At 43.5% G+C, this 72,089-nt stretch overlaps 1 protein-coding gene and 1 long non-coding RNA gene across 2 annotated transcripts; both read right to left on the bottom strand.

The window, feature by feature from the left end:
* Positions 1-33,937: 33,937 nt before the first annotated feature.
* LOC140578492 (uncharacterized) lies at positions 33,938-38,987 on the bottom strand. The gene is made up of 17 exons (XM_072699912.1): positions 38,763-38,987; positions 38,468-38,672; positions 38,171-38,275; positions 37,868-38,061; positions 37,638-37,782; positions 36,870-37,526; positions 36,711-36,788; positions 36,521-36,606; positions 36,320-36,439; positions 36,197-36,244; positions 35,973-36,056; positions 35,807-35,872; positions 35,032-35,082; positions 34,898-34,942; positions 34,714-34,775; positions 34,380-34,431; positions 33,938-34,204 (listed from the first exon to the last, which is right to left on the bottom strand). Exons 2-17 carry the CDS (start codon positions 38,502-38,504, stop codon positions 33,938-33,940), a joined length of 2,097 nt encoding a protein of 698 aa, XP_072556013.1. The 5' UTR covers positions 38,505-38,672; positions 38,763-38,987.
* Positions 38,988-42,600: 3,613 nt separating this feature from the next.
* On the bottom strand, positions 42,601-43,976 carry LOC111839791 (uncharacterized). Its single transcript, XR_002837192.2, has 3 exons — positions 43,839-43,976; positions 43,261-43,432; positions 42,601-42,985 (listed from the first exon to the last, which is right to left on the bottom strand). It is a non-coding gene; the product is annotated as an uncharacterized lncRNA (long non-coding RNA).
* Between the last annotated feature and the right edge of the window lie 28,113 nt (positions 43,977-72,089).

The raw sequence follows: 72,089 nt of genomic DNA on the forward strand, positions 1-72,089 counted from the left end.
ACTGTCCATAAGGCAATTCCACAGTTGTCTTTAGTTTTGCCTTCTGCAGTTCAGTCCTCAGTTTATTTCAGTAAGTCATATTTCATTTTCCCCATTGCATCAGTGCACACATTAAAGCTGTTGTTTTGCTTCATTTACAATGTAATGATTTAACACACCCCCCGCATGACAATCTGTTTAGGGGCTGGTACATACGTGCTCTGGATGCACCAGGCTTTTGCCATTATGAGGAGTCGCAGAGCCACTGATCTGCGTGGTCCAGTCGCCTGTTTAATTTCCCTGTAGGTTTAAGGGGGGCTAGGTTCTAATAAAATGACAAGCTGCTTTTTTGGCACTCCTGTGAGGCCTGTAATGAATCTAATGAATACAAACGGGGGGCACACCCATCCAGAGAAGTAGCTAGACACCCCAGGCCCCCTGAGAAAATGTTACCTTTGGCCCTTTCAATCATTCAGTTGATTTTGCCCAGTGATGGTGGTGCCGGGGGGGGGGGGAATTGGGCCCCTACAACATGCTGGGCCCCCTGAATTTGGCTGGGTATCCATATTCCTCCAGGGTTGCCAACTCTCACGCATCTGGAGTGACACTCACACAAGATATCATATGGAAAATCTATATTATTCCATTATAAACCTAGGATTAGCTACATCAAAAGTATTGGGGTAGTCTGCAAGCCCTACAGACTATTTAGAAAGAAATAAAACTGTACATGTAAATGTGTGTGCAGACTTGTCCTAAATTGAACATTTCTATTACACCACAGATGTAGAAAAATAATAAAATTAATAATAATGAGTGCATGGACAAATGAAGTGACAAACTTTAATTGCCATCTGGTCAAATTAAGTATTTTTATAATATATTATGACAGCACGGTATTGGAAATTTTTCAAATATTACAATGTGATTTTGTTGGGGTATTTAGAAGTTCAAAATAAATTTCTCACTAACCTATCTAGGAGTTATTTAAACAGCAATTAAGGATGAAAATGGTTATGACTGTCTCAGAGAATGCATGCAGCACTCATGCAAAACCTTCTTGAAGTACCAAAATTACAGTTCCTGGTGCAGTGGCAAAGCTCCTTTTAGTTGAGCAGTGAATTGTAAAGCTTTACAGCACTGTTCATTGTGTTTGTGCTGCACATCCTCTGCTATGCTCCAAGCTTCTTCTGTTACTTCCAGGTCAAAACCTAGGGGGGGGGGAAGCTGTGGAGCATGCACAGAGTGCCTAGGCCAGTTTGAGTCCGATTGAACGTATACATGCAGGAGTAAATTGACTCTCAATCACATTATTTGGGTGTCTTAGTCCGAATAAGAGAAATTCAATTTAGTACTATTTCGGTCAGACTAACATGTTTACATATGCTCTAAAAGTCTGGTTTTATTTGGACTAACACAATAATTAAATTTTCTCAGTGCATGTAAACGTTGTGAGTGCTGTCCCAACAGGTATGACTGCAACCTTCTTAGCACCAATTTATAGTGTTAATTAAACCCACACCTCCAATACCTCCCTGGCATCACAACCAAGACTGGGGCTCTGTTTCTGACCTGCAAATGCCAGAATATCACAGGCTCCTCAGGTGGCAGGAATGAATTAGCGATTCCATTGTCCTCACCTGGAACTGATGTTTGCATTGGAAACAAGTTTGTACCGTGGGGAAATTGAGTGGAAAAAACAACTGTCCAAGAGAATGATGAAAATAAGCATTTTGTTTGGTTGTGTTTGTTTTTTTCAGATATTTGATTTTTCAAAAACTATGTGAAGGATACTTGTCACGATCGGGTAAGAAGACGAGCAGGGAAGCAGGAGAGTAAGCCGAACTTATGGGTAATCAGGGGTTTAATGGTCGGACTGGCAACAAACACCAAACAGTACAACAATACATGACACTACAATGACTAATCTGGGGAAGACTGACTGAGACTCGGACTAAATACACAAGACAAGGCAAAAGGAATAGGCAACAGGTGATGACAATCAGGCAAAAACAGGAGGTAACGAGGTGGGCGTGGCACACATTAGGATTCGACGGAGCTGGGCGTGACAATACTCAATAAACAAAATGTGCCTAAACAACCCTTCCCATAAATAATCATATAAAGACATCAGCCCCTAATGTTCGACCCAAAGTTACATCCTTGATTTTATGTTCTGGGTATTATATGGGGTGTCAAGTGTTCATTTTCGTGCAAAAAATACATTCTGTGCCACAAAAGCATTATTTAATGACAAAATCAAGTAATGCCTTGCTGCATTTTGTCCACAACAGCTTTTTTCTTTTGTGCACAGAAATCAAATGGATTTCATTTTGTGCACAGAACTTTGAAGTTTTGTGGACAGAATAAAGTCATTTTGTGGGGAGAAAAATGCATTTTGTGATGATACATAATCATTTTATGGACAAAATGTATTTCATGAATTAAAGAAAGTCATTTTGTGGACAAAATGCATTTTGTGAATGATACAGTCATTTCGTGGATAAAATGTCTTTCATGAATTAAAGAAAGCCATTTTGTGGACGAAATGCATTTCATGAATGATACACAGTCATTTTGTGGATGAAACTGATTTTGTGGAATCACAAAATGCATTTAGTCTTTTGCTGAATCATGAAAGGCAGTACAAAATGTATTTTGTGTTTTGCTGCATCACAAAATGCCTTTTGTCTTTCACTGACGTAGGCCAGCGCAGTTGGGGGGAGTAGTACCTTCCAATGACCAGAAGGTTGAGTGCCAGCTTTGATTTTCCAGATCCATGTAATTATGTTTGACTTGCATTTAAATGTAGTAAAATACAAATAACTCCTGGGCTCATACTTTTACTGTTGTATGTATTCATTAGTGTCACTACTTTTTCCATTACATATCTAATAATTTAGAGCCAAGTCAATGAAAGATCTCAGCGCCAATTCCCTCCAATTGTAGCCTATGTTACTATACCATTTACCCTGAATAACACTGTCCCCGACAGTTCAGATCAGACACAATGAGCAACTTGCGAGTAAAATGCAACAATAAAATTGCGAATATGAATGGATTAACACAAGGAGTCACATACTGTCTGACAATGTGCTGATGGAGCTACAGTCCGGAGAATGTTCAGGGGGACAGCCAGGACATGTCACTGATCAACTGCTTTTTGCAAGAAGGGTTCTTGTTATGCTCCTAATTGGCTAGTGATTACTCTTTTTGAAGCATCATTGTACTTAGTACTCCAGTACTGGTGGTGTGGCGAAGGAGATTGATCACATCCTCGTGGGCAGATGCTGGAGATTCCTGCAGAATTGCAAGGTCTACAGCAGTGGCCAGACTTGTTGTTGTTGTTACTCTGGAGATTAAATCCAGTAGGCTACCACCTACTAGGTGAACGAAACTGGACATAGCCAGACTCCAAGATCAAGCTGTTTCAGATGAGTTTACACACAATTTTTGTGAAGATATTGCATACTAGTGTGCGACTGCTGACTCTAATTTGATGTTGGAGAGCTTCTGTGATAAGACCCTGAAGATTGCAGAGGGTTGTGATGGTTTTGCTGGTGTTCCCAGAAGGAGGTGTTTCATCTCGCAGGGCACCCTGGATATTTTTCAGAGGAATCGCAGTGCACAACTTGGTGGCAACTCCAGTCTGTACCGGGAACTAAGAAGGACAGCTGTGAGGGCTCTGAGGGGAGATCAGGAGCCGATTGTTAGACAAATCTGTGGTCTAGTAACCCACATCCTGCTTACAGAGAAATTGAACCATTTCGCACATCTGAATCTGTTCCTCAGACACTTATAGTCAGGGCGAGTGATGGAACGGTCCATACGGATGACACTGCTGGGCCGACTACTTTGAACAGCTGTATAAAGCTGACCCTCCAGCTAGGATGTTGGACATCTCAGGGTCCATGGATCTCGAAGCTGACCCTCCAATCAGCTGTGAACCACCCAATCTCACTGAGATTGCACAAGTGGTGAATCAGCTGAGGGTCGGGAAGGCCACAGGGATCTCTGGTATCTGGGGTGAACTTCTCCAGGATGGTGGCAAGGCTGTCCTCCTGGCATTGCAGGCAATCTTTTCTTCCATTTGGGAGTCAGGCTTCATCCCAACTGACTGGACAATGGGACTTGTAGTCCCTATCTGGAAAGGGAAGGGTGATCACCTGGAATGCGGCAACTGCTGGGGGATAATACTGCTTTTAGTATTATCTTGCTAGAGTCATCCTTAACAGGATCTGTGATCACTTGCTTGTCTGTCAGTGACCAGAACAGTCTGGTTTTATGCCTAAGAAGTCTACCGTCGACCATATCCTTGCACTGAGGGTTCTCATCGAGCGCAAGTGCAAATATCGGCAGAGGTTCTTTGCAGCCTTTGTTGATTTTCAAAACACGTTCGACTCAGTGGATCAAGTTGCTCTGTGGGACATCCTGAGACTTCATTGGATCCCCCCGAAGTTGCTGGACATCATGGCCGGCCTATTCACTGGTACTGTGAGTGCTGTACAGAGTGGAGGGAGAACCCCTCTGTTCATTCCAGTTAACGCTGGGATTTGCCAGGGATGTGTTGTTGCTCCTACTCGGTTCAATGTTTGTATGGACTTGGTGTTGGGTAGGCTCGTGGGGTCCAGCAGCTGTGGGGCGTCCGTTGGTGACAAAAGATTTACTGATCTTGAATTTGCCAACGATGCTGTGTTCTTAGCGGAGTTCATGGAGGCTCTGATCAGGGCTCTCAAGAGAGATTGCGGATGTCCTGGATAAAGACCAAGATCCAGGCATTTTATGACTTCTTGGGCACAGTGATCAGTAGTGTGTCTGTCTGCAGGGAGAATGTTGACCTTGTCGAGAGATTTACCTACTGCAGTAGTGACATTTATGTGTCTGCTGATTCTTTCTATGAAGTCAGCAGACGGATTGGAAGACCATGGGGGGTCATGAGGTTGCTGGAAAGGGGTGTGTGGCACTCCTGATATCTTTGCAAGAGGACAACGGTCCAAGTCTTTAGAGTCCTGGTGCTCCCTGCCTTGCTGTATGGCTGTAAGAAATGGACGCTATCTAGTGAGCTGAGACGAAGACTGGACTCCTTCGGTACTGTGTCTCTTCGGAGAATCCTTGGGTACCACTAGTTTGACTTTGTGTTGAATGAGCGGTTGCTAGAAGAGTCTCGAATGAGGCACATTACCTGCATTGTGAAGGAGCGTCAGTTATGGCAGTTGTGGCGCGTTTCCCTGAGGGTGATCCAGCATGCAAGATCCTCATTGCTGAGGACCTAAGCGGCTAGACAAGGCCAAGGGGATGCCCATGTAACACCTGGCTGCAGCAGATGGATGGCCACTTCCAGAGGGTGGGACTGGACAGTCTATCTGTCTGGGGGATTGCCGGCCGGGATTCTGAGGAGTTTCGCTGTGTGGTGGGTGTGGCAACGCGCTGCATCAGTACATTCTCCCCTACCTGACCTGACCTGTTTTGCCAAAAAAGTACCAGGGCTGGAGACTGCAACTATGGTAAAGTGATTGAATTATTACATGCACATTTTAAGGATTGCATTTGCAAACAGCGCTGGACCGCTTTTTCACACTGAGTAAAGTGTTAAGTTAAATAACGTATAGTAATAATAAAAATAAAACAATTCCAGTAAGAGAAAAAACTATTTCACATTTTGCAACTTTACAACTATAGCCATGTTACAACTATAAATCGGGATAACAAATGGGTATAACAAGTGCACAAACAGGAAAGGAAACCTGTCCTGAAGGCGTTTGAATGGAGCAGCATTTTGGTAGTCATGAAAATCCAGCTAATAATACCCAAAACAAAATTCAAATGTATTTTGATTGGCTGTCATGGTTTGAGGCGTACAGATGCAGCCCATTTGCTACCCCGTGTCTGGCAGTTACAAAACTTTGGGTGGGTGCTGAAGCTGCTAGAAATTCCAGCATTCCGAGTGCATGTGTAGAGTTTGTGCACCTGTAATCCTGTTTTCTAGTTGTGTATTGAGTTTGTGCACTTGTAATGTCTATAGGGGTGTTTTAATAAAAATTAAAATGCAAGTGTGCAAATCTCTGCACAGGTCTATAAAACTAAATTACAAGTATGCAAACCTTTTTTACATAACTACGGAATTAGGTCTTAATAATCATTCCATAAATAATAGGTCCTTTGTGATAACAATCGCTGACCATGAAATAGATGATTCTTCTATGGTCCCTAGGCTCAGCAGTGAAATCAATATTTCTTTGCACCACGAATTAATGTTTCCCGTGGATTTCATGTGTTTGTTGTCTGTAGTGTTGTTTTTTTCAACGAACCTTTTTGACATGACGGAGACGAGACGCAACGTAAATGCTGGTCATGTGAAGATAACTATAACGGAATATATCATGTAATATTGTTGACGAATAAAAACGAGACTAAATTTTGTTTACAAAATAAAAACTATACTAAAAAGTCTCTTAATTTTCGTTGACGAAAACGAGACGAGACGTTATTTCCTCTCGTTTAATCGCATTATTATTATTATGCAGTATTTCTGTTTCCTGTGTCTCCCATTCGGGTGCACAGATAGCGTCACTTCCTCAATATATATTCGCGGCATTTTTTTAGATTTCAGTGGTGGGTTAGCAGATGGCTGGGAGAAAAAGAAGAAGCGACCTTTGGACACACTTTCTGTACAGTGAAGTGGAAAAGAAAACAGAATGTCTGGTCGAAAAAAATGGGGAGAAATGCAGCGACAAAATATCAGGAAAAAAACACCACAAACCTTAAAAGACATCTTAAGGCATTCCACAATGACATTGAGGTAAGTAAAGACATTAACGTAACGTTACTTTCTATTTTAGAAAGCTCATGCCAATTGTGGTTAACATATTATCGTTAGCAATAGATGTTAGCCTGCTAGCTTTAGACATTTTGGAGAAAATATATTTCATAAGCATGGACACTTGGCGATCTGTACAAAACATCCTTTCTGGTAAGATGTCTGATAAGATTACGTGGATAAAGGGAAGACTTTGAAGCTATGTAGGCATTTTAGCAAGCTAAAGCTAAGTAGCAAACTGAGAACGACAGCTCAGTTGTCTTGGATCCTGGCGATCTAAACTTTCAAGCTTTCATTATTGCGTGACTAGATATATGTCTAAAGGGGTAGTGTTTGAAACATTGAAAGAGCATTTTTCGGAATATCATGCATGGGTCTGGCTTGCCAGGCTAGTTATCATCCACGTAGAGGTAGGCTCTGGCTACAGTTCATGTAAATAACTGCTAATTGTGAAATAATGTTCTTGTGGAAAGGGTGTTCGTAAATGATTCAGAGCATGATGTATTTTGATTGGCATCCCTTATGGTCTTGTGAGGCCTATTTTTTTTAAACAATTGTAGCTGAAAATAAACAGCCGAATTACAACCAATAGTTTCAGTCATTGAGGGCAAAATAGGCCTAATAGCAAGGATTTATATGTTACTTAATATTTACAACAGTTAAATTTTCCAGAGGCTGCATCTGTCCTGACATTGTATCTATTCCTGTGCTAGATTCCAGAAACAGCTTCAGTGAAGCAAGTCCCGCGCAAGAAGATGGACATCATTTTATTGATTTATTTTTAATGATTTATTTTTATTTATTAATTTTTTATTTAAATTTGTGTGTACTTCTAAGTTCAAACATGTTTGGTTGGCAAAATAAATGTTATAAATTCAAATCAGAGCTATATGAAAACTATGAGAATATGTAAAACTATGTAAAACTATTCTCATGATTGTTATAAACCCTGGGTCAAACGTGCTGTATAATGTACGTCATAAATCACAACCGTTGCAATTTACTAATCAAGTTGTTTCAAATTGCAGTTTCGATTTGAAATTATTGAATCCTTCAGCCCCAATACAGTATAAACCTCACAGCCTACCTGTGGCACATATGATCCACATTGAGTAATCACTAGCTAATTAGTGGATCATGTCCTAGCTGTCCCCCTGAACACTGTAGCTCTATCAGTAGTTCCCAACACCAACGGTTCTACAATGATCCGCAGACAGTCTGTGACTCATTGTGTTAATCTATTTATATTCGCCATTCTATTGTTGCATTTTACATGCAGGCTACCCAGTGTGTCTGATCTGAACTATCAGGGACAGTGTTATTCAGGGGAAAATGGCATGGTAACATAGGCTACAATTAGGGGAATCAGCGCCGAGATATTTCACTGACTTGGCTTAAAATATTAAAGATATTATGAAAAAAATAGTGACACTAATACATACAACAGTAAAATTATGAGCCCAGGAGTTATTTGTATTTTTATTACATTTAAATGCAAGTTAAACATAATTACATGGGTCTGCAACCTTCTGGTGATTGAGAGGTACCACTCCACCTATGGGCATGCGCCTACCTCAGCAAAATGGGAAAGGTATTTCCTACTTAGCAAAACAGGAAATACATGCCATGGTGCCTTTCGTGACTCTGTAAAAGACAAAATGCATTTTGTGATTACACATAATCAATTTTGTCCACAAAATGACTTCCTTTAATTCACAAAATTAATTTCATTCCCCGATTTGAACCCATCAAAATACACTAGGGCCTGGGGGGTGGTGCAGGGCCATGAAGGCCGAAGGACTGGGGTATGCCACATGGCCTGGCTCACAGGCCCTACCATCGGCCAATGTGCTGCCACTCAATCTAATTTGCACAATAGTCATTATACAACATTAGGGCCTTGGGGGTGGGTGGGGCACGCAGGGATCTGCCAGTGGTGGAGAGCCCGGCCCTGACCACTCCCCCATTTTTTATACACTACAGTGTTTAGTTCACACACTCATTCACACACACCCACATGTACACACCTTATACACACACACGGAGCTAGGGGGCGATGGGTCCCCTCTCTGGACCCGTGTGGCATGAAGGACTTGGTGGGGGCAGTCTTGGGGGTGTTGTGGGTGGTCCTGGCGGGGGGGCAGCCCCCTCCGGTGGTGGTGGGCCGGGAGGGAACCTGAGCCATGCTGCCATTGGGCGGGGCCCCGGCGGTTGTTCGGGGTACTCTGAGGGGCTCTGTGTTCCAGCGGCGGCTTTGGGGGTATGGTCTTGGGCTGGGTGGGGGAGCCTGCCTTCTTCTATGGTCCCTAGGCCAGCTTCCTGGTGGGTGGGGTGGGCCCTCTCCATAGTCATCCTCCACTCCCTGCTGTACCTCAGCACTACCGGTGGTGGCATCTCTTAAAATAGCACTGAATCATTGAACATAATCGATTGGATGATTTTTTTATTTTTACAGAATTTCGTGTTAGTCCAAATTGAACTTTGTCTAGATCCTCTGGTCTGGCAATAGAAGAATAGTACAGTTGGTGGGGGTGGTGCGTGCTTCTCTGTGACTGGAAGGTCACTGATTCAAATCCCAGGGTTTGAAGTTTGATTTCACTGTTGGGGCACCTGAGTTAGGCTCTTAACGCCCAGCGCAGGGATTCCACATGAGGTAAATGAGGGGGTGGGGCACACAGGAGGATCGGACAACTGGGCATGACAGAACCCCCCCCAAAGGCGCGCACACTGGGGAGCGAAGGGACCAGACTGGGGACACAAGACCTGAAAAACAAAAGCAAAACCATTAATGAGGAACCGGGAACAGAAGAGACACAAAGGCAGCAATCAGGACAACAACTGACAAAGCACGGGAAATGCAGACAAGCACAGGGGCACCAAGAACGGAGACATGGGGGAAACATCAACGGGAGAAATGACGGGGCCAGGAGTGAACAAGGGAGGAACGAAGGGGCCAGGAGTGAACAAAGGAGAAACGGAGGGACGAGGAGCATACACAGGGGGCACAGGACTAGGAGGCAGGAAGGCATAGGACAGGGGGAAACAGGGAGCCTGAGGGAACCCCAACGGGTGAGAGGTGGACGCCGTAGGGGCAGCAGGCGACCTCGAGGCTGGAGCCGGACGGACCCTCAGCGTATTTGAGACAGGAGCAGGAGGCAGTGCTGGCGTCAAGGGGGGGCATTTGAAGGCATTGCCCCCCCCCTAGCGAGTCGCCACGCCCCCCCCACACACGTTCCAGCACCCATCACCACAGGCTCCAAAATATTAATTTTTATGTCTAATTATTTTTCAGATATTAAACATGTAAACATTCACGAAATTAATAAAGAGCGGTTTCAAATATTTTTTGTCATAAAATCACTTGAAAGAATGTAGGCCAGTAGGTGCTGAGTGGTTGTTGCTTTGCTGCGGCATTTAACTTTCACGCGGAAAATAAGATTAAAATAGAATTTTCAACCGCCAGCGGTCACAATAGGGTAGCGATTCATTCAACTGAGCAGCCTCTTTTCATAAGGGTGTGTGATTCAAGAGAACGATTCATTCAACAGTAATGTAGCAATAGATCTGTTTGTTGAAAATCTATTATTTATATGTTGAAAATATATTATTACATTATAAATTTGTAAATGCATTATGCATGTAATTTTCACTTTCACCAGAAAACGTGGCGGCACTACCGTCCTAAACCAAACTCCACTTTTCGTTTACAAATTTTACTCGAATCAGAAGAAATTGAGAATAGGCCTATGTCTCCCAGACTGACAGCATGTGGTGAAATCCTCAACAATTGATATATAGTCTTATAAAGTCTAATAGAGGGGAAATTGGTGAATAAGTTGCAGTCTTGGGAATTACAAAAATATATATATATATCGAAGTTGAGAACCTGATGGAGTTTGAGCTGTGTCATTCATGGGAAGCCTAATCAACGGTAAGCTGTTCCTGCGTTCAATCTGATCAAAACATTGCGCTGCATTCGCGTTTTATGCATCACAAGGGATGCATATGAAACGTGCTTGTTTACTTTTCATTAGTCCTGTGATCTTAGGGTTTGCATGACAGTATAGGGGCCTGTTATGATGACTGACCGCTTGTCTGGGTCTTTTTTAGTTGTTGAGGGCAGCTAACGTTAACATTGCTGGGAATCCCGTGACCCACGGAAGTCACGAAAAATTGTCAAGCTCTAGTGTCGCTCATATGAATATAGTTCACGATCAATAGTGCCCCCCCATAGTCAGTTAGATGCCAGCCAGGTAGATCCGCTCTGATGCCGGCTCTGGCAGGAGGGGACAACTGCGCTGCGCTGTTGTCTCCGCCAGGCGGAGAAGGCAAGGAGGTAGGTGAAGGGGACCTCAGCGAAGGCAGACAACAGCGCAGCTACAGCCGGCGAAGGCGCAGTCGACCGACGAGTCGTCGAAGGCAGGGCCAAAGGCAGCCGACGAGGCATTGGAGGGGGACCCGCAGGTGACCACCGAACAGGAGCCCTGGGAACTGCAGGCAACCACCGAGCAGGAGCCGGAGGACCCAAAGGTGACCGCCGAGCCACAGGGACCGAGGGCGAGCCAAGGAGCAGGGCAGGCGTGACATGACCCTGGCACAGGTGTCCCCTCCATTTCCTTGAGACTGACAAGTGGGGCTCCCGGCCGAAATCTGCCGTGGTGGTTGAATAGGAGTCACTCCCCTGGAGGGGTTCAATGGGGCCATCAGGGAAATCCCTGAGGGGTCCCATTCAGGCTCCTCCTCTCCTTCCATCAAGGAAGGAGAAGCTATGGTCTGGCAATCAGGGACCTCCTCGGGGACAGGGACTGGGGCCAGGGGAGCAGGGTGTATGGGAGCAGGGTCAGGAACTGGAGGGTCAGGGGGACTGGATCTGGAGCTGGGGGGACTGGATCCAGAGAGATGGGATCAGGAGCAGGAACCGGCGGAGCCGGAGCCTCCGTGGGCGGAGCAGGGACAGGTGGAGCAAGAGTCTCAGTGGGCGGCGTCACAGCGGGAGCCTCAGTGGGCAGATCAGGAACATCAGGAGGCATTGCAGGAACCACAGGAACTGGAACCTCAGGGGACGTTGCAGGAACCATGGGAACTGGAACCTTAGGGGGCGTAGAAACTGCCGGCACAGGAATCTCAGACAGAGCAGGAACCGCCGGCACAGGAATCTCAGGCGGAGCAGGAACTGCGGGTGGCAGAGCTGGGGTTTGCACCTTGGAAGAGGCCACTGCCTTTTTCCTGGTACCTGGGGATCCGTGGGATGGCACCCAATACCGACCTGGCCCCTTTAAGAGCCAGGCGAGTCCCGGAAAAGGGGTGTACTGCTGGTGCTGGCAGCGCAGCCTTGGGAAAACCCTCCAGGATGGCGGCAGCGGCTTCCGGCACAAAACCGGCAGCTCAAAATCAGGAGGGGAAGAAGTGGAGATTGAGACAGCCCCCAGGAATATTACCGGCCTGTCTTCTGGTCACTGCTTTCTCCACTTCTTTTTCTGGCTGGTTGCTTGTGGAGGTTTCCAGGATGCTTTTTGGGGGTCGGATGGCGAAGCCGGAGGTAGTTCGGCACCACGGGATACCTGCGGGGTTTGTAATTCCACTACTCTCCGCAGCAGAGATTGTCGCGCATCTCCACTGTGAGGTGCGTGTCTTCGGTAAGGGACATCCCCCTGGACTTTGGGCTGGGCAAGCCAGTAAGTCACCTCATCTACCAGTCCAAGGTAACGATCCTTAGTCATGGAGGGGTAACTTCGTCTTTGTGAGTCCTGTCATTGTCAGACCGCCATCGGGCAAGCAGGGAAATCAGGATCAGGGAAACAGAGAGCTAGGTAGAGGTCGACCGATATTGAATTTTACCGATAGCTAGGTTGGTCCGTACTTGCCGATAACCGATTAATTAACCAATAGTTTTTAAAATGGATACTGGATTAAAAAAAAAAAACTAAATAAAAACACAACACTCCATGTAAAATAGTACTAAACTTTATTACAAAAAACAAACAAACAGTACTGAATCATGAAAATGTGCTATATGAAATAAATATGAATATATTAATAAATATTGAGGTAAATTAAAGACATGCTTTCAAACTGAAACAAAAAGTAACACTCCAAATAAATAAAAAAATTACATAGAAAATGAATAATAAAAGGCACTCCAAACAATAAACAATACATCTAAAGCATTTATTAACCTCAGTTAAATGTAATGTCACTGTAAAACATTAACCATTTCACATAAATCCAAAGTCATGCCTAAAGTGGTCATCTTTAAATGTCAGAGTATTAAATGAATGTTACATAATTATATAAATGTACATTATATGTGTAGTCTCCCACTATATTTGCTTCTATTTTGAAAACTTTTTTCTCTCTCCATAGGCAGAGGTTGACCAAACTGTTTGTGTAATATGTTAACAACGCTCATTATATACCTGTCTTTTTAGGCAAGAACCAGATAATGAGTGTCACGTCATGAAATGGTTTTAATACGAAGGGAGCTGTATTACGTGATAACAAATTTAATAAAAACATCGTAAGTTAGGCCTATAATAGTAATGATTTCATTTCAAACAACAAATATATTATATAGAGAAGGTGAGCAAAGTATCAACAGAGCTTTTTGAAACTCCGAATCAGTAAAACACTGCGCCGCAAAAAGATTCACTGTTTCGAAGCGCTCCGGTCGGATCCCCCCATCCCCCCGGCAAATCGCACCCTGTGCCTGAAGATAAAAAGAACTGAAATCGAATGCATTCCTGATGGTAACAATCATGACATTAAACATTTGGGTCGGACTTGCGTGTATTTTTGCCACATTATTTTAACCACTTGATGTACTGCTAATGTTAGCGTCCTCTCAGCCTTGTCGACAAACATACTGCTGTTCTTTCTCCAATGCAGAATCTAATCAACAAATGAATTACTTTATATTGAGATGAAAACATGTACTGTAGTGTACTGTATACATACCTTTTCACTGTCTGTGTTTTAAACGTGCATTTGAAGTGTCAGTGTTGTCCTTGCACCGCGCTCTCTCCAGGCAGCTTGCGCTCTCCTTGCAACGAACAGTATCACGTGTCAAAACAAAAGCACGTGCTTTACAGCGATTTTCGCCTATAGAGGCGGCTCTTGCCATAGATACGTTGGCTCTTGCACTGTATAAGGACAACGGACCGTTCTCAGCCACTTAAGCTCTGACGCAACCCGGAAAAAGTACCGGCGTGGATTTTTGCCAATAACCGATAGTTCCGGGAATGAACTATCGGTGCTGATTAATCGGCAAAACCGATACATCGGTCGACCTCTAGAGCTAGGAATACAGGGTTTATTAAGCCGGACAAGCAAATGACGTCAATGACAGGACTGGGGAAACATACTTGAACGCGGACTTAAATACAGAGACTCAATAACACAGGATTGAAAACGCCTGGTAAACGCAGGGATTACACATGAGGTTAATGAGGGGCGTGGCACACAGGAGGATCGGTTGATTGGGCGTGACATAAATCTTTCATGTGGAATAAATAAATATGAAAATTGATGCTCTTGTCCATCTGCATTCTTGTCACCTGTGTTAAAACAAGCACAAGAAAGACACGATAGGTAAATTTTACTTAAATTACTGACATTTACTAAATTACTGTTATTTTCATTGCTGCAACAATGCAGATAGCTGTATGTTATGTATCACTGGCTGGTACACCAAAGTCAAATTCTAATGGTAACTTATTAGTTAGCTAAGTTGTCATTACAACAATATACATATAGCCCAGCTCTAGTCACAACACATGTCGAAGGCAGGGCCATAAATGAGCATTTAACAATATGCTCTTTTGTTTGATGGATCCTTGGAAGGCATCTGACATACAACAAATGTAATTAAAGTTCATTGTCATGTTACAAGTAAACACAACAATAACAACTTACCCAATTCCTCCAAAGTGGTCGTTGAGTTCAATGCTCCAGTCACCTGGTTAGCAGGTCTGTTTGAGTCCATGATTTTTTTTTAAGGCAGCCAACAACTGGCTGCTAAAACTTGCTCCATTATTCTAATAACTCCTGCCTTCTCCAATCCACTCCACATTACTTCATAAACTTCTGCTTTCTGCTCTGACAACTCTAACCCCGTTTCCTGATATCACTCGCTCCCAACTCTGGCCCAGCGACCTTTCCGGACCCGAAAAATTAGCCCCGGCCCAGATTTATCAGCCCGGCACTGCTGGTATTTTTGGTGTGAATGCAATGACCGCGCCAGAATTTAGGCTCAGCACGGACACTGGCCAGGAGTCATATCACTGTTGGGCTTACTGTTGCCAAGGCCCTTCACCTCGATAGCTGCTCTGACCCCAAGCTTCACTCTCACCTGCATATGTGTGCATGTGTATATCATAGGATAGTAAGATATGTGAAGACCGACTTTTGTTGTAGTTACTACCTGTATAGTGACAATAAAGGCATTCTATTCTATTCTCTCTGTTGGCTGCAAATTTTGCAATATTTATCAATCTCCTAAGCAATGCAGTACATATGTAAGAAGCTGTATGCAGTAAATACATTTAAATATCAATCCATGATTTCAAAACATGTTGTGAAATCCTTGTCAGAGAAGATTGATTAAAATCAAAAAGCCCACATTAAAAATTCCCCATGATTAAATTCACTAGTTTTAAAATCAACACCCACTTCTCCTTGTCAATTGTGCAGTGACCTTACAATCTCTATGACTTGGCGGCTAATGTGAATATGATATTAATGCAATAAGTATTAATAATGATGCTATGAGATTCTGGGGGATGTCACTTAATCAATAAAAACAAATCGCGGGGAACATATTGGGCATGTGAATATTGTTAAAACTGTTCCAATCAATGGTAAGGCTGAATACATTGTATTTGCTGCATGGAAGGTCTTATGGCAAATTTTCTGTAACCTGTGCAATTTTTAAAATATTATGATTTGAAATGTTCAGCATTTAAAGGTAGACAAGAAGTTTTGGGGACTTCAGAAATAATTAAGGCGTAAAATGAAAAATTGGTAACCAATATATTAGAGAAAAAGTAATTATGCCATTTCAATAAATAATATAATTTCATTTATTTTACCATTTGGGGGTTCCCATATATGAAGTAATATAAAAATATAAAAACAACAATTAAAGAGCAAGAGTAAGTAAGTTGATGCAGGCCTACTGTATTACACTGGAGTCTACTAAGTTTAAAACTACACTGTTTCTGTCATGCCCTGCTCGTCTGATCCTCCCGTGTGTCACGCCCCCTCGTTAACCTTGTGTGGAATCCCGCTTGTTATCAGCTGTTTCACGTTTTTCCATTGAGTTCTGTGTATTTTAGTCCGCGTTCAAGTTTGTTTCCCTAGGTCTGTCATTGAAGTCTTATGGTGTAGTGCTGCCTGTTCGTTGCATGTTCTATGTCCCTGCAGATGACCCAGGCTTCATATTATTGAGACTGTGTCTGTTCCCCGCGGTTTTAATCGTGGGGGGTCATTCCATCGTAGTTCGTGTCTTACAAACCTTAGAGAAATTAGAACTATTTCAACTCTGGATAGTAGGTGTAATGCAAACCTAAAACTTGGACTCCTGAACATTAGATCGCTGGCTCCTAAGACATTGCTCGTAAATGAAATCATTACTGATTCTAATCTTAGTGCCCTATGTCTTACTGAGACTTGGCTAAAACCGAATGAGTTCATGGCACTAAATGAATCCACTCCAGCTGAATATAGCTATAGGCATAATCCTCGACCCAATCGCAAAGGTGGCGGAGTTGCTGCAATATTTAAGACCGACCTAGGAGTGCGTGAAAATACTGGTTATAGCTTTAGTACGTTTGAATTTATTATTCTAAGTCTTGCTAGCACATCTAAGTGTAGTTCTACACCTCCAATCACCATTGCCATTGTGTATAGACCGCCAGGCCCCTATAGCAATTTCCTTAAGGAATTTGCAGATTTCTTAACAAGCTTGGTGGTTACTACCGACAAGGCCTTGATTGTTGGTGATTTTAATATTCATATGGAAAATGAAAGTGATCCAGTAACAAAAGCATTTACTACCATTCTTGACTCTGTCGGTGTACATCAGAATGTAACTGGGCCAACTCATGCCTGTAACCACACCCTAGACCTGATTCTTAGTCATGGTGTCCTGGTAGAACACATATCAATTATCCCTCAGAATCCTCTACTTTCAGATCATTACCTTTTAACATTTCAAATACAACATAACTCCCCTAAGGCCCCAGGCCAGAGGTACCGTACTAGACGTTCCATAGCCTCATTATCCGCTGCAACTTTTCTGGAACAGCTCCCACAGTCCTTTAACCTAACCTCTGAAGTGTCATGCGTAAATGAACTTGAACAGGTAACCGTGAACATGGTAGAATCATTTCGTACCACTCTTGATCATGTAGCACCACTCAAGAAAATAAAACATAGAGATAAGAAACCTGCCCCCTGGTACTCTAACCGTACACGTGAACTTAAACAAGCTTCACGAAAGCTAGAACGCAAATGGCGGTCAACAAAATTAGAAGTTTTTAGATTTGCCAGGAAAGAGAGCTTGTCTAAGTATAGACATGCACTAATGACCGCTAGGTCTATGTATCTCTCTAAACTAATAGAAAATAACAAAACCAATCCTAAATTCCTATTTGAATCTGTATCTAGGTTAACAAAGAATCGTTCAATGTTAAACTCACAAGTCCCAGAAGCTCTTGGTAGTGATGCCTTTATTGCATTTTTTAATAATAAAATAACCACGATTAGACATACCATCACTAGCACGCCCACGGTTGCACACAACCACCAATCCTCTGCTAGCGCTAGTGTTATTAGTACTAATGATAACACCTTTGAATGTTTCACTCCTGTAGTGCAGACAGAACTCCTTCAGTTAATTTCCTCTTGCAAACCCACTACTAGCCTTGTTGACCCAATACCCACCAATCTACTTAAGAAAATTGCACCACTGATTAGCACTACATTGTTAAATTTGTTAAACTCATCTCTTAGTCTTGGATATGTTCCTAAATCTTTTAAAATGGCTGTTATTAGCCAACCAAATCTTGAACCTAGTGACTTAGGAAACTATAGACCCATCTCAAATCTTCCCTTCATTTCTAAAATTCTAAAGAAAGTTGTTGCTCATGTAGGAATTAATAGCTCAAATAAATTTTTATATTCTCCACCAATATGTTTGAATTAATTAAAGCTTAATTAATTATTATTTAATGCTGATTATTAATCAATTGTTATGCCGAATGGTCGGCTCCTCCAAACTCAATTGCGGTATCCCTGTGAGTCTGTTAATGTGAGACTTAAATGGGATTCACTAATTACCAGTATCGCTTAGTAACCTGGGTTAGAAGGCTCGTCCAGCGAGCTGCATCACCAGGTAATGTACACGATTGGTAGCGAAGCTCCCCTCACGGCCAATGAGAGAGAGTCTCGCGATGTTTCAGGCGAGTTCGAGGTTCAGAGCGTGTAGCAAGATCGCACAATGGCAGGAACTTACTATGAGACACACAATGACGGAGGCTAAAGTTGTGTAAAAGACATGCATTTATTCCTAGCTAACACTACAACTAACATAAGACAGACATTACACCTAACACAAACAACAAACACGAAATAACGGAATAAAACAAACAATGTAATTATGAAAATGCAATGACCGGATTTAAATGAGTAACCTTAAATGGGAAATACTGTTCTGCAAAGCAAGCACAGTTTGTGGAACACGACCCTAAAGTCTTATAGCAGGTTAACAGAACAGCTTAAGTTGTTAGAATGAAAGGAAGTTGGTTTACTTGGTTGAAGAGTGGGGGGGGGGGTCTTGGCAGTTGATGGCAGAGTTGCTGAGCTGATGGCACTCAGGAAGGCGCGGCGTTTGGAGCAGTGGAGTGGAGTCCCTTTAGATTCTCTCTCCTGGTGAAGCTTTGTCTTGGGTGCTGTTCTCTGTTCAGCTGGGCCTTCACCGGAGGGTTTCTTGTGGGCTTCTCTCCTCCCGGGCTGATGTTCTCCTTCGGGCTGATGGTTATTCTCTGCGCTGGCTGGTTGTTCTCTGCGCTGGTTGGCGGTTGTTCTGCTCGCCTTTGTTCTGAGGTGCCAGGATTTTTATGCTGTAAAGTCCATGAATAGGGATGACCAGGAATTCGACTCCTGGCCCAATGGCTGGCCATCCATTTGGCGGGCTTTCGGAAGGGGGTCTGTATCAGTCCTTTTGGGATTTATGGCCCGCCAGATTCTACCTTTACTGATGATTTTCATTAAGCTGTTATAACTTTTGATACATCCACTTTTATGGTAATCACTGACCAGATTTGGAATCAGGGGTGATTAACAATCAGTTTGATACCAAACATGCCATACCAGCTTCACAGGTACATACCTCATACCATCTGCATTAATTGATTAAACAATTAATTATTGTATCTATGTGACTGATTCATATCAGTATAGGATACAGGGGTTTTGGGTTGCACCTCAACAGATGTTACACTTTGTGCGGATATTACATCGAATATTCCTATTACAAACAGCACATCTTATCCATAGATAGGCGTGGCCGTTAGTTTGTGGTAATATCAATATAAGTTGCACATCTGGAAACAACATATTTTGTTTGGTGTGGCTTGTGCCAATTCATCTTCTCCAGAATGGATAAGATACACCTTAATTCAGTTCTTTTAACATAGCATGGTAGAAACAAAGAAACTTGGTGACTGTCCACCAAGATCAGATAAGGACCACAAAGGAATGTTGGAAGAGAAGGGGGGGTTTCTAACACAGAAGACTCTCTAAAAGTTAGCACACATACAAACATAACGTATCTGTATATTGAGACTAGTAGTCGTGAGTAAATCAATATACAGGGTATACAAAAGCCAAACTTAAATGAAATTTCCTTTAGGGTGTTCGTCTGTTGGGTGAGTGAGATGTAAGGCAGAGTGTATGTGGAGGGGGTTGGGTGCCAAGTCGAGGGACCCCTGTCCGTGAAGTCCACTCTGCTTGTTTGTAGGTCCCTAAATCTTTGGGCAATAAAAGTTGGAGTGCTAGCCTCCCTGGTTATCTGTGTGTGTGTGTTTGTGTGTGTAACCCCCCTTTGGTGCCTCTCGTACCAGGCTCGGCCTTGTCTCAGGCCACCTGGAATTTAGGCCCTGTGATATGTGCATGTGTGATCCTACATATCCCCCCTTTCGGCTGATGATGGCATTGCCATCATTCAGGCGACGGAAGTTGAAACAGGATCACCACCATGCAACGAGGCATTGTTGACATCCCATTGTTTGGCACTCTGGGTGGCACAGTGACAGGAGGAGGCGCAGGGGCTGGCGCCTGGCTTCTGGGACCGCGAGGAGTGGTTGCCAACGGCTGCTGCAGCTCCCAGCAGGGTGCTCAGGAGCCTCTTGGGCCATCGATTGGACTCAGCTTGGGTCACGGTCGTTGGGTTACCGCTCCAACCTGTGGGTAGTGTCAGCGGCAGCATGATGCAGGGCCTCCTGAGTCCATCTGACACCTGTCCCACTAGTTTGGGGTCTCTCGGGCAGGTAATGGCTCAGTTGACATCGTCCGACGAATACTCTTTCTGTGTGGGTACAACAGTTAGTAATCAAGAGACCGGGCTGTCCCCGGAAGATGGTGCCAGGCGGAGGCCCAGGGAACGCCGTGTCAGACTGGAGCCTCAGCCTCCTAGCCAGAGTAACGCTAGTAGCGGGGGCAGCATCATCCTAGTAATAGGGGGTAGAAAATAAAGACCAGATTAGGATTGAGGGGGTGAGTCGAGACTCTGAATGTTGTGCACACCGGTGCAAAAGGAACAGGGAGAAAGTATAGTGGGCAACAATTCTCGGCCAGAGAACAATTGCAAAGAAACAAACGGGACAAAGAAAATTGCAAAACTGGATCCTCTTCAGTAATTTCCCGGGCACGCGTGAGCCACCCCAGGTCCTTACCAAAAACAACAACCAAAATAAAATGAAAAGCTATCAAAAGAAAGAAACAGATAAGTACAGCAAAACTGAAAAGGTCACCCAGATATCAGTAGTCAGGCCCACCACCTTAATCTACCCTATCTGTGACCATCCTTCCTCCCCTTTCTCTTTGGTCTTTCTTGTTGAGGTTTTGGAGGAGATTTCGGCTGGAAAAGTTGTCTTTCTTTTGCTTGGAATGTGGTTTATTCCAAGCTGCTGGCTTCGTCTTGAGAAGGCTGGTTGGTGGGTGTTTCAGGCTTTCTTTGGGCTTGGTATTTCTTGATTTGATTCCGATGAACCCACTTGAGGCATGTTTCTTGGGTGCCTTTGTTGGTTCGGATTCGGTAAGCCACAGGTGACAGTTTGTCCACGATCTCATGTGGTCCTGACCAGCGTGGTAGAAGCTTCCTGGAAAGTCTTTGTGCTGAGTTTGGTTGCACAAACCTATAGTACCAGATTTTGTCTCCCACTTGGAGTTCATCTTGTGAGGTTTTCTGGTCATAGTAGGCTTTCCTGCCCTCTGCGGTTCTTTGCAGGTTTTGTTGGGCGAATGCAAAGGAAGCTCTCAAATGCTGGTGCAGGCTGTCCAGATATTGTTGTGTGGTGTAGGCTGTGATGAGATTGTTGTCACCAGGTTGGTAGAGCAGGTGGAGAGGGAGTGTCATTTGTCGTCCTGTCATCAGTTCGAAGGGGGACACTCCTGTGGACTTGTGGGGTGTGGCTCTGATTGCCATGAGCACCAGAGGCAATTTCACATCCCAATCTTTCTGATTGGATGCCACATATTTCTTGAGCATACCGACGACGGTTCGGTTGGTCCGTTCTACTTGGCCGGATGCCATAGGATGGTGGCTGATGTGGAACTGGGCTTTGATCCCCAACAGTTTCCAGATGTCTTGCATCACTTCGGCTGTGAAGTGGGTGCCTCGGTCTGAGTTGACTTTCAGTGGGAGGCCAAACCTGGAGAACACATGGTTCGTGAGCAGATATGCCATTGTCTGGGCTGTGTCGTTGGGTGCCGGGAGGCATTCTACCCACTTAGTGAACTGACAGGTGACTGTGAGGAAGTATTTGTTTCCGTGAGCTGATCTCGTCAGGGGTCCTACCCAGTCAATCTGTAGATCTGACCATGGGAAATTGATACCCCGTCGCTGCAGATGTGCCTTGTGGTTTGGGTTTGCTGGTTGAAATTGGCAGCAGACCAGACATCCTTTCACATATTCTGTTACATCCTGTCGCATGTTAGGCCAGTAGGCTACTTGACTAAGTGCCTCGTAGGTTGTTTTGGCATTGCGGTGTCCTGCACAGGGTGCGTCGTGGGCGTACAGTAGCATGACCCCCCTTTGTGCCTGAGGGACCACGAGCCGTGGTGAAGTGTGGGCATCAGGGACATCAAGAGGCACGCCCTCGGCAAGATGAAGAAAGGGTAAAGCCATGATCAGGTGATGGAGGTCAGGCAGGGATGCCTGATCAGTTGTGGAGATCGAGTTAGCAGAGAGGTCGCGGAGGTGATCGCAGACCTTGTTGAGCACAGCATCAGTGGGCTGGAGGGAGATGATGTCAGAGTTGGAGACCTGAGGGGAAAGTTCCAGCAGTGAGGTCTCTGGCATCGAGGTAGGTGCTCGGTTGTGGCTGCGGGTGACGACCTGGACAGCATGGGTGGGTGGGAGGGAGCAAAACTCCCACGAGTCACCGTGCAGTGGTCCTGCTTTGGCGAGTGCATCCGTGTGGTCATTGTATGTCTTGTCCAGTCCGAGTCTGGAATGACCACAAACCTTCTTCCAATAGATCTGCTTGTTTCGTGTGGTAATCAGAGCATCGCACGTGTGCAGGAGGTCTTGGTGTTTGACTTGTTCCCTGATGTCTGGAAGCCATTCCGTGTCCAGTGAGGGAGATGGCACATGAAGCTGAGACGTGCATAGCTGAAGTCTTTGCAGATCAGCAGGTCCTTTACTTCACGTTCGGAGGCCATGTCCAGGGTGATTAAGATTGCTGCCAGCTCTGCGTACTGTGACGTGTGAGGACCAAGCTTGAGCTGTTGTGGTGGGACAGGGTCGTCATTGAGCCACAGAATGCCAGCTCCAGCTTTCAGGGTCCCCTGATGTTTGAATGAGCACCCATCTACATAAATGGTGATCATGTCTTGACAGACATTTTCATCAAAGTAGTGGTGTTGCGACGGTTCCATTGGTGTGGGCGTGTCCACAATGTTGGGTGCTGCTGGTCCCTCCTGAGAATAGCTGTGGCAGCTGGGTGCCTGTACTGCGTCAGGCTGGGCAGTTATGGCATGGATTGTCAGGTGTTGGTCGTCAGCAAGCTCCACGTGACATACAGTATCTTTTGTCACTGGTGACTCTTCTACCTCCATGGTCATGACCACATCTGTGACTTCCATGCCTTGGGGCCACATGCCTTTCCCGATCTTGGGGCAGAAGGATCCCAGGGTAGGGTCCTGCCTGCACAGGAAGGAGTCATGATGCTGGTATGGGTCTCTTGCGTCAAGACACTGATCTCCAGCTGTGCTCTCTCCATGGTGTGGAGTGAGGTCCGAGGAGACAGCCAGGGTTTGACATTCCCATGTGGCTGTGTCAGGTGTCCACAGTGGCAGCGGTTCTCTAACTTGAGCCCAAATTTTCTGACGTTGGAAGTCTAACAATGGCTCGAACCGGTTCAGCAAATCTTTCCCAATGAGGAATGGAATGGACTCAAGTTGGGAAATGTATACAGGGTGCATTACATTCATGGGGCCGATGGACAAATTGAGGGGGATCATGTGATCCATCCTGGTGCCCACTGGTGAATATGCCTGCACGTCCAAAGAGCATTTCCTCGGCTGGAGGGTTTTGTTCTTCTGGGCGGCTAGGTGCTGCACCTGGTAGAAGAGACTGGCTGACATGAGGGTGATGTCTGCTGCAGTGTCGATGAGGGCCTCGAGGGTGAGAACATCTTCCAGGGTGATTGAGAGGTAGAATTTCTTGGCTACCCCCCTTTCCATCAGGTCACCCAGAAGCTGTGGCACAGGGGCCTGGCCAGGAAATGGTGAGGCGTCGCCACAGTCAGATTGGTGCTCTGAGTCAAGGCACACAACCAGGACAGTGCTGCCGGGCACCGGCGGGGGCTCATCCCCTTGATCAAGCTCTGTGTTGGTGACGGCAACATCAGGTGCTCTTACTGGGCATGAGTCAGTAGCACTTTCTAATTGAGGTAGGACTTCTTCAGTTGTTCCAATATCTCTGGTAGGGAAGGCCGATGACTGTTGAGTGTCATTTGGGGCTGACCTCTGAGGGAGTTTGTAGGCATTGTCTGGTGTGGGTTCAGGTGAGGGTTGTGGGGTCCTGCGTGATTTGTACATCCGTCCTAGTCATTTTGGATCTTTCTTCCGAAAGTCCTCTTGACCCTTGAGGGGATGCTGAGTAAAGAAATCACGCAGCAACTGTAGTAGATTAGACTCCTCTTCTTCCTTGGTTTGTCCAGGCCTCGAGTCTGGATCGTAACCTCTCCTTCTGTCTTGCCAGTTCTGTGGTGGATTCCGTCGGGAACTTGGGGGAGAGCTTGGCTTAGGAAACTGGTTTCCCTGTCGGTCTCTCCGCTTGTTCCATCGCTCCATTGGTCTTAGCTTACCCTTGTTAGGATAGCGCCATGTCTCCCACCAGTCTGGCTGAGTCTTTGACTTCTGTGGGGGCACACCAGGGTAACGCTCACTGTGGCTTGCTGCTCTCCAACCTCGGTCATGGATTGGTGTTTGATGAGGAGGGTGGCCACCTTCCAACGCTAGGTTGGGATCTGTAGTGCTAAGGTTCAGCACTGCCGGAGCCTTGGTTGCCTTCTCAGCTGCTGCTCTTTGTTTGTGGTACGCCTTGATCGCCAGGTCTCGCAGTTGTTGACTTGTCATGGTACGGGGACAAGCCATGAGCCCCAGGTAGTGGTTAATGGTTGGGTGGAGGTTCCGAAGGAAGAGAGCCTTGAAGTTCGCATCTTCTTCCATGTCTGGCTCATTTCTGGACCCAAAATATGCCCGACGAAGGCGATTGTAGTAGGCTTGGGGAGCTTCTTGTCTGCTCTGTTTAACATCGAAGGCAACGGCGATACCTTGTTCTGACTCAGGATCAGCGAACTCTCGAATCAGGGCTTTGTGTAGCAGCTTGGAGTCGGCCTTGATTCGACTGGGCTGTCGATCCAGGAAGCTGCGGACCTCCAGGCTAGATGTGATCCTGATGAGGTAGACTCTGTCCTCATTGGTCACATTGTCCAGTCTTTGGAGGTGGAAGTCAATGTCTTGGAGGTAGGCATGAATGTCGTGGCCTCCTCTGGGATTCGGGGTGAACGTGTTGATATTCCGAGCTACTTTATCAAGCTCCTTTGTGGTAGCCCGGTGCTGGTGTAACGTTCGCTTTGGTAGGCCTGTTCCATCCGTGGTGTCTTCTCTGAGAGAGACCTTCCAGGCGATTGGTTCCTCAAGGTCCGGTGTTGGGCAAGGCGGTACCTTGTCCCAACGAGAGGTCCCTTGAGCGCGGTCTGAGTGCCTTGGGGGAGACAGCATTGTTGGAGAGGAAGTCGGTGCCATCACTGAATCGTAGGATGTTCCAAATTCTGACTTCACCTCATATGCTTGCTTCAGTCCCCGTCTCAGCTGGTCAATCTCTTCTGTGTTAGCCCAATGTTTCGTTCTGGCATCGGTGAGCTGTTCCTGGGAGCTGATCAGTTGGTGATTCATCTTGTGCAGACATCTCTGTGCCTCGTCCAGATGGTTTTCCAGGGCCTGGATCCGACCATCCTTTTTCTTGAGCTCCGCGTGGGCTCTGTCCAGCAGGGTGTCGGCCTGGTCCAGTCTGGCTTCAAGGTTTTCTCTGGTGGCTCTGGCTTGCTGTTTTTGCTGGTCAGCTTCAGCTCTGAGCTCTTCCAGGGCATGTTGAAGCTTTTTGCTGGTGTGAGGCATCTCACCTTCTTCCGTCTCCTCCTCCTCATGGGGTGGAGAGCTTCTCTTTTGGAGTTCTTGCTCCAGATTCCCAATGTGATGCTGGGCCTGGGCAGCATCTCTCTGTGCCTCTGCCAGTAGTCGTTGGGTGTTTTCCTCCTGCTGTTGGAGTGCTTGCACCCTTTGCTGGAGACGGGACGTTCCCTCTTCATTCATCTTCAGCCTGGCTAGTAGTTTGTGTGCGAGGGAGCCGAGTATTTTGGTTAGCTCTTTACTCCCGCATTTCTGAGTGGGTGGCATGTCCATAAGTTCGGCAATGTCGTCCTCAATTTGGTCAGCTTCTTTGGACCATGTGAGATCGACATGACCGGGCGGAAAGTTGGGAGTCACATCTTCAGACCAGATACCAAAATCTTTCCACTGGTCCAGTGGGCTTTCCATGTGGGTCATTGTGACTCGGTCAACAGGAGGGTGGCCGCAGATATCTGTTATACTCAGGCTGGCTGTTGCCTAGGTGGGAGGCCTAACACCTAAATCTGGGCGAACAAATAAAACCAACAAAATAAAATAAAGTAGAACTGGGGCCTGTCAATGGGTAACTGGAAGGGTGTAGTGAACCACGGGAATAGTTACCCACGACAAAATAAACAACAAAAATTGTTCCCTGGGAGAAGTTGTTGCAAGTTAGAACAGTGTGAGTTACTCTAGGGCCTGAGAGATGCCCTAGTAAGGGGGAAATGATAAAGCCTTATCCTGGAAATTGCAGATCTGTGGCTATTGACAGTGTCAGAAGACCACAGGAGAAGTTGGGAACAGGAAATGAGAAATAACAGCTTCAAACCAATGGGACTGCATTCAAACGTAGCTTGCTGTTGCAGATCAGATTATCCCTGTTGTACAACTCCGCTTTGACCAGAAGGGGGATCACTAGCAGGTTCTGCTTTATGTGTCCCTATATGAGGTGTTGCGGTGTTAAGCTAGTCATGCAGTTAGAGAGGCTTGAACGCTGTCAGATGTCCCTCCTGAGTAGGGCACGTCCCACAAACTCAATCCCAGCCAAGCAGGCCCAAGTCCAGCTCCCACTCCCCCGATCCCCAGCAATGTCAACTTGGAAGGGGGTGTTCTGTACGCACAACTGAAACAACCCAGGTGGGGCTCAGCTTATCGGGCGCACTTTTGGCCCTGACTCGAACAAGAGACGGCGCAACGGCACTCGGGTGTCACCCAACTGATTGAGAGTCCAAGCTAGGGCTGTTCTCCTGAACTTCGCCCTAGACGAGGTCCTGCTCAAACTTGTAATGACCTCCCGAGATACCTGCCAACCTTGCCCTTAATGAGTCAGCGGGTGCAGCCGGGCTGGCGCGCTTTTGGGCATCCAATTGCTGAGAACTCCCCTTCGGTTCTGACAAACTGTACGATCGTAAGCAGTGACAGCAGAGCTACAGGTAAGCTCAACCAACAGAGAGCGAATGGTAAGCACTCAGCACAGGAAAAGCTCAACTGATCACGTCCAAAACCTCAATGCCTCCCTGATGTGTAACTGGTTTACTGTTATTAATAATGGTTGAACTTCTATGCAAGTCTCCTTGTTGGGGGAGAGAGAGTGAATGAAAGCATAAAATGAAATAAAACCTAAAATAAATCAAAAAGGTAAAACAGAAATCAAACCAAATTAATTGTTTCTTATTGTTTAATTGTAAACATCAATTAGTTATGCAGCAATAACCTAATTAGATGTTAATGTGTTGTGATCTAATTGATTTGGTCTGTGAAGTTGATTCCTGCTTTCAGGCAAGAACCTGTGTGTCCAATTATGTGTGTTGGTATTACCGGTGTTGACCACTAGAGACCCAACTCAGATGTTGTTACACTACTATGGCTGACCACTAGAGACGCAATTTCGAAATGGAGTGGTAGTTCTATGCCTAACCACTAGAGGCGCAATTTCGAAATGGAGTGGTAGTCCAATGCCTGACCACTAGAGGCACACTTTTGAAATGGAGTGGTAGTTCTATGCCTGACCACTAGAGGCGCATTTTTGAAATGGAGTGGTAGTTCTATGCCTGACCACTAGAGGCTCAATGGGACGTTGCTCCCTTTGTGGGGGGGGGGGTCCCAGGTACGTGAGCCTAAGGGGTTGGGTCACTGGTGACCCAGGAGAAAAAAACAAATGGCGTCAGGCAGGCCTTCAGGGCTCTGACCTTTAAGTGGTTAGAGTGGCGTTCGCTGACTGCACTCGTAACCAAGACGGTTGCTAGGCGGTTGCCGACGCTAGATGAGTGACATACACTTTCAATGTATGCACATGCCGCTTGCGGCTAACTTCTGTGTCTTGCGCAGTTTAAAACCCCTTAAAACAATTGCTGAAGCGAGACAGCGCTCGCGTTACGGCGACAGATCTAAATAGCGAGTGCACTATATCTCGTCGCAAATGGTGCTTAACCACGGCGGGTCTCAAGCACTGGAGACTCCCAAATTCTAAATAACACACACACTTGGCTCACAGCGCAAAGTGGTGTTAAACTTGCTTTGTCTAAAGCAGGCACACACATACGAGAAAGATCCTGATAGGTAGCTAAGCTATCGGTCTTATCTCAGGGAGTACAAACGCAACAGAATTCAGGTTAGATCCTCTTAACAAGAATTCCTGTTCGCTAATAGAGAGAGAGATCTCTGCCAGGATTTATAGAAACGGAGAAACTCGTCCGAATCGTCCTGGAAACAACGCGCTATACCTGAGAATCTCGTCAGATATAGGGTTTAAATTTACTGCAGTTTAAAACGAATGAAACCTAAAATAAAATAACCGAAAATAAAACAAAAGAAAATAACTACTAATAATAGAAATAAAAATAATAAGCCCGTATAATCCCGCTTAAATGCCTTCGGACTGCCGTGAGTGCAATTAATCCTCAACTTTGCAACCTGTTCACAGTAGCGCTTATTCAACTGCACGTTCGGTCATAAAAAGTTTAAATTGTGTGCTCACAAAAAGTTTGAACCTTGTGCCCGCGTTCTTCCACCATTAAATGTAGGAATTAATAGCTCAAATAAATTTTAATATTCTCCACCAATATGTTTGAATTAATTAAAGCTTAATTAATTATTATTTAATGCTGATTATTAATCAATTGTTATGCCGAATGGTCGGCTCCTCCAAACTCAATTGCGGTATCCCTGTGAGTCTGTTAATGTGAGACTTAAATGGGATTCACTAATTACCAGTATCGCTTAGTAACCTGGGTTAGAAGGCTCGTCCAGCGAGCTGCATCACCAGGTAATGTACACGATTGGTAGCGAAGCTCCCCTCACGGCCAATGAGAGAGAGTCTCGCGATGTTTCAGGCGAGTTCGAGGTTCAGAGCGTGTAGCAAGATCGCACAATGGCAGGAACTTACTATGAGACACACAATGACGGAGGCTAAAGTTGTGTAAAAGACATGCATTTATTCCTAGCTAACACTACAACTAACATAAGACAGACATTACACCTAACACAAACAACAAACACGAAATAACGGAATAAAACAAACAATGTAATTATGAAAATGCAATGACCGGATTTAAATGAGTAACCTTAAATGGGAAATACTGTTCTGCAAAGCAAGCACAGTTTGTGGAACACGACCCTAAAGTCTTATAGCAGGTTAACAGAACAGCTTAAGTTGTTAGAATGAAAGGAAGTTGGTTTACTTGGTTGAAGAGTGGGGGGGGAGGGGGGTCTTGGCAGTTGATGGCAGAGTTGCTGAGCTGATGGCACTCAGGAAGGCGCGGCGTTTGGAGCAGTGGAGTGGAGTCCCTTTAGATTCTCTCTCCTGGTGAAGCTTTGTCTTGGGTGCTGTTCTCTGTTCAGCTGGGCCTTCACCGGAGGGTTTCTTGTGGGCTTCTCTCCTCCCGGGCTGATGTTCTCCTTCGGGCTGATGGTTATTCTCTGCGCTGGCTGGTTGTTCTCTGCGCTGGTTGGCGGTTGTTCTGCTCGCCTTTGTTCTGAGGTGCCAGGATTTTTATGCTGTAAAGTCCATGAATAGGGATGACCAGGAATTCGACTCCTGGCCCAATGGCTGGCCATCCATTTGGCGGGCTTTCGGAAGGGGGTCTGTATCAGTCCTTTTGGGATTTATGGCCCGCCAGATTCTACCTTTACTGATGATTTTCATTAAGCTGTTATAACTTTTGATACATCCACTTTTATGGTAATCACTGACCAGATTTGGAATCAGGGGTGATTAACAATCAGTTTGATACCAAACATGCCATATCAGCTTCACAGGTACATACCTCATACCATCTGCATTAATTGATTAAACAATTAATTATTGTATCTATGTGACTGATTCATATCAGTATAGGATACAGGGGTTTTGGGTTGCACCTCAACAGATGTTACACTTTGTGCGGATATTACATCGAATATTCCTATTACAAACAGCACATCTTATCCATAGATTGGCGTGGCCGTTAGTTTGTGGTAATATCAATATAAGTTGCACATCTGGAAACAACATATTTTGTTTGGTGTGGCTTGTGCCAATTCATCTTCTCCAGAATGGATAAGATACACCTTAATTCAGTTCTTTTAACATAGCATGGTAGAAACAAAGAAACTTGGTGACTGTCCACCAAGATCAGATAAGGACCACAAAGGAATGTTGGGGGTTTCTAACACAGAAGACTCTCTAGCACACATACAAACATAACGTATCTGTATATTGAGACTAGTAGTCGTGAGTAAATCAATATACAGGGTATACAAAAGCCAAACTTAAATGAAATTTCCTTTAGGGTGTTCGTCTGTTGGGTGAGTGAGATGTAAGGCAGAGTGTATGTGGAGGGGGTTGGGTGCCAAGTCGAGGGACCCCTGTCCGTGAAGTCCACTCTGCTTGTCTGTAGGTCCCTAAATCTTTGGGCAATAAAAGTTGGAGTGCTAGCCTCCCTGGTTATCTGTGTGTGTGTGTAACCCCCCTTTGGTGCCTCTCGTACCAGGCTCGGCCTTGTCTCAGGCCACCTGGAATTTAGGCCCTGTGATATGTGCATGTGTGATCCTACACTCACCAGCTGTCTTCCTTTCTCCAAGATAATAATGCTAACGAGCTATATCAGTCTGGTTTCAGACCCAATCATAGCACAGAAACGGCCTTAGTCAAAGTGATAAACGACTTGCTTATGGCTTCCGACCGTGGCTGTATATCGCTATTATTCTTACTGGATCTAACTGCAGCATTCGATACTGTAGACCATAATATTCTTTTGGACCGGCTGGAAACATTGATTGGCATTAAAGGGACAGCACTACTGTGGTTTTGTTCGTATTTAACTGATCGTTACCAGTTTGTCCATGTAAACAATGAGTCATCCATAGCCACTAAAGTAAGATATGGTGTCCCGCAGGGATCAGTGTTGGGCCCACTACTGTTCAATCTATATATGCTACCGCTTGGTAACATAATTAGAAATTACAGTGTTAATTTTCATTGTTATGCTGATGATACACAATTGTATCTATCTGTCAAACCTAGTGACGCATCCCAGCTCTCTTCTTTAGAAGTTGGATGGCAAGGAATTTCCTCATGTTAAATACTGAAAAAACTGAGGTTCTTTTAATCGGTCCTAAGGAGGCCCTCAATAAGTTTGTAAACCCCAACCCTAGCGGCCTCCCTACTCAATTTAAAACAGTGATCAGAAATCTTGGTGTCCTGGTAGACTCTGACCTCTGCTTCAGTGCTCACATAAATAGCATTACCAGTACGGCATTTTACCATCTACGGAACTTAGCCAAGCTTCGGAAGATGCTTTCCTTTCAAGATGCAGAAAAACTAATACATGCCTTTATAACTTCTAGATTGGACTACTGCAATGCCCTCCTTTCGGGTTGTCCATCTGGATCCCTACATAAACTTCAGTTAGTACAAAATGCAGCTGCCAGAGTTCTCACAAAAACTAAAAAATTTGATCACATTAGCCCTATCCTGTCTTCCCTGCACTGGCTACCGGTCAAGTTTAGGATTGATTACAAATTATTGCTATTGACCTACAAAACTCTGAATGGCCTTGCACCACAATATCTCAATGATCTTCTGGTCCCTTACACCCCTTCTCGCCTGCTTCGTTCACAAGGAGCAGGATATCTATTAGTTCCTAAAGTAGACAGGGCTACGGCAGGCTGCAGAGCATTCTCCTACAGAGCTCCGCAGCTGTGGAATGGTCTCCCGGCGGATGTGCGGGATTCAGGCACACTCTCGCTTTTCAAGTCTAGATTAAAAACGCACTTGTATAGTTTAGCGTATAGGAAACCTAGTTCTGGTTCCAGCTAGTCCCTCACTCCCAGTCAGACTAACAGTATGAGGTGATGAGCTGGGTGGGGATCGGTGTCATTGGCTTTGGATAAACTGAGGCGTCAGTGCTGTCACTCTAGCTCTACACTAGAGTGCTGATGTTCAGGGAGTCCCCATGCCTGTGTTCCCGCCTGTCTCTCCCTCTTTCTCATGCTGCTATACCCAGATCTGCCGGAGCCTAGACGAATATTGCACTCGATCAGTTTGCTTGCACTGCCTCTGGTTTCCTCAACTGTGACTAATACACAATTTTTTCTTACTTCCTCCCTCACCCCTTCTGGGGTGTGCTCCCTGGAGCACAATGTCGTTGAAGAATTTATGCCTCTGCTGCCTACAAGACAATTACCTCCACCACCGGCAACTACCCTCCAACCTGCCTGCCCTTGGCTCAACACGATGCCTCGCCATCCTTCCCTGCGGCTGTGCCTCTATTAATCCTGCCATCGTGCATCAAGCACCACGTGCCTGCACCGGTCGGCCGCTGCATTGAGACATATATTTCAACCCCTGTATTAGCTTAGTCATTTCATCTTGTTTGTTTGACTCATCTGCCGGCCCCTGGAGGATGGGCTCCCCCTTTGGGTCTGGTTCCTCCCAAGGTTTCTTCCTCTTAGGGAGTTTTTCCTTGCCACCGTTGCCTTTGGCTTACTCAATGGGGGGTCCTTACGACAATAGAGTCTGGCTGCAGATCCACTGAGACTCACGTCCACTGAGACGCAGGAAGTGACATCACGTCCACTGACGCAGGAAGTGACATCATTAATCCACTGAGACGCAGCCATAGATATCTTCTATGATACATTCTACTTTTAGTTCATTTAAAAATGGTTCGCAGTTATCACTTGTTTGTATGCATATACAGTCGTCCCTCGCCACTTCGCGCTTCGACTTTCGCGGCTTCACTCCATCGCGGTTTTTTGTCTATTGATTAAAAAGTTGAAAGAGACAATGAAAATGATACATCGCTACGCATCGGAAGCATCTTTGCTCTTCGTAATTAGATGTATAATAATAACAATTATAATGTTTAATATTTATTTTCTATTTTTTCTAATATTTTGTGTAATTTTCATGACCTACCTGTCCGATCCTCTTGTGTGCCACGCCCCCTTATTAACCACATATGCAACCCTGATTGTGACCAGTTGTTTTCTGTCAATTTGATTCTGTTTCTGTCAGTGTCTATAACCCCAGGTCTGTCGTTGACGTTTTGATGTTACATGTTCCTGTCCCGCATTTGGAGTGATTCCAAATAAACCCTTCAATCCTTCAATCCTGACTCCTCGTGTCCCCGTTCCTGCTTCCCTATCCAGCAGTCATAAACTATTGGTGACTAAAGGGTGTTATTCCATGTCTAGAGGGCTCTAATATTGTTAAAAACCGTATTTAGAAGGTCGTAAACAGGTTTCCAATGCTCTAACTACGAAAATATTCTATTTCTAAAGAATGCTATTTCGCGGATTTCGCCTATTGCGGGTTATTTTTAGAATGTAACTCCCGCGATTAACGAGGGACCACCTGTATTACTAAATCATAGATTATTTTAAAAATAGTTTGTGCTTATCACATTTGAATTATACATTTATAAAAGTAGTTTGTACTTATAATTAAGAATTGCATAACTTACAATTTGATAAGTACACAATTTTATTAAATTTTATCACCTGTAGTCCTGATTGTGACTGTCAATGGTGACCAGATTTTTAGTATTATATTGAAGCCTTAAAGACTGCAGAATTATGCTTCTCGCAGAGCTTTTCTCCATACTTCTGTTATTCGAAGATAATGTACGTCCTACATAAATAAATCACTATACATAGATAATTTGGCAAACATTTTATTTGTAGTATATTGATGTATAAATTTGAACAAACGTGCAAAAAAAAAAGTATATGGAACAGAATAAAAAGAATACAAATTTTTCCTTATGTAAACATGGCATGAATTTTAAGACCCATCCTATCAACGCAATTGGAGAGCAAGGTTTCCATGTCCTCCTTATTATTCAAAATAAACATGAATGGGTCATTCCTGTTGTCACTCTGACCCTCCAGGACCTCCCTTAGTGCTTCCCGCTGATCCTCAGCTTCCATCTGAAGAACAACAGGTTCGGTCACCTCTCCACGGAAGAGGAAGTGATTCTTATGAACCCAGCACACGGCACTGCAGAGGTCCCTCATGATGCGCGACTCCTATATGACATTGGAATTGAATATCAGGGATCGAATAAGTTAATCAGGTGCAGCTGGTAATCAACAGGAAACCACCTAAGAAAAATTAGGGACACACACACACACCACTATTACACTTTGTAGAGCAGTCAGTTACAGCTTGCCGACCAGGTCTGAGAACAGCAGGAGTGCTCACCCTCGAGAGAGGTTCCAAGTGTGAAGCTTCCTCAGTCTTCCTCAGTCCATGTCTGAGTAGTACAAGTACACATCATTTACACTACCAAGACATAATGTTTCAATATCTCAATGTATCATCAATGGTGTTATTAATACCCATATATGCAAAACCTCTCCATTAGCTGAATGCACTACCACTGATGAATTAATGGAATATCACCTTAAAAAACCTCCCTGCTGAGCTTTACCCGGTATTCTATATCTGACAGAAACCTCCTTCACTTCAAAGAAAGGGCACTTGATTCTGTATCTGAATGCATCTCAATGTAAAACACGATGCTTTCCATACATACTTTTCCAGACCACTGTTCATCAGAGTTAGGCACCACCATTTCCTTATCCTTTGCATGTTAGACTGAATATAAAAAGACAAAAACCATGCATTCAGAATGTTAGAAAGGGCACCTTCTTCTCGTATAGATAACTATGCAACATTCTACAGCGTCGCAAAGAATATCTTCTTAATGATGTACTTACAGCAGTAAAGTGGAATGGTTCCCCCAAGGCCATGCAGAGTGCATACTGACAAAAGGGAGGGAGCGGGGTAAAAACATCAATTGAAAAGTATATCACAAGTGTTACACCCGACAATTCAAGGTGGTCCTTCTCACCATCAACATGAACACACCACAGTCCACAGATCCAATCTGTTTTGGAACATCCTGCAAAATACAATGCATGATACTAAGGACAGTTGTTTCCAATAGAAATGTAGCAATAGAAAATGCTGAAATCCACTTTACCATGTTTTTCAGTAGCTTCCAGTCTCCTGTGGCAATTTGGTTTGCCAGTTTGCTACAATTAGAAATTTGGAATTGTCAGCGGAATTATGACTACAGCTTATCATGCAAGCAAGATTAAAACTTTATGCAAGAATTAATGGACACATGGAACACCTTCTGTCACATGCACATGCACACACACACACAGTCCTGGTCTGCAACCGCAGAAAAATGTTCCACATTGACTTAACAATGGTAGTACACCAAGTTTTTCTGGTATTGTGTCGGTCCAATTATTCATTATTTATGAATGGTTTGAACCAATGTGGAACATTTAGTATCAATAAGGCAAAGGAAGTGAACACGGATGCGCAGCTGCGCAGGAACTTTGCAGTTGAACAACCTGTATAAATCGACATAACGGCCATCTCCAAACCCATGAAGGTTTGTCGAGTCAAGAAAGCGAATGAATCGCTGTTTGGGATTCATTACCTGTGAATTTCATTTCATGCACAGCAAAATAATAGGTCAATGCATAGATATGGTGCAGATACAGAATGGAGACATCAAAACTTTCAGGTACAATGCAGAAAATGAACATATAAATGGAAACCAGTCAAGGAAAACACAAACCAAAAAAAAGGATGCACAATTCTGTACTCACACAAAGTGTCCAATGGCCTGGCTGCCAGGATGGAATTATGATAAGGTCCTTCGATGCCACATCCACCTGTAGGTGGAGTATACAATGTAATTACTATCAAAACAAGGTACACACTTATCCCGATACAAATGTGTCATACACACAGTATTATAAAGTGTTCACTTACTGGGAAAGACAGAAATGGGTCTTGATTGTATGGAGGTAACCAGGTGACAACCACATAAGCATCAACTGCCAAGACACATCTGTCCTATAAATAAGATAAAATGTTTTATGTACATGGAAACTGGTGAACTATTAAGCATTCCAATGTATTTATAGTAGCTAGTATTGTGAATGCACTTCCAGTGTGTTCAGTCAAAACAGATCAATAAACAGTCATTAAAATACCCTTTGTGCTGCCACCTGGACAATAATCTTCATGCAGCAGTTGGCAACCTAAAATATAAATGCTTGACATGTCATAATGTTCCATGGTCACTGCTGACAAACACAATATTACAGCCCACATACTGTTGCCTCCAACTCCTCTGGCAAGCCAAGGGTCAGGAAATCTCTTCTTTGCAGGACAGTAGACTCAATCTGGCATAAAGGCTCACTGAGGCTTCTTTTGGAGTCCAGAATATAAGCCAGCTGACAAAATAGAATAAGCAAGCATTATATATACATCCTTTACATTTAAATTGAAACAAATATTATAGGTATAATACATACCATGGTTTCTTCATCCTTTGTCGTCTCCCTGTCCCAAATAGCAGCTGTGGGCTGTCCAACAGCTCCACTGGCACCTTGTGGTTCAACTGTAGTTTATAATCAAGCATGTGACATTAGATTCCATCAAAATGACAACTTACTTGCTAGAAGAACAATAGAATAAACTTTAAATGACCGTCTAGTTTCCTACCAGAACTATATGAGGGAACCTCCTCCATGTCACCTGCTCTTGGCTCTACATCTGAGATTTCAGTGCCCAGAGTTTGTGCTGTGAAATACAATACATAAATAAAACTTCCTGTTCAGCATTTGAGAGCAAATTTTAGTTTTTTAAAGTGTAGTTCCTTACTTAACACAGCTTGACCAAGGTCATTGAAACCAATGTTGGTAAATTGCCGTTCCAATAATCCACTTTTTAGCTGTCCCTCCAAGAAGCTCTGGTTTGTGCTGTTGTTTCTAATATGAATTATATTCCTCATCATGAACACATGGGTGGAAGAGGCCATGTTGTTAAGGAAATAATTGTTCTTCCGCATGGTGGAAAACATCTGCTCAGCCACTTGAGTATTAACCAATCCCTGGAGCTCAGGAACAAGATCGATCCTCCGCAGGACATCTCGCTTATCCTTTGTGTTGGCTTCATGAAGTCGGTCATACAAAACGAAATGGCACGTAGATCCTGTTATGGGATGGGCATCAGGGTCTGTACTTTGAGTCTTTGTGATAAGCCAAGGAAGTGACACCTGAAGTCTTCCACTCTGAGCAGCATGTATGTTTTCTGGAGTTGGCTCAATGAGTCTCCCTTCATTTGGCCTGAAGGGGATTATGTTGGGGAATCTCAGATTGGCATGAGTAGCCAACCCTCGAGCAAAGTCATACACACAAATGTTGGGAATGTGCTTCCAAGACATAAGAAGATCGGTGAAGTCCCTTGGGCTCTCTGCTCGTAAATTAAACTTCAGAGAATACACTACTCCATGAGGGCACATGATCACACACCAGCCACCTATTAGAAACACCAAGAGGAATAGGACCATAAGCAAAGGCAAACACACTTTTTACTCATTACCAGTACTGTACATGCCATATAGTGCATATACATCAGCAAAATTCTCACCTGAAGCACCCCAGATCTTCTGGAAGATCTTATCGTATGCATGCCTGCTTGCCATTTCTTTGTGCAATCTTAAAATAAGGTCATCACGGGATCCCCTTGAGTCAATCCGGCATGCCGGCATGCATAATTTACGCACAGTGCCAACCTACAAAACAAATATTCAAGTCTCACATTCATTCAACTTTCAGGCGAAATGCTGACATGCTTTTCAGGTGATTTTGTAATTTTACCTTCTGCTTTCTCAACTCATCCAAAAGGCGCTCCTCTGTCACCATAGTGAGTTGAGCCTCTGAACTTGTCTGAGTTGTTGAAACTTTTTCAAATTCAGTGTTTAACACAAATGTGCCTTTTCGGGTATGCCTGCCAATCCAAGGAGCCCAGTATTCGTATTTTGGATGAACAGCATAAGGATTTCTTGCGTGACCTAGAATAAAATTAATAAAACTATGAATGGCCTTCTACACACACACACACAAACAAATGATATGGTCTTATAGTCCTAAATGATAGAAGAAAAGATATTTCACACTTACTTGGGAAGAAGGCACGAGCTATCATTTCCATATTAATCGACTCCCAGAATTCTTCAATGTTCACTTCTCCATTGAAATTCTTGGCAGGTTCTTTAAGGTCACTGACTGTAAATGAAAAATAACTTTAATAGACTAAAAATGTAAATTATGGGCAAATCAAACTGCAGTAAATATGTTGACAGTAGCATATTTTTACAACACATCCAGAAAGCGATTGTGAAGAACATCATGCATGAATTTATTAACAACACAACCTCACTGGAATCTCTAGTATAAGACAAATTACTGGTTACTTACCAGCCATGCTAAATACACCCTTCTTATGGAGGTCCATCACAACCAGTGGAGGGTAATAGCCACAGTTTACACATGTATATGTGTAATCATGGCTAGTAAGAGCTTCAAAATGACAGTAGCCATGCAAAATGGTGTCATTCGATGGAAACCTAACATTTCGCAGGGCCTCCAAGGATCTCACAGTTCTTGAAACTGCAGTGTGATTCTGAAAGACAAAAGATCAAACTTGGCTATTAAACATAACAGTCAAAGATTGACTTGAAATAAAAAAACACCCAAAGACAATATAAGATACCTGCAGGGAGTGCCTCAGAAAAAGGCAAAGCTCCAGTGTAAGTATGACGTGGTCATCAAAGTTGTGTAGTCCTGCCTTCCACTCTTGATAGCGATACAACCTCTGGCACAACAAGCATTGCTTGAAGTATGTTGACACATCTGGGGGGCAAGGGGATACAGCACAATGTGTTACACATCATACAAAGTGTCATGGTAAAAACAAAACATGCTGAATTATAAAAACATCACACTTAATAACTCCACCAATGCCAACAATCTTGGCTTTGTTTGTTATGAGGACTGGCTGTCCAAGGCTGGGGTGCCCAGTACAAAAGGTACATGTGGTCTCTGCTGGAACAAGCAATCCAGAATAATGGTGCGAGGGATTGAAAACTTTCACATCATCTGGAAGGTCGTATGGAATTTTCTTGTAATTGTAGATGTATGTAAGAAGTTGCTCTAGGTTGCTCAATGGTGGATATAATGTGCAAGGTTTTAACATTGTAGGTGCTTGACTTGGAACAGACGTTTCTGCAAACAAGTCCCTTTGTGTTTGAAAAAGATGCCATTTGGCTGTGGATTTGTGGATGCATGACTTCCTTGGTTTTGCACAGGGATAGTGCCATGTATTGTTTGTAACATTATTATAGGAATAACTGAAACATGGATGAGTGACAATGATGGTGATGAATATAATATGGATGGTTATACGTTGTTCCGTAGAGACCGGATAGGCAAGAAGGGAGGTGGTGTTGCAGTATACGTAAAAGAAAACTTGCAGGCAAGGGATCTCACTGATAAAAATAAAAATTCAGAAGCTGTATGGATCAAACTTGATGCTAAAGATTCAAATGGCCTAATTGTCGGAGTTTGTTATAGGGCACCTAATGTAGCTGTAGAGGAAAGCAGAATATTATATGATGACATCAGGATTATGAGTAATAAAAATGATGTGGTGGTTATGGGTGATTTTAATTTACCTGGGATACAGTGGGACACAGTCTCTGGCTCTTCTGTAAATGAACTTGAGATGGTGGAATTAGTACAGGATTGTTTTTTTACTCAGTTTGTTAATACTCCTACCAGGGGAGAAGCCCTTCTTGATCTCGTTTTTTGTAATAACCAGGATAGGATTGGAAAATTAGAGGTTTTAGACCCATTGTACGGTAGTGATCATAACATGGTTAAATTCGAGGTTAATTTTAGTGTCCGAAGAGCAAAGTCTAAATTAAAAGTATACAATGTTAAGAAGGCTAACTTTAATGGTATGAGACGGAAATTAGAAACTGTAAACTGGACAGAGTTAAATAGCAAAACAGTTGAAGAGGCATGGGAATTTTTCAAAAGCACATTGTTGCAAGTGCAAGAGGACTTCATACCTGTTTCCAGCAAAACTAAATCTAGGAAACGACAACCAAGGTGGTTTACTAAGGAAATTAAGAATAAAGTCAGGAGGAAAAGGGCTCTGTTCCACAACTGGAAAATGACATTAGGCTATCAAAGAGGGATGTAGAAAGAAAAATTGCATTGGAGGCTAAGCATGACAGTAAAGGTTTCTTCCAATATTTTAACTCCAAGAGAGCACTAAAAGCTGAAATCACTAATTTGCAGGATAGTAAGGGCCTTATAATTGATAACGAAATTGATATGGTAAACGAGTTTAATGATTATTTTTCAAGGGTGTTCACAATAGAGAACACAAGTAACTTACCACCAATTAATACGAATTCAGCATCGTCTATGACCAATATATGTATAACTGAGGTTGATGTGATACTAAGCCTAGCTAAACTCAAAATAAATAAATCGCAGGGGCCTGATGGCATCTTACCTTTAGTCTTGAAAGAGATGAGGGATATTATTAGCCAACCTTTGACTTTAATATTCCAGAAATCGTTATCTGCGGGTGTGGTACCATCAGATTGGAAGCATGCTAATATAACACCCATATTCAAAAAAGGGGATAGAAGTAATCCAGCAAACTATAGGCCAATCAGTTTAACTAGCATTACTGGAAAAATAATGGAAGCTATAATTCAAGTGAAAATGGTAGATTACCTAGATGCAAATAACATTATAAAGGATAGCCAACATGGATTTAGGAGAGGTAGATCCTGCTTAACGAATCTGCTTGAGTTCTTTGAGGAAGCTACAAGTGAAATTGATCACAAAAAGGCCTATAATGTGATTTACTTAGATTTCCAGAAAGCCTTTGATGTTGTCCCCCACAAACGGCTCTTGTTAAAGCTTAAAGCTGCAGGAATTTTAGGAACTGTGGCAGCTTGGATCAAAAACTGGCTAACTGATAGGAAGCAGCGAGTAGTTATTAGAGGCACTATGTCACAGTGGGCCTCCGTTTATAGTGGGGTACCGCAGGGTTCAATTTTAGGACCACTATTGTTCCTAATTTACATTAATGATATTGACACGAATACATACAGTAAACTGGTTAAATTTGCAGACGACACTAAGGTGGGCGGGGTAGCAGATACTAATCTAGCAGCAGAGAGGCTTCAACGGGATCTGGATTTAATTAGCGAATGGGCTGATACTTGGCAGAGGAAATTTAACACAGATAAATGTAAGGCAATCCATGCAGGGAGCAGAAATATACAGTACAGATATTTTATGGGTTCCACTGAAATAAAGGTAGCTGATTACGAGAAAGATCTCGGTATGTATGTTGATGCTTCCATGTCCCACTCTCGCCAATGTGGGGAAGCAATAAAAAAGGCGAACAGAATGTTGGGTTATATCTCTAGATGTGTGGAGTTTAAGTCAAGGGAGGTGATGTTACACTTATATAATTCCTTGGTAAGACCCCACCTAGAATACTGTGTGCAGGTTTGGTCACCATACCTCAAGAAGGACATTGCTGCCTTAGAAAAGGTGCAACAAAGAGCTACGAGAATGATTCCTGGTCTTAGAGGAATGTCTTACGAGGAGAGGTTAGCGGAACTGAATCTGTTCAGCCTTGAGCAAAGGAGAATAAGGGGGGATATGATTCAGGTCTATAAGATTCTAACGGGTCTGGATGCCGTTCAGCCAAATGACTATTTCAATATTAGTCTAAATACTAGAACTCGTGGCCATAAGTGGAAATTAGCGGGAGAACATTTTAAAACAAATTTGAGGAAGCACTTCTTTACACAGCGTGTAGTCAGAGTATGGAATAGTCTTCCTGCTATTGTAGTGGAAGCTAAAACTATGGGTTCCTTTAAATCAGAGCTAGATAAGATTTTAACAACTCTGAGCTATTAGCTAAGTTCTCCCCAAACGAGCTTGATGGGCCGAATGGCCTCCTCTCGTTTGTAAATTTCTTATGTTCTTATGTTCTTAAGTCACAATGACTCTGCCAATGTGATTATAGTGCTTTCTAGAAGGCTCATGGATGGACAGGCATACATTTTTCGAGGACCAAGTCAGTGGGACCTTCACAGAAAATGGGACATGAGTCTGCAGAGCCATCTTCTGTCTTTTCAAAAGAACATTTTTCCTCTGTTCACTAAAAAGCTTGAGCTCAACCATTTCAGTCAGGATTAGTGGATCCAGAATTTCCTCAGCTGCAGTCCCAGAACAATAATCAAGGGAACGGATGTGTTCACAAAGACTAAAAATCAACCCACTTCTCTGAGCCAGCTGATGGTACTGGATGCAGATGTCAAGGTCACACATGACAGAGTGTTTTTTGCCCCAAACCTTCCTTTGAACGTGTACAGGTACAGAAAATCCATGTTTGCTCCTTTGTACAGCAGATATGCCCAGAGCTTCATCTACACAAACACTCTGCAAATGTGAAGCAGCAGTCACATCCATTTGTACATCTAGATGTTTTCTGGAAATGTGAACTGCCAGGTTCTTCTGTAGAAGAGTACATGAACAGTGAGGGCATTTAACCTTCTCAAGTGCCGTTGGAAATGGAGAAGAGTGCTGAAAGGGGATGTGCCCGTGCTCTGAAGTAGTTGGCTTTGTGATCCTGAGGGGTGGGGGTTGTGAGGCGTCTACCACGGTGGGTGGCTCCGTGATCCTGAGAGGGGGGGGGTGGGGGTAGCGAAGAGTCCTTCAAAGTGGCTGACTCTGTGATCTTGATAGGTGAGGGTAAAGATGCATCTGATGTGGTTGTTTGGCAAATTTTCAAATGCTCCAGTGTTGCATCTTTCCGAATAATTGTCTTTGAGCAAAAGGGACAGTGGTAATGGCCAGCATGCCTGCAGCCAAGGTTGCACCTATTTATTATGAATTCTGTTGAAGGAATTTAATTTAACAAAGGAATACATTGTCAGTTTGACAGACTTTTATACAACATAACTTGCAGGTCGGTCTTAAATAGGGAGATCAAAACATACGATGCATGAAATGGTACAACACAAATGGGTACCAAGGAATGCTAAATGTTAGTAAGATGTAGTTAAATAAACACTGTTCTGAGAACATATCTACTTCATACACCAGAGTTTAGGAAAATCTAGTTATGTTAATATGATTTTACAAACCAGAAATTCCTACAGATTACATACCTTGGAATGAAATTCCATTCTTTGCGTGTGAATCTAAATGCACCCGGGCTCGCAGTAACGTTGTCGGTTTAAACATCGTTACTGGGCACAAAGGGCAATGGAAACTATTGCAACAGTTAGCACATCTTGCTAACTGAGGCACGGCATTCCTTCGCCAAATTGACCTGTGCATCTGTTGGTCAAAATGAAAAACAAAACACCGTGAAAACGATTGTGTATGCATTTATGGGCTTTTGAAGGAGTGTGAGTACATGAATGCAATTAAGCAACACAGCGATTTGAGTCTGGCTAACTTACATTTACTGTATATATGTATTTCAGTTGCATGAAAACACCATTCAACTGATCAGAGTAATCCACGCATGAAAATAAGTTTTTATTAACTTAATGTAGCAACAACCACAAAAAGCACGAATTGTGTTTTATAGCAGCCAAACAATAGCGAACAAAAAACAATTTCAACCGTTCTAAACATAACGAACAAAAACCATTCCACTTCTAAACATAGCAAACAAAGTTCCCATCCTTCCTGAATAACTAATAACTGAACATATTTAAACAATTAAAACTGAACTTACCGTTCTACTTTCCTTCGCCAATGTCTTGCTAAACAATGGACGCGCTGCTAATGCTCGTGAGTATCCACCAAACTTTATGCGTGACGTCATTTCCGGGCGCTCAGTGGATTTCCTGCGTCTCAGTGGACGTGAGCCTCAGTGGATGTCTGCAGCCAGACCCTTCTCCCTTACGAGGCAGAAATGTAAAGCGCATTGAGACAATGTAATGTTGTGATAATGCGCTATATAAATAAAATTGAATTGAATTGAATTGCTTCAATTCCCTATTAAATCCCGTGTTACCCCATCCAACCTATTCCTTTCCTGCTTCCCCGCTCAGTGCACCCAGCCTGGTCATGACAGAATGACAGACCTCCATATGAAGACACCTCATATCGGTGAGAAGAACGCATCCCACCTCACAGAAGAGGAGTACCTCGAACTACCCGACGAGGTAATTCACTGGCTAACCCAGCTCCGGGAGTTCCGGGATCCCGTGGCTCAAGGGGTAGCACACAAACGCTGGGATATCCTGGAAGTGATGTCCCTGCCTGGCAAAAACCTCCGGTGGCTTCAAGAAAGGGCAGCAGAAGTGATGATGCAGCAGGTGGACGGTGACAGTGGGCTACTCTACGGTCAGTTATCCCGGCTTTAGAAATACCCTAGAGCTCACCAAAAGCTGGGAGAAAGAAGAAACGGCGGGGTATCCAGAGGCAGGAAGACCCGCCGGGGATCTTCCTAGGGGTTACCTAGATCTCCACTGTTTCCCCTGCCAGGTGTCGGAGGATGCCCCTTCTGAATCTGGACCCAGTATTGTACAGCCCTAACGTCACCACCGCCCCATCGCGCAAGCCCGCCGAGGTTCCCTCAGCTAACCTGAAGCCCACATCGCCGCAGCAATGCTGCCAGCGCCGGCAGCTCACCCCTTCCAGGGATCACGCCTGGCTCTTAAAGGGGCCAGGTCGGTTGGAGACGCTATACCATGGGTTCCCAAGATCCTTAAACGGGCGACTCCGACTGCCAAGGCACAAACCCCTGCTCCGCCCCCTGCGGTTCCTGCACCGGCGGTTGATGCTCCGCCCCCTGCGGTTCCTGCACCTGCTCCTGTGACTCCTACTTTGCCTGTTCCTGACCAGCCTGTCCTGGATGTTCCTGACCTGCCCCCAGAGGTTCCCGCTCTGCCTGTTCCGACTTCTGCGTCCATGCCTCTGGTTCCAGTTTCCCCGGTTCCAGTCCCAGCAGCCACATCACCACCCTCGGAGGCCCCTGCTGCATCGCCACCTGGCGGGGCTCCAGTCCTGGCTGCTGCCTTGCTGCCCTGTAAGGATCCAGTCCTGGCGGCTGACATGCCGTCCTGCGAGGCTTCTGCTCCACCCACAGAGGCTTCTGCTCTGCACATCCCTGCTCCGCCCACAGAGGCTCCTGCTCCGCATGTCCCTGCCCCGGTCCCTGTTTGGCGGTCGCCTGTGGTCCTCCTTGCTCCGGGTCGACGGTCACCTGCGAGTCCCTCTACGGCGCCTCGTCGGTCGCCTGCGATCCCTCCCTCGGCGCCTCGTCCATTGTCGGCGGATCCCCGCCTCCGACTCGTTGATCGCCTGCGCCTTTTCCGGCTGCGGCGTTGCCTTTGCCTGCCGCGGCTACTGCTCTCTCCTCCCCTCCGTCCATGTCCCCTTCGTCTCCTTCCTTGGCTCCTCTGTCGGTTCCTCCACTTCCCTCCTCGTTCCCTTAGTTGTCCCCTTTGGCTGTGGCCTCCCGCTCGCTGAGGGTCCTTATGGCGCCAGCCTCCCGGTCACCTGCTGCCCCTGTGGCTCCGACCTCTCGCCTACCAAGGTTCCCTCAGGCTCCCCATTTCCCCTGTCCTTTGCCTTCCTGCCACCTGGTTTTGTGCCCCCTGTGTCTGCTCCTCGTCCCTCCGTTCCTTTGTTGTTCACTCCTGGTCCTGTTGTTCCTCCTGTTGGTGTTCCCCCTGTGTTTCCTATTTTGGTGCCTCTATGCCTGTCTGTGTTCCCCGTGGTCTGTCAGTGGTTGTCTAGCCTGTTGTCTCTGTGCCTGTTCTGTAGAGGTCGACCGATGTATCGGTTTTGCTGATGAATCGGCACCGATAGTTGATTCCCGGAACTATCGGTTATCGGCAAAAATCCACGCCGATAGTTTTTCCGGGTTGCGTCAGAGCTGAAGCGGCTGAGAACGGTCCGTTGTCCTTATACAGTGCAAGAGCCAACATATCTATGGCAAGAGCCGCCTCTATAGGCGAAAATCGCTGTAAAGCACGTGCTTTTGTTTTGACACGTGATACTGTTCGTTGCAAGGAGAGCGCAAGCTGCCTGGAGAGAGCGCAGTGCACGGACAACGCTGACACTTCAAATGCACGTTTAAAACACAGACAGTGAAAAGGTATGTATACAGTACACTACAGTACATGTTTTCATCTCAATATAAAGTAATTCATTTGTTGATTAGATTCTGCATTGGAGAAAGAACAGCAGTATGTTTGTCGACAAGGCTGAGAGCATTAGCAGTACATCAAGTGGTTAAAATAATGTGGAAAAAATATACGCAAGTCCGACCCAAATGTTTAATGTCATGATTGTTGCCATCAGGAATGCATTCGATTTCAGTTCTTTTTATCTTCAGGCACAGGGTGCGATTTGCCGGGGGGGTGGGGGGATCCGACTGGAGCGCTTCGAAACAATGAATCTTTTTGCGACGCAGTGTTTTACTGATTCGGAGTTTCAAAAAGCTCTCTTGATACTTTGCTCACCTTCTCTATATAATATATTTGTTGTTTAAAATGAAATCATTACTATTGTTAACAGATTACACAAACAGTTTGGTCAACCTCTGCCTATGGAGAGAGAAAAAAGTTTTCAAAATAGAAGCAAATATAGTGGGAGACTACACATATAATGTACATTTTATATAATTATGTAACATTCATTTAATACTCTGACATTTAAAGATGACCACTTTAGGCATGATTTATGTGAAATGGTTAATGTTTTACAGTGACATTACATTTAACTGAGGTTAATAAATGCTTTAGATGTATTGTTTATTGTTTGGAGTGCCTTTTATTATTCATTTTGTATGTAATTTTTTTTATTTATTTGGGCGAGTTTTTGTTTCAGTTTGAAAGCATGTCTTTAATTTACCTCAATATTTATTAATATATTTATATTTATTTCATATAGCACATTTTCATGATTCAGTACTGTTTTTTTGTTTGTTTTTTGTAATAAAGTTTAGTACTATTTTACATGGAGTGTTGTGGTACGGACCAACCTAGCTATCGGTATCGGTAAAATTCAATATCGGTCGACCTCTACTGTTCTGTGTGTGTGTCCTGTTCCTGGTATCTCGTTAATGTTCTTGGTTTTGTTTTCCCTAGGTCCTGTCCTAGTCCCGCCTCATCCGTTGCCTCCCTTGAGGCGCGCCCGGAGTGGGGCGGGGGGGTTCTGTCATGCCCTGCTCGTCCGATCCTCCTGTGTGCCATGCCCTCTCATTAACCTTGTGTGGAATCCCACTTGTTATTAGCTCTCTCCTCTTTTTCCATTGAGTTCTGTGTATTTTAGTCCACATTTCAGTCCATTTCCCTAAGTCTGTCATTGAAGTCTTGTGGTGTAGTGCTACCTGTTTCTTGCGTGTTCCATGTCCCTGCTTCAATTCCCTACTAAATCCTGTGTTATCCCATCCAACCTCTCCTGTGTTATGTGCCGTAAGTTTGGGGTATGTGCCGTAAGTGTTACATGCTGTAAGTTCAGGAGGATGCCTACAGGTTCTTCGGACGTCCTGCCCACTCGCCCATTTGTCAACTGCTCCCTAGACTCCGCCTTCTGGGCCTGGCCCCGCCTCCCTTGCCTTCGGAGCAGTTTCCGGTTCGTCGGCTGAAGAGGCTGCAGCTTCGTCCCTTCGTCTGCCTGCTACTTGCTTCTGGCCTGCTAGCTCGCTCTTAATTCGCTTTGCCTTTGGTTTGAATGCTCGTGTATGACTGCTTTTGTTCTTGGTTTCCGATTTTCGCCTCGTCCCTTATTGTACCTTCGCCCTGGTTTTGACTGTCTGCTTGGTTTTGAACTTTTGCTCGTACTTCGACTTCGCCTCTTTGATCTCCCCTCAGGATACTGTCACTTCGGCTGTGTGTTTGTGTGTTCCACTAGGTGTGTGTCTGCCTTTTTGTTTCTTCGTCAACGTGGGGATTACTGTTTGTTTGCTTAGGGAGATAGGCTTAGGCATTGTTGTTTCGTTTCACCTTTTTGTTGTGTTCACTTAGGATTAACTTAGGTTGTGGTTGTTTTCGGTAGATGTGTTTTTGTTTGTTTCTTTGGCTTTTGTCACTCCTGACGTTCATTACACCTAGTGTTTGTTAAGTGTCTGTGAAAAACAATAAAAAAAAAAACATAAAAAGACTCCCTTTGTGTCCCGTGTTCCCTTCTCCTACTCCTGGTTGTCTTGTCCTTCCCAATCCCTCCTTCCCTTTCACTTTGTTAGGCTGCAACCCTAGATTGGAGCGTAACACCTGCTTCCCTGCTCAGTGCACCCATCCTGGTTATGACACCTTCTGTGGGCTTTTTATAGTGGCAGTAACAGAGTGATATGCTTCCACAGAACCAGAAGCGCTCTGTAGGATACTGCTGCCGGTGAACTGCTGGTAACACCTTTTACCTTCAGCCTGCAGAGAAATATGCTTTGAATTAAGGGGAAACCCTTGTACTGTCTGCCAAGAGCTTTTGTGGCAAGCATTAATCCTCACTGCAAATATAGCCTGTCTTTGTGTGCTCGTCTAAAGGAAGAATGCAAGACCCTCTTCATGGGATTAAAGTTGATTGCCTTTTTTTGTTTACTCCAAATTCAATTCAGCTCTGCCACTCAGATATCCCAAAACCAGTCAGGCATTTTCCTTCCCACCATCACACAGTGAACCATGCGCATGACAGATAAATAAATGCTAAATAAAAAAATGCTTAATTAAAAAAAATATATGCATGTAGGCCTATAATCCAGGATAGGCATCAGACCCAAGCAGGAATAGAAAATGGATGGATGGGATATACTGTAGTTGCTTGTTTTACATGAATTAGTTAATCTGTGTATGTCACTGGGCCAAATGATTTAAAATATTTAGTAAAGATTACACATGCAGTTGTCATACTTAGTATCCCTATATAATGATTAATAATAACACATAATCCTGATATCAACAGATTTGGGGAATATACGTCTATTTCGGTTTCTTTCCGCACTTTGACAATGACGAGTGGTAGATTACAGCATTGCTTGCATGTCAGAAATACAGAAAAGTTTGTTTAGATGTACGATTTAAGTCAAACAATCCTGTGGCTGAACATTTCATGGTAGTTTGTAGGAAGATATTCTGCAATAATTGTAAGAGTAAAAAATACAAGGCATTATTAAACATCTGACAAATAAAATAAAAATAAAAAAGTGTCAGTTACAACAGTGCCAGCGTCAAGGGGGGGCATTCGAAGGCATTGCCCCCCCTAGCGAGTCGCCACACCCCCCTACACAAGCTCCAGCACCCACCACCACAGGCTCCAAAATATTCATTTTTATATCTAATTATTTTTCAGATATTAAACGTGTAAACATTCACAAAATTAATAAAGAGCGGTTTCAAATATTTTTTGCTTTTGGTGCGCCATTTGACTTTCGCGCGGAAAATATGATAAAATTGAATTTTCAACCGCCAGCGTTCACATTAGGGTAGTGATTCATTTGACTGAGTAGTGTTGGAGTTTGGCCTCCACCGGGTCCGTGGATGAGAAGAGATTCACAGCTGAGACGTGGAGAAGTTGCAGGTCACCAGTTTATTCTCTGACAGATTATAATCCGGGAGCGACCATCTGACATACATTCAGCATGTACAGGAAGAAGCTCAACCATGTGTATCAGCTCTATCCCTTTTAAAGCCCTTTGGGCATCTCTCCCCTCTCTCGGTACCTTCCGTCTACGTGACAACCACATGTTTGACATTTGCTCTAGTTAGTCGGTTAGTACTTAGGCTAAAGATAAGTAAGGGCTGCTGACGTTCTCTGTCTGCTCCCTCTATCTGTCCCAATTAGGTCACTTTGCTGGCGCACCAGTCAGTTCTCGTTTTGATTAGTTACAGCCTTATAGAATCATTCCCTCAGTAACCTCTTTTCATAAGGGTGTGTAATTCAAGAGAACGATTCATTCAACGGTAATGTAGCAATAGATTTTGTTTGTTGAAAATCTATTATTTGTATGTTGAAAATATATTATTACATTATAAATTTGTAAATGCATTATGCATGTCATTTTCACTTTCACCAGAAAGCGTGGCGGCGCTACCGTCCTAAACCATACTCCACTCTGGAGTGCCTTACAAATTTTACTCGAATCAGAAGAAATTGAGAATAGGCCTATGTCTCCCAGTCTGACAGCATGTGGTGAAATCCTCAAAAATTGATATATAGTCTTATAAAGTCTAATAGAGGGGAAATTGGTGAATAAGTTGCAGTCTTGGGAATTACAAAAAAATATATACACTACTCACAATAAGTTAGGGATATTGTGAGAGACTTAGTGGATGTCATACATACAGTGTTTGTTTCAATTCAGACATTTTTGAGATAGGGAGGCAATTGTATTGGGGTGATAGACACACCTCATTTTGTGTTTTCCATGTAATGGTCTCATTGTGTACAGGTGTGCCTTAAATTGGGGCCAATACCAAAAGACAACCCTTTTCAATGTGGCATCAATTTCAACATTTTGTGTGTATAAAAAGCTGGTATTGTCAGTAAGTCATTCCAAGTTCATCATTCAAACAGCCATGAACACACGATGTCAATTAACGGACGAGCAGCGCCACCTGGCCATGGCGCGCCTTCGGGTCGGTGGCAGGCAGTCAGATGTTGCTCGTGAACTTGATGTGTCTCAAAGTGTCATCAGCAGACTTGCATCAAGACACAGAACTACTGGCAGAGTTCATGACAGACCCAGGAGTGGAGCCCCACGAGTGAGACCGCAATTATGACCAGTACCTAAGGACCTATGCACTCAGACATCGTCAGTTGGCTCACGTTATCTTATCATAAAATAAACACATTTCTACTTTTACTGAGCTTTTAATGGAGTTACCTTGTGAATGTCTTAGTTTCCAGCATATAGTTTTTAGTTGTTCATGTGGTCTTCAGGAGAACGTTTCTCGGTGTCTATGGTAAGGCAAGGCAAGTTTTTATTATCATACACAGGGGTTATAGCAGGGGTCACCAAGCTTTTTGAAACTGAGAGCTACTTCATGGTTACTGAGCCATACGAAGGGCTACCAGTTTGATACACTCTTCTTAAATAACAAATCTGATGTTTACCTTTAGTTTATATATATATATATATATATATATATATATATATATATATTTGTAGGAGCCATAGGTAAATTGCTTGATGTATTGTATTTGGCACAAGTGCACCTCCTACAGATGGTGAGGGTGCTCCTACAGATAGTAGACCATGGAGGTGACGTGGCACATGGCAGGGGAGAAGCGGGCCAGCAGATACCGTCATTGACCTCAGCCTTGGGCTTTAGGCACGGTCTGTTTGCTGCCATGTGGAATCGTTGGAGATGATAAGGCAGCAAGAAGATTCGCATTTAATTTTGTAATATGTTTTTTTTTTTTGCAATAAATTAAGAAGCAGTAAACAACAACTTGTGGATCCGTTTGTGAAGGGCTAAGCTAAAGGCTGCGAGTCAGACAAGGGAGGGTTAAAGGAAACGGGAGGGTTAAAGGAAAAACCGGACATTTCCATTTTGTCACTTCAAACGCCAATGACGTGCTGTTTGTTTATATTTTTTGGAACATTACTTGGATCGAAAACAGGAAAACGCGGACCCGACGCTTGGCGAGCAAAAACAAGGACGTACTTCGGAAAAGGTACCGTGCGTTTAAAATAAGCATTTCTGGATTTTTCGACTGGAAAAATATCAAAGGACAGTTATGTGTTGAAAGACTGTGATCTTTTATTTTTTGAGTCTTTTGAAAACGTTTTGGGTTAATTGAAAAGCCATAGGCTGAACGTTTGGAAGTTTTTTGTTTTGAGTAAAACGGAAAGTTCTGACGAAGCGGAAAAAACTCCCCAAGACATGGACGAAGCTATAGCGCGTTTGCGTGCATCTCGATCAGGAAAAATGTCGCATATAACAAGGAGAATGAACATTATGAGTAGTTTAATGATTGATAATGATTTTTTTGATGAAATATGATTAAGTTTAACGACTTATTGGAGGAGTTTAAAGTTTTACATGCTTCTTACATTGAAATGTTGGATGATGAAACGAGAAATGAGGATAAAGAAAATTGGTACCAGCCTAGATCATGTGCGCAGATAAACGCTTTTCTTGTGAGTGCAAAGAAGTGGATTTCAGATGTAGAAAAGTCTGGATCTTTCGCAGAAGTTTCTTTGTCTGTTCCGTGTACAGAAGTACTACTTGTGGATAGAGCTGGGAAAGTAGCCATAGATAGGTCCAGTGGGTCCAGTAGATCTTGTGCATCCTCCTCTTCCTCGTCTTTACGCATTACTGCAGAAGCTGAAAGAGCAGCTTTAATGGCCAAAGCAATAAAGCTTCAAGAAAAGCATGCAAACGAAGAGTAGGAACATATATTAAGAAAAAAAAGGGAGTCAATTGAATTGCAAACAGAAATAGCAGCAGCTACTACTAAAATTAACTATCTGAGAGAGACTGAAATGTCTGCATTTAATCCTGTGCAGAGAGATCCGGGTTTGACACCTGTGTTGGATGCAGAGGCAACGGAAGTTGCAGCTGGAGCAGGGGCAGCAGCAGACGCACAGTTTGATGTGAAACTGGAGAGTTTGTTGTATGCTTGTGTTAAGAATTCTCCAGTAGTTAGGCCCAAGGCAGGTGTTTATGTTCAATTTCCACTTAATCTTGATGATGTTCATCAACCCCGGTTTGTAGCCCAACTCAGTAGCAGTGAAAGTCAGTCATAGCCACAGCAAACCTTAGCTCATGGTATTCCCACTATCACAGGTCCTGTCTTTTCTCAGTCTCATGGAGCCCAAGCCACACAGCCCACTGTATTACAGCGTCAAGCCCCTTCTACACCCAGTTCAGCTCAGGAAGACCATATGGTACAAATTCTAGAAAATCAAAATAAATTGACAAGGATTCTTGTGAAACAGCAACTTTTGTCTACATTACCACAAGGGAGTATTCCAATTTTTGATGGACACGTTCTGGAATACAAGTCATTTATTCATACATTTGAAAATACGATTGAAAGTAAAACGGACAATGACAAGGACAGGTTGCAGTTTCTTCTACAATATACAAAGGGTCATGCTCAAACACTGGTAAAAAGCTGTGAATACATGTCACCTAATAGAGGCTACCCAAAGGCAAAACAATTGCTGAAAGAATTTTTTGGAAATGAATATAAAATTTATCTTGGTCCCAAATTACACTTGAGGATTCCAAAGCTTTGCAAGATTATGCCATGTTCCTTAGGAGCAGTTGCAATGCAATGGAGGAATTACACACTGTATCTACCATGTGAAGTATCGTATTGAAGTTACCCTACAAGCTGAGGGAGAAATGGCGCAACAGGGCTTATGAGCTGCAAGAAGAGTGCAATCGCCGGGTGAGGATTTTAGATCTTGTTGGTTTTATTGAAAAGCAAGCCCATCCAGTGTTTGGAGATCTACAAGACCAGTCCACCAATAGAGGAAAGGCTAAAGCACCTATGTTTCTGGTCAAGTCACAAGTCTCTAGGTCATCTGGCAGTAGCTTTGCCACAAGCGTTGCTGAGACAAAGCCTGAACCCTCTTGCCCCTTCTGTAAATGTAACCATAAGCTGGAGTGGTGCCAGTCATTTTTAAGGAAAACACATAAAGATAAGCTTAGCTTTTTAAAGATCATGGGCATGTGTTTTGGCTGTCTCTCCACAGGACACATCAGCAAAGACTGCAAAAAGCGTCTTAGCTGCAGAGAGTGCAAGCAGACTCACCCAAGTGTCTTGCATATTGACCATAAAGACAATACAGGGAAAAAAAGGAAAACCCAGCTGATGCAATAGGTAGTGTATCAGCAGAGTTATGTGGTCATACAGGGGCCGGAGACCATGAAAGTCTATTATCCATTGTCCCAGTTAAGGTTAAGGCCACAAAGGACAATCAGGTCTTGCAAGTGTATGCTTTCTTGGATCCTGGGTCCTCTGCTACCTTCTGCTCTGAGGAGCTTATGTCTCGGCTGAATTTGAAGAGTAGAAAAACGCAGATTCTGCTACGTACAATGAATCAAGAAAGGCCTGTTCCTACTAATGTGGTATCTGGAATTTAAGTTTCTGCATTAGACAATGATAACTTCTTACTGCTGCCTGATGTTTTTACTCAAAAGGAAATGCCAGTCACCACAAACAGCATTCCCAAGCAAAAGGACTTGGCACAGTGGCCGTATTTGAATAAGGTCAAACTTCCTGTTTCTTCAAAGGTGGAGTTGTTGATTGGAACCAATGCTCTACAGTTTATAGAACCATGGGAAGTTATTAACAGCCAAGGCAGGGGCCCCTATGCAGTTAGAACCCTATTGGGGTGGGTTGTAAATGGACCATTAAGAACTGAAGGTGGTAGTGCTGGGAGTGTGACCGTGAATAGAATTTCAGTTGCACATTTGGAGGAGCTTTCGGTTGCTCAGTACAACCAAGATTTCAATGAGGTAGCATCCCAGGAGAAGACAGAGATGTCTTTTGAGGACAAGCAGTTTTTAAAGATGGCCAGTGATGCTACTCAGGAAGATGGGCATTATTACCTGAAGCTACCTTTCAGAAACCCCAATGTTTGCATGCCTAACAATCGCCAAGTTGCAGAACAACGCTTACAAGGCCTAAAGAGGAAAATGAAAAGAGATGAACAGTTCAGGTTGGACTATGTTGCCTTTTTTGACAACATTTTCGAGAATAACTACACAGAGGAGGTGCCACAGCAAGAGTTAACACAGTCCCAGGGAAAATTTTGGTACATCCCACATCACGGGGTGTATCACCCAAAAAAGAAAAAACTCAGAGTAGTAGTAGACCATGGTGTGTCCTAGGGCTGCACGATATTGGGAATAAATCACATTGCAATATTTATTCTTTCTGCGATATATATTGCGATATTGGGATTTTAAAAATTCTAATTAGTTCAATAGCTCTATTGCAGGGGTATTCAACTAAAATTTAAAGAGGTTCAGTTAGAGAAAATTTCTTGAAGCAAAGGTCCGGAAGATCATAATGTCTAACTATTTAGTGTGATGTATATTTAAGTAGCATATCAGTTGTATCAACATTGCATGTAATCAGTACCTGACTGTCAAATCAAATTAATTCAGTGCAATTCAATTCGAGATGTCTGCACACACATGTAACAGTTCTTACCTTGTAAATAGTATGCTTTTGTATTTAACCATGTAAACACACTTTTGAAGTAGCTCATTTTAGGTTTATAATGGAATAATATAGATTTGCCGTAAGATTTCCTGCGCAAGTCTGAAATCATGAGTGGCGTGCCAGATGCTGAAAACGTACAATTTTTGTTTCACCTCAGTTGATCTATATAACAGATAATATTACTTTATACATATGTTAAAAAGCGGAAACTTCCACGAACATGAAATCACCAATAAACTATGTCTATTTATCCAACATGTTATATAATACATACTGTATTTGAAAACTTTTCAGCTATATGATTTCAGGACAGACCAGCCACTCTCTTAGGAACATTACGGATTTTTGGGTGCGGGTGTTCGCTTCGCTGCTGTTATTAAGCAGCCACTCTGTTAGGAACATTACGGCTTTTTGGTTGCTTTGCTGCTGTTATTAACACTAATGGCACATTAGCGCAGACAAAGGGCTGCATACACCGAACTACGCTTCGCAGTTAAAGGCGTTTGATGTGCATTGGTGTGGGAAGCGGCAGTTCTAGTGCTTAACCACTACCGAAAAGACTACAAAAGCTGTGGCGGTTAAAATAGAAGGGCCCCATCAGGTTTTAAATCATAACTTTCTGTTTTGGCTATCGGTCCAGGTCCGTATGGGACAGCTTCTGGGTCCGGGTCCGGCGCGGTCCGCCTGTTAGTGACCGCTGCTCTATTGGTATAATTAATCATTCTAGAAAGATTGAACTGATTTAGCCCAAATATAATGGTATGATAACTTAATCAGTACTAAACAGAGCATGAGCATTAAACTATGGAAGCTTATCGCATATGAGAGTTAACATGAGTGACAAAATAACGCTGGGTTAAATGGTTAGAATGTTTGTGCTTGGTGGTTCGTTCTGTGATCGACATGTTTGTTAGCTGCCGGAGCAAAGCTGCGTGTCAACTCCGTATCCAAAAACCTTTAAATTGATTTAAATTATGTTAGACAGACATTTGTGGATTGTTTAAGAATAAGAACAGTGTGACATTTGTTAGTTCAGCAAAAACACCAAAAGCGTTGTCCACGCCGCTTAATTTAATTTGCGTTACTTAACATCGCACATCCTGCGATGTGACTATTGCACATGCGTACATCACGATGACGATGCTGAAATGATATATCGTGCAGCCCTAGTGTGTCCCTTAACACGGAGCTCTTACAGGGTCCAGATTTGACTAACTCTCTTTTAGGAGCAGTGTTAATTTTGACAACAAATTTTGATTTAGTTTTAGTCAGTCTTTTGACGAAAATGTCATTTAGTTTTAGTCATAATTTAGTCATCTAAATTGTTTTTGTTTTAGTCTAGTTTTAGTCGACTAAAAATCATAGGATTTTAGTCGACTAAATCTACAATAGTTTTAGTCGGCTAAAATATAAAGTGTAAACAGTAATCCATGTTTTAGTTTCCCTTGTATTTCTGAAGATGAAATAAAAACGTTATCAATTTGTAATGGAATGGTATTAAGGTTTAAATGTGCAATACACATTGGCATAGATTTTACTCATTCTGTTTGAACCAGCTGCATATGACTTTCCTTATGAAAATGAAATAGCAAATGAAAGTAGCAGTGCAGAACTAAAGCAATACAAAAATTAGAGAGATAAAATAAGAACAAATAATTTATAAATAAATAAATACATTTTTATCTTTATTTCAACTGTTGAAACTCAGTTTCAAAGAAAAAGTGCAAAGAAAATGGCATCAGGGATCATGCTCTGTCTAAACATTTACAATTCACAAAAAAAAAAAAAATATATATATATATATATATATATATAATGGAAATTACCCAGTGAACACACTGAGCTACAGCTCGTTAAACTAACCAGAGTTGCTGATTGTTGCACCTGACCAAAGGTAGTCATGACATGGATTTTATTTTTGCATTCTGCTGGAATTTTAGTGCTAACGTGACTTTAGAAAGCTTACATCCGCGTGGATTTCAGGATGACTCGCTTGCAAGTGTCGCTTCAAGTGCGTTGTGTTTTTACTGGTGATGGTGGCTCCACATGGCTTACAAAGCATCTTGTTTTCTGTAATATTAAACTGGAAATGTATCCATATGTCTTCTCTTCGCTTTCTTCCTGGCACTGACATATTGTCGTGTAGGTTTCATGAAAAACAGCCTGTTTCAAACCGGGTGCTTATGATGATCGTCTATCAATCGCCTACAATTATGTGCATCTGAGCGTATTACCGCTCTTGGGAGTTCTGATTGGATGTCTTTTCAAGTCGTCCCGCTTCAACAAAGTTCTGATTGGATCTCGTCTTTGGCAAATATTTTAGTCTCCGTTTTTATTCGTTGACAAAAATGTCAATAACTTTCGCCATAGTTCTAATCTTTGAGCATATTTTTTTATTTAGTTATCGTCTCGTTTTTGTCAGAGAAAAAAGGTCGTTAACTAAAACTATGACGAAAATTTTTCGTCAATGAAATTAACACTGTTTAGGAGTCATTCTGAGATTTCGCAAGGAGCCCATTGGAATTATGGCTGACATTAAGTCAATGTTCCATCAGGTAAGAGTGCAGAGGTCTGATGTTGACTACCTGTGCTTCTTGTGGTGGCCACAGGGTGACACTAGTCAGAATCCAAAGGAGTACCATATGTTGGTGCACATCTTTGGTGCTGTGTCCTCACCAAGTTGTGCAAGTTTTGCATTACAAAAAACTGCTGATGACAATGAAGGCTGGTTTCCCCTTCAAGTAGCTGAGACTGTCACAATTTTTATGTTGATGACTGTGTAATGTCAGTTGCCAGTGCGTCTGAAGCCATCCATCTCGTAAGAGATCTCACTGCGTTATGCAGCAAAGGTGGATTTCAACTAACTCAGTGGGTTAGTAATAGCCGGGTAGTTCTAACCTCAATCCCTCAAACACAAAGGTCAAAGGAAGTTAGGATGTTAGATCTTGACAAAGACAGTCTACCCACAGAAAGAGCATTAAGTCTGCAGTGGTGTGCTGAGTACGACCATTTTCAGTTTCACAACTCAGCTCGAAGCCACATATCCGCAGAGGCATACTCTCTGTTGTGAGTTCAGTTTTGATCCACTCGGCCTTCTTGCTCCTGTCATTCTTCCAGCCAAGCAGTTGCTACAGGAGCTCTGCCAGAGAGGCTTTGGATGGGACGAACCCTTGCCACAGGCTGTATTGAACCGATGGGTGGAATGGACAGGCAGCCTAGAGAAGATTAAATGCTTCTATGTTCCGCGTTGCATGAAACCCAAGGATTATGGAATTCCAGTATGTGCACGACTACATCACTTTGCTGATGCCAGTGAGAGTGGCTATGGCTCAGTGAGCTCCGTAAGGTTTGTGAACTCTCAGAATGTCGTGCATGTTACCTTTGCCTTAGGAAAGTCCAGAGTGCTTCCATTAAAGCATATCACTATACTATGACTGGAGCTGGCTGCTGCAGCACCGTTAGTCAAGGTTGACATAATGCTAAGGAAAGAATTACACCTTGCCTTAGAGTCCTCAGTCTTCTGGACTGACAGTCAGACGGTGCTCAAGTATATCAACAATGACCGGACCAGGTTTAAAACCTATGTAGCCAACAGAGTGTCACTGATTTGTGACAATAGCAATCTGTCTCAGTGGAGATATGTAAGCAGTAAAGATAATCCTGCTGATGATGCCTCAAGAGGACTGAGCGCTGAGAAATTTATGCAGCAGACAAGATGGATGTGTGCCCCTGAGTTCCTGTGGAAGCCTGAGAAAGGTTGGCCAGTGGAGGAAGCATTAAGTTCAAGATCGGATTTGGAAGGTGATCCAGAAGTCAGGAAAAATGCTGTTGCATTTACCATGATAGCAAGGAGCACTGAAACTCCCACAGATCAGCTTATCTCATTCTTTTCGGATTGGATAATGCTGCTTAAAGCAGTGGCTTGGTATCTGAAACTTAAGAACGTCTTAATGTTGATCATTAAAAGGAAAAGGGAGCTTTCCTTAATTCCCTGTACTATTCATACACAGAAGAGGAAAATTAATTCTGACTTTGATATTTTAAGGACTAAACATAACGGACATTTCCTTACAGTGGAGGATATTTCACTGGCAGAAAGAGCTGTCATCACCTATGTTCAGAAATCGTCGTTCCCAGTTGAGATGGCAACACTGGAAACAACTCCATCCAGAGTGCAAAAGGGCAGTAAGCTCTGCAGACTTGATCCTGTGCTAGATTGTGGCATCATTAGAGTAGGAGGGTGTCTTAAAATGGATGAGAGGGGGATATAGGGCTCTCGAAGGAACAAACAGGCACGCTTAGGTTCACTCAAATACCACTTTAATAAGTAATACAAAATGATCTCGCATTAACACCAATACTGAGCTATCATATTGAAGGCAATGCAAAACAACTCGTACTACAACGGATATCAAATAATATATATCTTATAGCTAATAGTATTAGGTGCAAAGGTATGAATATATATAGAAAAGAAGCAATTACACATACAAGAAGCAAGGAAACATAAAAAGTTACGAAATATTATCACAAGCGGCGATAATTTACTCGCAACAATCAAGGGAGAGCATAAGCAGTTGCAAAGCTATTTACACTCGGACATGCTATCATCACCCACCTTCATGGACTGGGGAGCCCTTTCAGTCCTGGCAGGAGACCAACACGTGAGTTCCGAGAATGTGCCGGGCGATGCGCGCTCTATCCCACGGCTGAACTCCGGTCAGTACTGGGATCTCCCCCTTCCTTTATACTAAATTTAGAGTTGCATGTGGGCAGGGGGTAAGCTGGCCAGGCTCACCCCTTCCCCCCAGGCAATATAGTGTGCTCCAATTGCCCCTTTTGTCCGAGTGATGCTGCTTGCGATAACATACTACAATAGGCGTCCTTGCGCAATGCCTCCCTGTTCCCCCCTAAAGGCAATACAGTGTGCTGTATACCGACCCCCCACCCTATCTCCCGAAACCAAGATAAGCATCCTGCATGCCGATCTAATGGCCGAGATGAGCATCCTGGCTTCTCTTTATGAGCCCAAGTTATTTATGGCAAAATTAGGTTTTACAGGGGATCGGTAAATAACATGTTCGTGCAGTTTAGTAACATTCGGGGTGAATCATGGACGATTGATCTGAATTTCAGGACGATCAGTAATTAAGGACCACAAAGAAAGGCGATCGGAATTAATCCACAATTACAACTTTCCAGAATATTATAGTAAAGTTAATTCCATGTCACGTGGGTGACGTAATCGTCCGCGAATCATCCTAATACAGGGGGCGTCTTCATAGATCTGCAATGCCTGAAGAAACTAAACACCCTTGCATTTTGCCCAAAGATGCTCATGTTTCAGTTTTAATTTTAAGGCACATCTATGAACGCTATGGACACAGGGGACGAAATCATATGCTCTCAGTGCTTCGTAAAAAATACTGGGTGGTGAAGGCAAACTCAGTTGCAAGAAATATAATTTCCAAGTGTGTTGTGTGTCGACGGGTTAGAGGCAAAACTGGGGAGCAGAAGATGGCAGACTTGGCGCAGGAAAGACTCCTGCCTGATCTCCCTCCCTTTACCAATGTAGGGCTGGACTACTTTGGGCCGATTGAAGTGAGGAGAGGAAGAAACTTTGTTAAAAGATATGGAGTCCTGTTTACATGCATGTCTAGCAGAGCTGTACACTTGGAAGTTGCTTTTTCACTGGATACAGATTCATTTCCAGAAGAGGCCAGGTCAAGCGCATTAAATCTGACAATGGCACAAACCTCGTGGGAGCTCAGGCTGAGCTGAAGAAGGCTTTAAGGTTCGTTGAATGAAGGGAAAATACAAGGTGCCTTGTTATTTGATGGGATTCAATGGAGCTTCAATCCACTTGCAGCATCACATCACGGAGGAGTCTGGGAAAGACTCATAAGATCTGTCCGTCAGGTGCTGAACTCCACTCTTCAGCAGCAAACCCTTGATGATGAAGGCCTTCAGACAGTTTTTTGCGAGGTGGAAGCAATCCTCAACAACCGTCCTCTTGCCACCGTTTCCTCAGATCCTCATGACTTAGAGCCACTGACTCCTAATCACATCCTTCTGCTGAAAACACAGCCCATCCTGACCCCTGGAACATTTGTTAAATCCGACCTTTATGCTAGGCGCCGTTGGAAACAGGTCTAGTATATGGCTGATCTTTTTTGGATAGATGGACCAAAGAATACCTTCTTTTACTCCAAGAAAGGCAGAAATGGGTGAAGGTAAAAAGGAACTTAAGAATTGGAGACATTGTTATGGTGGTAGATCCCACTGCTCCCCGGGGGTCATGCCCATTAGGCAGAATCCTGGAAACCAGGCCCGATGGGAAAGGTTTGGTATGTTCTGTGAAGCTCCAGGCTAAGACTTCAGTCATCGAGAGGCCCATAACCAAGTTGTGCCTAATCTTGGAAACTAAGAAGTGACCTCTTTCATCAGAAGAGGATGTAATGTACATGTTGTTATAATTCGTATTGTTTATGGCTCCAATTTTAGTTAAAGTAATTGATTCTTTAGAGTACAATTAGGGGCTGGTGTGTAGGAGCCATAGGTAAATTACTTCATCATCTCATATATTTATTAACTCTGAAGTAGGTTCAGTCTCTATCAGGACAGTGTGGCAGAGTGCTGTACCAACACGTCTGGAAAGTGTTTAGCGGCTCGTCAGGTGCACTTGCCACCCCAGAAGCCCAGGATGCTACAACTGTACAGACCCTCAGTCTCTGCACGGTGCTGGCCCGTTGCCCTGATGCCAAGCACAAAGTAATCACAGATCACAGCATTTAATCATGGAAACAAGCACTCCAGAGAACAACAATTTCCCACTCTCAGCATTTGTTTGCTTTGCACATCCCTACTGTCAGGTAAACAGCGTGGAAAATTAAGATTAAAAATCTAATTTTAAGTGCCAGTATGTCACGCCCCGCTCCGTCCGATCCCGATGTGTGCCACACCCCCTCATTACCTCGTGTTCTTCCCTGATGGATCTCACCTGTTGCTCGTTTCCCTCAGCTTGTTTAGTGTATTTAGTCCTCGTCTGAGTCAGTCTTCCCCAGACTTGTCATTGTAGTGTCATGTGCTGTGCCTTGTCTGTCAGTCTGCCTGAATTAAACCCCGTTCGTCCTGATTCACGGCTCCGTACGTCTGCTTTCCTGCTCACTTGCCCGCGATCGTGACAGAATGACAAGTCTCAGAAACAAGCTCAGCGCGACCGGGGAGGTCCTCCCTATGGAAGACGAGGTGATCGCCTGGACGAACCAGCTTGATCACCACCCGGATCCCGAAGCCCGCCGGCTGGTAGAGGGATGCTGGGAGCTCCTCGACAGGAGGTTCCACACCGGCGAGGAACAGCTGCTCGAGCAGGTGGACGAACACCTGCGGCAGCTGAGGGCGCGAGCGGCGGTTTGGCTACCACACCTGGGGTATGCTGCCCGGGAACCGCCCCCCGACTCGTTACCAGCCACCTTCCCGGTCTTGGAAAGGGCTGGTGATAAGACGCGCAACCCTGAGCTTCACGCGGCTACGGCCGCTCAGTTCCCCAACACTGGGGAGCTGCCTGGGGGAAGACCCCAGGAGAAGGACCCATCCTGGGTCCTAGAGAGCCCCGCTCTCACCAAAAAGAGACGCAGGAGGAGAAGAACCCGCCAGACGCTCTTCCTGGGAACGTGCTCCCTTCTCCCCGCCGTGGAGGACGTCTGTATGACCGATGCGCCCCACAACGGGGAGGACCAACTCCCTGTAGAGGCTGGGGATGACCGGCCGGCGCGCCTGGGTCTAGGCGGGATACGCGCCGTGTGGGACGCTGTTCCCCGGGTGCCCAAAGCCCTTAAAGGGAAGGCACCTACGCGCTCATCACCCCTCCTGCCTGCTCCAGACCTGCATATTCCGGACCTGCCCGCGGCTGCGCTGCCTGCTGCCGCCGCCGATCTGCCCGCGGCTGCGCTGCCTGCTGCCGCTGCCGATCTGCCCGCGGCACCGCCGGTTGCAGCTGTCGCCGATCTGCCCGCGGCCGTGACACAGTACTTGTTGCTCTATCCCATTATATTGATTACTTCTGAATTAATTTTTTCTCTCAATACAAACTTTAATCTGCTCACAACCGAACAACCCAGCTCCATGCGACCTCATTTAAGTAACATTTCAATATGATGCTAATTGGAAAAATCACTCTTCTGTATTGAAAAAACTGTCTGTTATTTCTAAAGGAAATATATTTCAGGCTCAAATCACTGAACAGAAATTGTGTAGGTCTAACATTTATTTGACCAAAGTAAGCTAACAAAGCCTATACATAGCCCACACTATATTTAATTTGGAGGTCTAATATTGTGCAAGATTCCGTGGGGTGGGGGTGAAAACGGTGGCGGTTACATGTGGAAGTTCGTTGTATTCACCAAAACTAACAGTATATTATCAGTGGCGGTTCTAGGATTTTTCTGTAACAGGGGCCATTAAGGGGCCACATGTTACATTCAGGGGCGAAGTACAGGGTACATTCAAGCACACAAAATAATTTATTCAGTACGGTGCAAATACATTTCAGCAGTCATTCCTTTTTCAAACGCTCTAATAAAAAATTATGAGCCAGTAAAGTTCTTAATGATTTTTTTCATTTATACTGTGTCCTTTAGGACACACTGCATAAATCACACACATACACACACACACACACACACTAAAGTACATCACAGCGATTAATCAAATACAATACAATTTACAGTGTGGATATATTTATACCTCCCAGCTTAAACATCTCATACAGTACACTCTAATAAGGTAAAGTGCAGCAGAGCACAGCAAATTCAGAACAAACAAAAGAGGTATTTTAACATGTACGTATGTTACCATAATGTTTCCAAATACAATACAATTTACAGTGTGGATATATTTACCTAAACATTTGTGTCTTATTTCTCATCTTTTTCACATATTGTCAGAAAAACAGATTGCAATTTAAGCCCTTTTTTGATGAGATAAACAATGCTAGCATTAGCCTACCAGTGTTAGCCTGCCAACATTAGCCTGTCTGGGTTAGCCTGCCAGCATTCTACAGTATAAATCACTACACCTGCTGTTAATATTTACATAGGTCAAGTAGAAAAATTGTCCATAGGTTGTTTTAAAAGTTAATTTGATGAAAATTTGATTAGACCAAAATAAAAAAGCTTTAGGCATTTTGTTTGTGATTTGTGTCGTACGACTATTGTGCATCTGACATAATACGATTATGGTAAATGTGATGTCCTAATTATAAAATATAAAAATCACAAATTTCTGGAAATTACCACCACAAAGTCAGTCATTTTGATTGCAAAAATCACACAAAAAATCGTGAAATCTTGGAGGGACTGGTTTGATAAAGTTAACTACAGAATCTTTGCTAGCGCTATCTTAGCAAAAACATGTTAACATTGCTTACAAGTTTATTGGTTTACTTCGACAGTGCTTCCAGTGCTCCTTCCACAATTTAGTTAACAAACCTAAAATAAGTGAGAGCAGCAGCTAAATATCCTTTCATATTTTGACAAACAACACGAGGATTTGTGACTCACCAAGAATTGTCTTCAAGTTGTAAGTAATGTTAGATAGATTCTTTCTCCCGCCTACTGTCATAACGTCAGAGAATGTTCTGGTATCGCTCAAGCCAAAGCCGCAAAGATAATATAAAGCCAAGACCTCTGCTTCTTCTCCCAAGTTGCATCGACACATTACTGCCGCCAATTGTTTGGGGGTGGAATTGCATCTGTAATCGTTGTGAAGAATTCTCCGGTTGCTCTTCTCGTCGACGATTGATGGAAGGGGGGCCAATCAGATTTCAGAAGGGGCCAGGGCCCCTATGGCCCCGCCTCTAGAACCGCCCCTGTATATTATCAACATCATCATCACCTAAAACTGGAAACCTCTCACCATGTTTTCTTAATTAAAACCTGAATCTAATACTTTACTTCCCTTCTATGCAGGACACAATGCTGAGGTGAGTCACTCCATCAAAATCGCTCTCTTATCAACTGTTCTAATAAAACATGATGGTTAAACCATAAAATAACATGTTAAATATCCTGTCAAGGGAACTGCAAATATTATTTTAAAAATTATTAATTAAAACAAATGGTTTTTAAACATTCGTACATGTTTTTGATATATGGCATTAATCAATGAAACGTCACTATGGAGCTAAATACACATAACTAATGAAACAATGTTTGTTAATTCTTATCGAACTAAATATACGACAATAATTGATAAAACGTATTGATATTGAGCTGATTATACACTGATGTAGGATCACACATGCACATATCACAGGGCCTAAATTCCAGGTGGCCTGAGACAAGGCCGAGCCTGGTACGAGAGGCACCAAAGGGGGGTTACACACATACACACAGATAACAAGGGAGGCCAGCACTGCAACTTTTATTGCCAAAAGATTTAGGGACCTACAGACAAGCAGAGTGGACCTAATGGACAGGGGTCCCTCGACTTGGCACACAACCCCCTCCCCATACATTCTGCCTTACATATCACTCACCCAACAGACCAACACCCTAAAGAAAGTTTCATTTAAGTTTGGCTTTTGTATACCCTGTATATTGATTTACTCATGACTACTAGTCTCAATATACAGATAGGTTATGTTTGTATGTGTCCTTAGACAATCTTAGTGATTTGTGTGCCACCCTTATAACCATGTTCACGGAGTATCACCTATTTTACCCCTTTGCACTTGAACACATATTAATTTAAATAAATAGATAGGTATAGCTACCATTGTATAAATGTTCTCATGGTATACCAGAAGAATCTGGAAAGTTAGTGTAACCAATGTGTCTCCTTTTAGAGAGTCTTCTTTGTTAACAACCCCCCCTTCTCTTCCAACATTCCTTTGTGGTCCTTATCTGATCTTGGTGGACCGTTACCAAGTTTCTTTGTTCTACCATGCTATATTAAAAAGAACTGAATTAAGGTGTACATTATCCATTTTGGAGAAGATCAATTAGAATAAGCCACACCAACCAAGATATGTTGTGTCCAGATGTGCAACTTATATTGATATTACCACAAACTAACGGCCACGCCTATCTATGGATAAGATGTGCTGTTTGTAATATGAATATTTGATGTAATGTCTGCACAAAGTGTAACATCTGTTGAGGTGCAACCCAGAACACCTGTATCCTATACTGATGTGAATCAGTCACATAGATAAAATAATTAATTGTTTAATCAATTAATACAGATGGTATGAGGTATGTACCTGTGAAGCTGGTATGGCATGTTTGGTGTCAAACTGATTGTTAATCACCCCTGATCACCATAAAAGTGGATGTATCAAAAGTTATAACAGCTTAATGAAAATCATCAGTAAAGGGAGAATCAGTCGGGCCATAAATCACAAAAGGACTGATACAGACCCCCTTCCGAAAGCCCGCCAAATGGATGGCCAGCCATTGGGCCAGGAGTCGAATTCCTGGTCATCCCTATTCATGAACTTTAGACCATAAAAACCTGGCGCCTCAGAACAAAGGTGCGCAGAGAATAACCATCAGCCCGAAGGAGAACATCAGCCGAGGCAAACAGATCATCAAGCGCAGAAAAGACCATCAGCCCGGGAGAAGAGAAGCCCACAAGAAGCCCTCCGGTGAAGGCCCAGCTGAACAGAGAACAGCACCCAAGACCAAGCTTCACCAGGAGAGAGAATCCAAAGGGGCTCCACTACACTGCTCCAAACGCCGCGCCTTCCTGAGTGCCATCAGCTCAGCAGCTCTGCCATCAACTGCCAAGACCCCCCCACACTCTTCAACCAAGTAAACCAACTTCCTTTCATTCTAACAACTTAAGCTGTTCTGTTAACCTGCTATAAGACTTTAGGGTCGTGTTTCCACAAACTGTGCTTGCTTTGCAGAACAATATTTCCCATTTAAGGTTACTCATTTAAATCCGGTCATTGCATTTTCATAATTACATCGTTTGTTCTATTCCGTTATTTCGTGTTTGTTGTGTGTGTTAGGTGTAATGTCTGTCTTATGTTAGTTGTAGTGTTAGTTAGGAATAAATGCATGTCTTTTACACAACTTCAGCCTCCGTCATTGAGTACTCACACTAAGTTCCTGCCTCTGTGCGATCTTGCTACACGCTCTGAACCTCAAACTCGCCTGAAACATCGTGAGACTCTCTCTCATCGGCCGTGAGGGGAGCTTCGCTACCAATCGTTTACATTACCTGGTGATGCAGGTCGCTGGACGAGCCTTCTAACCCAGGTTACTAAGCGATACTGGTAATTAGTGAATCCCATTTAAGTCTCACATTAACAGATTCACAGGGATACCGCAATTGAGTTTGGAGGAGCCGACCATTCGGCATAACGATTGGTTAATAATCAGCATTAAATAATAATTAATTAAACTTTAATTAATTTCAAACATATTGGTGGAGATATTAAAATTTACCTGAGCTAATAATTCCTACACTGATAATCTAATAAAACATCTTAGTTATACTCAAGCTGTATGTAAATTATTTTTTAGGCCTATAATTGATAAAAACACACCTTTTTATAGAGCCCCTGAAGGGACATGGAGGTAAGAAAATTGATGGTTGGAAAAAAACGATGGGCTTTTGCAAGATCCCTTTTTTAATCGTAGATTTCTGTTGCTTGCATCAAGTGCTGTTTATAATTTGTATGTGAAAGTGTCATGACTTACCTGTGCAAATTTTACTAGTGTAACTACAGTATAATACAGCCAGATTAAACAATGATCCCTTTTCTGGCAGCAGGGTGCCGACAAAAGCATCCCCCTCAATTGTGCTTTTCTGTTGCTTTCTGTTGATTACTTTTTTATTTTTTTTCTTCCCCCCAATATGGCGCCACGCGTGTGGCAGTGAGTTACAGCAGCTCTGTCCTGTTTGTTGTGTTTTAATGTTTATTTTTCTGTTTTTTTTGTTTTTCTCTCGTTTTTTAAACGTTTATGGGGTAGTGCAACGAGGAGTACGACTTTCATCATGTTTGCACTACTCTACATCATTTTTTGCCAACTTTTTCAGTCTGTCTCGGGGGACCCTTTAAGCGGTAGCCCTATTGCTGTTGGGTTGAAATTGTATATATTATCACTCACGTGTATTCTCAAGGATGCATAACTTGTTCCATGTAGCACCTGTGTAAATGCTCAACAGTAACTTTCTATCACGTGCAGCAGACGAGGCCACCTCTGACGCACCTTCTGTTGTTCCTGTTCCCACTCCCACATTCCCATTGGTTCCATCCCATTCTAAAATGTTGTTCACACCCACAATGTAACCTGATATCAGTATGTTTACCTTATAGTTGTAGGAATTTAACAGCTCAAATGGGGGTGGTTTTCCACCAATGTTCAGGGGAATTGATTATGAATTAATTAATGATTAATTCATACACAATTAAATAGGGAATATTAGGTTTGAGTTGTTGTTCCGATATCACAGTCTTTATATTAGTCCCACTTGGTAAAGAGCTGGATGATTTAAGTCCAGAATGTGAATGGAATTCATTCGTTGGTATCACTACTCAGTCTAAGATAGCTGCCCGTCCACCGGGTCAGCTTCTCTCTGTAACCTAGCGACTCAGCTCTTGGCCAAAGAGAGAGTCTCGCGATACTTGAGGACGTGAGTGGGACTTCAAAGCTCAGTAACGGGATTCAGACCAATAAAGTGACTTATTGTAAGCACAGAGAGGGAGATTTAAAATGTGAACAGCATGCGTTTATTCTAATACTACACTAAAACAGGACAAACCTTACACATAACATAATACATACAAACACAATAACGAAATTACGGAAAATGGATTTACAGTAGGAAACAGTGATCAGCTTTGATTAAATACTGTTCTGCAATGGCAAGCCTAGGATCTAAACAGGCAACCCAGATTTCAGTGTAGATCAGCCGGTACCAGTTGCCTATGAGAGAGTTGACGGTGAGTTTACGTGATTGCAGCGGGGATCAGCTTTGTCTTTTGTTGAAACTCACGGCGAAGAGGCTTCGTAGTTTCGATGATAGATTTAATCTTCTCCGCGCGTAGTTTCTCCCGCAGTCTTGGATTGGAGGCTTCGCGTTTTCTTCTTCTTTTCTCTTTTTGATGTTTTCTCCTCCTTTTTTCTGATTCTCTGGGTGTGAGGTTTTTATGCCCCATGGGTCTCATGAATATTCATGACCCAGGGTCCAACTCATACCCAATGAGAATTGGTACCTGGATCCGAGGGGCCGGTTGCAGGCTCCCCGAATGTCCCCATAGATTTATGGTGGTCTTTGGCCAACTTTTGTGCTGATTTTAATTAAGTAATTTAGCTTTGGATAGGTTCAATTGTGTAATAATCCGTCCCCGGATTCACATTCGGACATAATTTAGGATGACATCGATACCAAACATGATATTCCACCTTCGATCCAAATGCTAATTTTCATTGATTAATTTATAATTCCTCTTATGAGGTGCATGCTTATTATTGCCATCAATGTACAGAATACATGGCTAGGTGGCATATCTCACAGCTGTGACAAGTTCAGGTATATTTTACTGAAGCTGTACCCTATTGCATACAGTGTGTCCTAATTAAGGATGGCTTGGGTAACTTTCTTTACTTCAGTAAAAGAACAGTGTTGATTATACATTGCCAAATTATAAAATGTAGCAAATCGGGCTATTAAAAAAGGGTTCAGTACACAAGTTTTCACATACATTGCATAGTCTCTTTCAGACAAAGGGAGGCAGAAAAAGAGCGCGAATCTCTGATTTACGACTGTAAGGCATAGATAAGCAACCGCATTTCTGCCCCTTTCCCCCCCCTTTTGGTGAGGGGTGGGGGCCTTCCTTAGTTCTATTAACTAAATAACTATGTGCTCAAACATTTCTACCTACTTGGTTACACCACTTAAACTCATTTCCCCTATTCTCTGAGAGAGGTGTGAGCACATGGTTGGATAACCCCAGTGTTTACCTATCTGTGCATATTAATATATATATATATATGTATATAATTGTCCAAGTGGTGAAGATACAATGGGACATTCATAAGAGGAATAGAAGACAATGGTGACTGACACATACACATCCACCAAGTTTACAGTAATGATGCCAAATAATAGTGAGGATAACACACAGTCAAATACACAATAGATGGCATATGATTTTAGCTTTGTCCCACTCCAGAGAGATGCAGGATCTTCCCCCCCTTTCCACTATCTGGGTCCTCCGTTTGAGGGCCATAAACATTGGAATGCGGGCTTCGGCTTCCCTGGAGAGGGGCCCTGGGTCAAAGAGGTACAGAGGGAGATCTTAGCATGGCCGACTCACTCCCTCAGCGGCCATAAAATACTGGCTGTGGGGCCTGCGTGATCCTACAACTACTATGGTCTAACTGATCCCTAGGAAAACATTGTCATGAGAGCTGCTATTTGCTGAGGAGGCTGGATTGACATTGTTTACCTTTGGTGTAACTCAAAGGTGGGTATCTATGACAGACTGTCTTCCTGTCAATTAGCATGCTTGCCCCTCTTCTCTGGACTCTCATGCAACCATAGTTGGTTTTCCCGCATTCGAGGGCATGTTTAAGCAAGGATTTGGTGAACACTGTATATGCATGAAATGCCTGGTTGATGTTGGTGCCGTTTTGGTTTGGAATTAGTGTACTTGACAATGACTGGGCACCGCCACAATTGTGCAATTGGCCCCTGCCCAAAAAGGGATTTGATTGTCCATGTCTGTGGGCTTGTACTGTTGACTGTGGGATTTAACTGCTCTCCGAGGCATTTGTCTTTTTCAACAAGGTCATGATTATGAAGATTTTTTTTCATATGTTTCTATAATATTATGTGTAGAAGTATGTCTCAAGGGCCCCTACATTTCTGAACTTACTTTTGCCAGAATGTTTTATAAATCAAGAAATATTATTCATAGTTTAAAATGAGTTAGGGTTTTTTGAGTGTTAGGGCATCAGAGAGACCCATCCCCCCCTTGCCTTCATACCATATTGCTTTGTTTACCATTCTGCAAGTAGCCATCCCACACATTCCTTAGCTTGTCTTTCTCAAAAGCCTGCGCTCTACACAGGTACCATGAGGAAGAACCTGGACCCTTTTGGCCAACTGACAAGGACCTGTGGATTGCCCTCTGTGTGGTATCAAGACGAAGCTCAGGGAAACTGTCAGCTTCTTCGACATGCTTGCAGATCCTCCCTTTCCAGCATTCTTCCATACTACCCTCTTGTTGAGTTTGTCCCTCAGACAAACCCATCATTTTCCAGCTTATGTCAATTGATTGACTGCTCTTCAATTGGTCTTACAAATGGGTCCCACCAGCACCTAACCATCCCGGGATCTGTGATGGATATAGAGACTCTGGGATGTGCTTGCCGCTTATGACAGGTTTTGACCAGGGCTGTGGAGTCGGTAGATAAATGCTCCGACTCCGACTCCTCAGTTTCTAAATCTTCCGACTCCGACTCCCCGACTCCGACTCCTCTATATGTATATACTATGCTAATGTATTTTCTACATCCATTGAAGGAAAGGAAGGCAACATACATGTCATTTCACCACAGAACTACTGGCTAGGAAGCCAACACCCTACTATAATGCCACTCTACTACACTCAAAATTTTTTTTTGTTGATCTAACTTAACACTGTTTCTTCAACCAGTTCCACGAAAATGATTTGAATAACCTGGACGTGGTACGATTAAATAAACACAAATAAGCAGGGTTAGGTTAAATCAACCAAAGCTTATCATGTAACAACAGAAACAGTTTGTTGTGTTGTTTTAAAGCCTTCAGTGTACATTTAAATTACCTTATTCTGTTACTTTATACT

The sequence above is a fragment of the Paramormyrops kingsleyae genome, chromosome 1, assembly GCF_048594095.1.
Source record: "Paramormyrops kingsleyae isolate MSU_618 chromosome 1, PKINGS_0.4, whole genome shotgun sequence".
In the NCBI taxonomy this organism is placed as follows: Eukaryota; Metazoa; Chordata; class Actinopteri; order Osteoglossiformes; family Mormyridae; genus Paramormyrops; species Paramormyrops kingsleyae.

What these genes read in the sequence shown, in the direction of transcription:
- LOC140578492 (XM_072699912.1), bottom strand. Translation starts at nt 38,504, where the DNA reads ATGGACCTCCATAAGAAGGGTGTATTTAGCATGGCTG. An exon ending in CAAAGGATGAAGAAACCATG is followed by an intron (nt 36,440 to 36,520) that starts GTATGTATTATA and finishes CTATTTTGTCAG; the next exon opens with CTGGCTTATATTCTGGACTC. An exon ending in ACCCATTTCTGTCTTTCCCA is followed by an intron (nt 35,873 to 35,972) that starts GTAAGTGAACAC and finishes CTCCACCTACAG; the next exon opens with GTGGATGTGGCATCGAAGGA.